At 45.4% G+C, this 72,089-nt stretch overlaps 1 protein-coding gene and 1 long non-coding RNA gene across 2 annotated transcripts in view; one reads left to right on the forward strand and one right to left on the reverse strand.

Moving 5' to 3' along the window:
* Positions 1–15,692: 15,692 nt before the first annotated feature.
* On the forward strand, positions 15,693–23,473 carry LOC147728727 (uncharacterized). The gene is made up of 2 exons (XR_015309385.1): positions 15,693–21,403; positions 22,876–23,473. It is a non-coding gene; the product is annotated as an uncharacterized LOC147728727 (long non-coding RNA).
* A 44,141-nt stretch (positions 23,474–67,614) lies between these two features.
* Positions 67,615–72,089, reverse strand: part of CASP3 (caspase 3) — a 255,987-nt gene continuing 251,512 nt past the window's right edge. Inside the window, exon 7 of the mRNA XM_086962484.1 lies at positions 67,615–68,474. Within this exon, the coding sequence (XP_086818610.1) occupies positions 68,230–68,474 (245 nt within the window). The 3' untranslated portion in view covers positions 67,615–68,229. The remainder of the gene's footprint in view (positions 68,475–72,089) is intronic.

Consider the following 72,089-nt stretch of genomic DNA (forward strand, 5'->3'; position numbering starts at 1 on the left):
ACATGAATCGGCGTATTCAGATTCCTAGCTTCTTCCAGAACCCCACGAAAAGCGCTGAGTGTGCTCCACACTCTAGACGCAAGAAGGGCAGTGATGCACTACATTGACAGGACGAAGGAACACAGGAAGACAAAACAGTTCTTTGTATCCTTCGCAAACAGTTACATGGGTAGACCAGTGACTAAGAACACTATAGCTCGATGGATCGCACAAACGATACAATTCTGCCACAAGCAAGCGGGCAGGAGCTAATAGGAGGGGCAGAGGCCCACTCGACCAGGAAGAAAGGAGCAACAATTGCCTTTCTGGCCAACACACCAATTCAGGACTTATGCCTGGCGGCAACATGGTCTTCAGTACACACATTCACTAAGCACTATTGCGTGGATGTACAGATGAACAAGGAAGCACAAGTAGGACAAAGAGTGCTTCAACATATATTCAACAACCAACGCTCATCTTCCACCCAGCTGCCACAAAAGTAACAAAACCGCTACAAAATCTATGCACAGCATAGTGAATCCAGAAAGATTCACGCTGCAAAACGAATAGTTTCTTACCTGTCGGTGTAGTTTTGCAGCTTGAAGATCTTTCTGGATTTACTAGCGAACCCACCCGCCTCCGCCAGAAAGATGAGGCTGGAGAAGGTGGAAACACATGGAAAGGAAAGCAAGTTGAAGCTTACAAGATACGTGAAAAGAATTACGTTGAAAAAAGGATTAACAAACATAGCCATTGATTCACTACAAGCACAGAAAACAAAAAAGAATCCGAAGATGGCGCCCAAGGGTGGGAGCTACCGCCGGAAGCACGCCGACGTCACCGAAGGTACACCAAATGATGGGATGTCGACGCCCACCTGGGCTACGGGGAAAAAAAGACTACGATTCCGGACCCAACCACCAGATTGCAGAATATGCACAGCATAGTGAATCAAGAGGAATCATCCTAGACCACAAATTATCCATGGCGAACCACATTAAAAACTGCCAAGAGCTCCTTCTTCAATCTGAAACTACTCAACTAAGTCCAACCCTACATTCCACCTGCGGATCTCAAACAAGCCACCCAATCTCTTGAGTTATCCAGACTGGACTACGGGAACGCACCCCTCTCTGGTACCCCCCTCTCCCACCTAGCTCCTCTAAAAACCACCTTCAATGCATCGGCCAGATTGGTTTTGGGAGTGAAAAAATCTGACCACATTTCTCCTGCACTCAGATATCTAAAATTGCTCCCAGTGGAAATGCGTGCCAGCTTTAGAACAGCCTGCCTGACTTACAAAGCCTTGCACACAGGGAAACCAGAATACCTTGCCTCGAAACTCAAGAAAGCCGGTCAAGCAAGAACACTCAGAAGCTTAAACTTCCTCCTGCTCATCCACCTAAGAATTCGGAAACAGAAAACTGCAAACCGCTCCTTTGCTGGGAATGCTCCGAAAATCTGAAGCGCCATCCTGGTCGACATCAGAACTGTTTCCTCCTTTCTAAAGTTTAAATCCCAACTAAGACCTCTACCTCAAACGTGCCTTCCCGAATCCAATTACATAACCCTCTAATCCGAACTTTTGTTGCCTCCAGATCGCACGTTCCTGCAACTGACCTCTCCCTCCCCTTTTCCTGGGTTCGGCCTCGCTACGGATATGACTTTATCCTCACTGCCAGTTGAATCTCTTACTGGTATGCGTATTCTATTTGTGGTCCTGCTGTACGCTCACTCTGTGCGCTTTCGATTCATTGTATGACTTATACGTGTTGGACTTGTTGTTCGCTTAACCTTCTGTGTATTGTATTCGCTATATTGACCTACACATCTTGCTGTGGGGCGTCCCAATGCCATCGGGTTTGTCCAGCGTAATAGAAAACTCAAAAAAATTAAAATAAACCTGTGCAACTCCCTTGCCACCTTCCATCGCAAGATCGCAGACATCCACGACCGCTTCACGGTCTAACCGCCACGACAACCACCGAGACCTCTGCCCGCACGTCCATCATCCGCACCGACCCCCTGCGCTCCTGGACCAACATAAACTACAATGACACCATCAAAATCATGAACACCATCCCCTCCGGATCTCCGTCGGACCCATGCCCACACCACATCTTCCACAAAGCCAGCACCACCATCGCAAACCCATCTCCGGAAGGCCATCAACATCTCCTTCGATACAGCAACCTTCCTGGAGAGGTGGAAGCACGCCGAGATCAATGACTTACTCAAAAATCAAAGGCTGACCCCAAGAACTTCCGCCCCATCGCCCTGCTCCCAGCAAAGGCCATCAATTAAGACGGTCAACAGACAACTGACCCGCTACCTCGAGGAGAACAGCACCCTGGACCCGTCCCAGTCCGGGTTCCGCAGCAACCACTGCACCGAAACTGCCCTCATCGCAGCCACCAATGACATCAGAGCCCTGCTGGATTACGGAGAAACCGCGGCCCTCATCCTCCTGGACCTGTCAGCCGCCTTCGACAGTCTGCCACCGCACCCTACGCACGCCTCCGTGACGCTGGAATCCAAGACAAGGCTCTGGACTGGACTACCTCTTTCCTTTCCGGCAGAACCGAGAGCCACCGAGATCTGTGGCGTACCCCAGGGCTCATCCCTCAGCCCAACATTGTTCAACATCTACATGGAGCCGCTTGCCCACATCACCAGACTGCACTACCTCAACATCATCTCCAATACAGACGACACCGTGCTGATCCTCTCCCTCACCAAGGACCCCCTCACTGCAAAAATCAACCTCTACGAAGGAATGAAAGCCGTTGCCAAGTGAATGAAGAACAGCAGACTGAAGCTAAACTCGGACAAGACAGAAATCCTCCTCTCCACCCCCTAGGCCTGGGACGACTCCTGGTGGCCGACCGCACTGGGAACAGCTCCAACACCCACCGACCATGCACTCAACCTATGATTCATACTCTAGTTTCTCCATGACAAAACAGGTCCACGCCGTCTCATCCTCTTGCTTCAACACCCTCTGCATGCTCCACAAGATCTACAGGTGGATCCCCACAGAAACTAGAACGGTCACACAGGCCCTCGTCAGCAGCAGGTTGGACTACGGAAACGCCCTCTACGCAGGAGCCTCGGCCAAACTCCTGAAAGGACTCCCAACGCATTCAAAACTCCTCCGCACACCTGATCCTAGACATCCCTCGCCGCAGCCACATCATACCCCACCTGAGAGACCCAGGACCTCCTAACCTTTTGAAAACTCCTCAAGACCTGGCTTTTTGAGTAGTAGCCGCATCCTCTCAGGCTATCATCCCTTCCTGCACCTCAAAAATCAACGCCTCCCTCCTACAGGGCTCCATTCCTGATTCTCTCAAGGCTGGCCAAGTTGTCCCCATGCTAAAAAAAAACCTACGTTGGATCCTGCTTCCGCTGACCACTGTAGACCCAAATACAGCATCCCACTCCTAGCCAAAGTTCTCGGAAAATGTGTGCAACAGCAGCTGAGCCTGCACATCCACCACTCCCCCCTTCTAGATTACTTCTAAATCCGGGTTCAGACCTGGACACAGCATGGAAACCATCCTTCCCACATTGTGGATGACTCCCCCCTCCCCCGCGCCCCCCAAGCCAAAACCGGTTTGCTAATCCTCCTAGACCTATCTTCTGCCTTTGATACGGTTAACCACGAATTTCTCCTTGAACGCCTCAAACTCAGGATGGGTTTGGATGGCACAGTCTTGAATGGTTTAGATCCTTCCTCCAAAATCGCTCCGAGTCCTCATCAACGGTAATCTATTCGCTCCCTCTCCAGTTAGAGTCCCCCAAGGATCAACCCTCTATCCTATCCTCGTCAACCTTTACCTTGAACCACTCACTGAGGTGCTGCCAATATCTCCTACCTTATGTACCCCGACGATACACAGATCTACATCAAAATCTCTTCCCCTGGGGACATCTTCTCCCAGAATGAGGCCCTGAAGCAGACAGTCCATTGGCTCACCGCCAACCAGCTTAAACGCAAATAAAACTGAATTTATTCTAATCTCCCCACCCACAACCAATTCGGATATCCAGTAATGAATCCAGACCAACACAGCACTAAACTGCCCTTCTACCATTGTTGACTCTGTGAAATCACTTGGAATAACCCTGGACGGCACCCTGAACATGTGTGGCCATATGAACTCTTTAGCCAAAACTGCCAGATTACCTCAGAAACCTAAAACCCTTCCTCGATGTTTCTACTTTAAAACTGCAATCCAGGCACTAGTCCTTTCCAGACTTGAATATGGATGCTCTACTCTCACAGGGCTACCCAAGAACTCTGTCCCCTTTGAAAGACTGCCTCAACGCCGCCGCTAGACTCCTAACTGGCTCAAAGAAATTCAACCACATCTCTCTCCACCTCAAAGTTCTGAACTGGCTTCTCCTAGAGGCCAGAATCCAACTTAAACTGGCCTGCATTACTCACAAATCTCTTTACTCCAATTCCCCTGCATTTCTCACCCGAAAACTTGTGATATCCGTAGAAGCCAGAAACTCCCGATCTGCCAAAGACCTGTTGCAACCAGCACGCCTCCGGAAGAAAAAACCTACAATCCGGGCTTCTCTGAGCCCGCTCAAAGAATTTGGAACTCTCTCCCACCCGCTATCGGAAGACTTCCGTCCTTGGCGCACTTTAAAAGGAGACCAAATCCTTCTTAATGGGCAAATACATCATCTAACGATAACATTTCTATTACCTCAGTAACCTGTTCCACCCTTCAGCTCTGCATTATCCACTGCTCCTACGGATGATACCAATTCCTGCACTCCTGGGCATCCCACCCAAGAGTTGAGACTGCGTTCCTTCTTTTATAATGTATCTACTTGTTTTAATTTTTATCCCAGAAGTACCCGTGGCCTTAGAATGCGTGTTTTTTCTCTTTTGTTTTCCTTTTTCTTTTATAATGTATCCACCTATTTTACCCAAGCGGTCCCTCCCTACTGTACGCTTTGTCTACCACCCGTAATCCTGTAAAGCTCTGGAATACCCTCACGGGTCTGGTTTGCACTCTATGAACTATAAAATATCCATTTTCATGTGAGGCAGCGTGCGGTCTCGGGATCTTTGTCTGTTGCACAGCTCTGCCACAGAGGAGTGCCCAGATACCCAGGGCTCAGTTTCCTCTAGGTCTGACCAGTGTTCTCCCAGAGGAGAGGAGACCGAAACTTGTGGCTGCTCTGAAGTTTGTTTCCCAGACTTCTTACCTTTTCTCTTGCAGTGTTGGGGTATTATTCCAGGCCCCAATACCCCTTTTCTTTTCTGCCTTTGGCTTTGCTTTGTGTTCCTTGTTTTTACACCAGCCCAATCTGGTATTCCCAACAAGGGGTGGTGAGGGACAGAGTCTCTGAGTTAAGCAGAAAGCTCTCACCCAGTCAAAAGATCAGGGCTAGATCCAACACCGTTTTTTAGCTCACTGCACCATCCCAGTTTCAGAACCTGGCTGTATGCAAATTAGTCTGTTACTGTCCCAGTGCATGATGGGAACAGGGCAAACCAAACTACAAAAGCCAATTCTTACACTGGGAAGGAAACAAGCTCCCGGGGACCGGTTTCTGGCATTACAGCCGTCTTCGGCCCGGTTTGCTTGAATCCTGATGGTGCAATGAGCAAGGGTCTCACATCTGAGAATACCCTTCCACGCTTAGGGTGGACAAAAATATTTATCGTTTTTGGCCACTATAGGTGTGGCAGGGTATACTCAGACATGAGTCCCTTTCTCACTGCTCCATCAGGATTCAAGCAAGCCGGGCCGAAGAAGGCTGAAATGCCAGAAACCGGTCCCCGGTAGCTTGTCTCCTTTCTGGTGAAGAATTGGCTTGGTAGTTTAGTCTGCCCTGTTCCCATGATGCACTGGGCCAGGGACAGACTGATTTGCATATAGCCAGGTTCTGAGCTGGGATGGGGCAGTGAGATAAATAACGGTGATGGATCAAGCCCTGATCTTTGGACTGGGTAAGAGTGGTCTGTTTAACTCAGACACTCTGTTCATCACCACCCCCTTTTCTAAATCAATCTGGTATTCCCAGCATGGTTGTGTGGAATTGTTATCTCTACCTCGGCCCGTGCTGAGGGCTCCAGATCATTCCCTAGATGACACTGTAATGGGATGGCAAAATACCCAACCACCTTTTAATTTTGTCCAGTAACCCCTCCCCACGTTAAGGGCACGGTAGCCATGAGATGAACTTTAGTATAGTTCTCACCATTGGTGACTAGTTAAGTTTGTCCAGCGCAATACTGCTCTAGAGATACCAGTTTTTTTTAGTCGCCATGGTTACACTTGCACCTATATCTCTGTGCTTCTACTCTAACCCCATTGATGTGTGGCTGTCCAGGTCACGGAGCCAGACAGCCAGAGCAGTTGCTTCAACCCCACACTTTTTAGATTACGGTAGAATCCCATCTGTAAACTCACCACTTCAGTTGTAACTGGGGGTGTACTAGTAGAAGCCTTTTTGGGACCAGGAAAGCCCCCAATTAGGTGTCCATTTGCCTTACAATTGAAACATAGTCTTTTTGAAATCCCGTTTCTTACCCTAGTACCCACCCTTGGGTTGCGGACTGCCTCTTGGCCCACCCTCCAGGACAGGTTTTTGTGGTACCTCAGATGTCTGTTTTTTTTTTTTTTGTTAGAATGTTCCACATGCTCCCAGTAGAGGGAATAGCAAAAACTTTCCTTTGCTCACCCCCACCATAAGACTTTGGGGACCCCCTAATCTTGTTTTGATGGTTTTCCTTCTTCCACTAACTCCTCAGGAGAGGCTAAACCTATGTCTACCAAGTATTGATCACATATTTTAGACTTGTAGTCACCTACACTTACACCCCCTCACTTGCATTCATCAATATGGCTAAAATCAAAAGATCCAAGCTAAAGATCCCCCACTGAGGGACCTGTCCAGCATTGCAACATCGGCCCGACGTGGAGCAGACCAATGATGAAGCATGACATCCTTCTGGGTGTGTGATAGCATTCAGATCCTTCTGGGTGTGTGATAGCATTCAGATCCGATCACTCTCCAACCCCCTCATCTTCCCCAGGATCCCTTGGGTCTACCAGCCAGTTACTTCTGACATCCTTATCATCCCTCCCACCCCATGATGAACTGCAACGTCCTTTTGTGCTAGGCTGTCATTTCTGAGGTCTGATGCTGGACCTAATATATATCTTCCTTGTCCCTCCTTTCATTTATAGTGATTCAAAAGCTAGCCAGAGGAGTGGAACGGGTGATCCCTGTTTTAGGCACCGGGTGTAGCGATTGTAGGAAGGTAGATACCCAACTATGGTTACCCCGACTTTTTGCCTGGTGTTTTGCTGGTTTTCCGACTTGGTTGACCTGGGGCCCTGCCAATCAGGACCCCAGGCCTACTGCTCTCTCTAAAATGGATTCCATGTACCTTAGGTACATTCCCAATTGGTACTGGGCCACCTTGTCAGACCCTGTAACTCAGGGCATCGGTGTACCCAGGGCCTACCAGGGGCTGAAGCATGTATTATGCCACCCCTGGATGGCCATCTGACACAACTGGCTGTGCGACAGCTGGGGCAGCGTGGCGTACTCGCTCGTTGCTGTAGGTATAATATCCCTATATCTAACCCTAAAATGGACACCCGAGTTCCTATCAGTTACTCCTATGGCAGGCCTTGACAATCCTGAAGGCAGAGTGCGGCCTTGACAATCATGAAGGCAGAGTGCGTGGAGTCGTGTGAATTGGGCTCTGGCACGAGCCGAGCCCGGTTGCAGCTTGCGGAACCAAGAGCCAATGGCTGTTCCATGATAACGCGTACTATATCAGTAACTTCGGTATAGCGTTATCAAGACATGTCGAGTAAGGTGTCATACGAATCGGGATGCTGCCCCCTCACCAATACTGGCGACGAGGTTAGCATTCCGCCCTTCTAGAGGGACACGACATGTACGTAACTGTGAACCCCGGTTAAAGTTAACTGAAGCCTCAGCTCCACAAAATGGACGCTGCCACCACAGACACGAGTCTGACCTCCTGCTGCTGGGAGTCCTTCCAGCGAGGAGAGCTTGGACAAAGGGTTTCCTGTCCGGGCGGTGTTCGCACCATCCCAGACAGGGTTTTGTGTATCCTGGATAGGCAGGGCTTTACAAGAAGGTGACAGCGGAGTGGCACCCCAGTGCTCACTACGCATCTGCCGGCTAGAACCAGTTCCAGGGGCGCGCAGCCTCTGACCTGGGGAAAGTCCGGCAGGGGAGAGGGGTGTAACTACCCCCCTTCCTGGTCCCACCCATAGGGCAGGGCCTAGTCATGTACCCACCCCTTTCTTTAGGATAAAGGCCGGAGCGGGGACCCTTCCAAATTAGATCATCTTTGAATCAAGAACTACTTTCTACGAAAGGACATTCAAGACTCTTCTCAAGATTTCTCCCTTGTGGCTAAGGAGTAGTCACCCTGCATCCGCAGGCACCATCTAAGAACTCTGCGGTTTGCTGCACGTCCTTCCTGAGGAATCCGACGACCCAGCTCGACGAGAACCGGCTTCCCTGGCACCTCTGACCTCTACCCACATCGTCAGCTCAGCTGAGATCTGTGGGTGCGACGAGACCTCGAGGGACCGGCCATCATCAAAACCTGCACGCTTTCTTAACCATCCCGACCACCGAAGGAATCTTCTGGTGAGTGCTCTGGGGTCCGAGAAGCCCCGACCCTGAGCAGCTCCAGCACCGAAGCGCAGTCTCCCAGCATCTCCACGATCTGCGTGGGGCCCTTCTGCTTTGCTGTTCAGCACGTTGTCCGATCACTAGCCGCTGGCTTGTGACTCTTTGACGATGAACGACAACCAACGTTGCTGGTCTGGTTGCTCCAGACTAGCCTTTGCTCCCTTCTACGAGAGGAGCACCCCGGACCCTCCTGGTCCACTCAAGACGCCATTTTAGGCCCACCACGTGGCCCTGAAATCTGCAAAGGCTTGTTGCCCCAATCCTGGGCCCAGCGACGCCGACAGCATCAACCTTCGTGGGACAGCTCGCACCTCCATCCTGGTCGCCGACAACGCCTCCTGGTCCGTGAGACTGCAGAGCCTAGCGTCGCCCACTCACCTAGTCGAGGTGACGATCATCCGGTGCCCTCCTCTGACTACTGGCTAGTAGTACGAACTTGGTCCCCTCTGCTTTCAGGTGTCATCTATCTCTGATCCAGGCTTGGATCTCTACGAACTATTCTCCACTGGTCGCCGGCCAGCAACTCCTTCCTTCCGGCTCCTGCTCGTCAGCGAAGACCCCCGACGCCTGTAAGACTTGTGCAGCCGCAGCCCTTGTGGCTAGGTAACTTCGGCATTTCGGTGCCCGCATAGCCTCCTTACTTAAGGGTCCCGAGTCCCTCGCTTCCGACTTGCCTTATCGGGTCCGCCCGAGACCACTAAACTTTCCGTGCCCTCGGGCACTTGTATTGATTGTGCACTTGAAGTATTTTCTTAAGAGTTTCGTTGTGTGCTTAGTACCCTGTCCTCATAAAGAGTCCAGGGCTTTTGTGATTCTAATAAATACACTGTTTATTTTCATAACACTTGTGTGGTGTCCTTTCACTTGGTGTTCAAGGGGTATGTGATGGTATAACCGCTGGCTTAACACGCCCTCTAGAGTTTAGCCCGAAGACTGCTCGTATCCACGCTACTAGGATAGCTGGTCTAAGGTTGACTTACAACCAATCATCATAAGGGTCGTTTGGACCGATGCATAGTGGTCGCTAGAATAGTGAACACTGCATATCGGGCCAACTTCTCACAGCGATGTTATGAGAGATGTGAGGTAGTGTCTTCCCAAGAGGATTGGGATATCTGAAGAGGGAAAGTAGGAGGTGAAGAGCAGTGGTTAGGTTACATCTGAAGATGCAAGAATAGCTGGAAAGGGTGCTGCAAGGTCTGCATGTACAATGGCCAGTGGAGGTGACTTGGGGCGGGTAGGCCAGAGATGGTGCATAATGTGCAATATCTGCTGGTGGTACCACCACCACTACTCTCTCAGTGGGCAGGGGCAGATGAATTGGTGGGTTGTATGGACTTTGACTATGAGGATAGCTGGGAGGAGGACTAGGTTTTGGGCAGTGCGGTGATAAGGCGTAGCAGGGGAGGTGGCAAAAAAGGGGCAGGAGGGTCCATGGGTGGTGGTGGGTGGGTTTGTTAATCAGTGTCCACTTAGTGTTTTACAGGCTTAAGGCACAAATCCACTGACCCAGGTTGACGGGCAGGTGATTTCTACTGTTAAAGCAGCAGACTACGGAGCGGGCACTGACTTTAATGCCAGGTAAGGATGTAAGGGTGACTTTGTCTGCCCCGGTTATGTTGTCAATTGGGGTGGAGGCTGGGAATGGAAAGGAGTAAACTACAGGTCTGCGGATGTACTGATAAGTTAAGGACACTGTTGGGCACGGAGGAAAACTGGTCCGCTACAAAAGGGTACACAAAGTGTCTGCCCAAAGGGACGGAGCATCTTGTACACAAACCGGTAAGTAAGCATGAGAACAACAAGGGGACATGGCTTAGAACATGAGAACTGATGCTGTGGAACAGATTGTGATGAGAGGTAGAAATGTACGGTCAAAATAGGGGATTTCAAAGAAAGACAGGAGTTGAAAAAAGCTGTCATACATGTGACAAAGCCATTGGGTGCACACCACAGAACAAAAATGGCAGGAATTATATGTCGGAATGTTTTCACTGTTGCATAGTGAGCTGGAAGCTAAAGAGAGGTCTAAGGAGGAAGAATACGACCTGTTCAAACGACCTAGGGTTTCCATAACAATATAAAACTGAACAGCAGCATTTTCGCTTTTCGATAGTGTATATTTCAAAAGGATCCAGAGCAGAGTGTGGCCCTGTTTAAATAGTTGGATGTTGTAGGAAGCTGGCTCTGTATATGGTATACCACTTGGAGTTTATACCATGCACAGAGTCCAGAGATTCCCCCCAGAAATGTTCAGGGCCCAATGCAAACCCAAAGTGCTCTATTTACTCCACTATTGGAGCTTTCATAGTTTCACATGCCTGAATCATTTTCCGTCGTCGAGACGGTAGTCTCCGTTACATAAAAAAACAATGCCCAGTAGTATAGCAAACTGAAAAGAGGCCTAGGCCCATTTCCCTTTTGCAACCCATAACCTTCGTTATGTAAAATAGACCGAACTTGTCCCTGAACCAATAAGAAACTCCTCACCCTCTAGAACACATTTTTGAGAGAACCTTTTGCCCCTCAGATTTTCTAACGCACGTTTTGCTAGGGCGTCTCCCTTGAGCTCTGTTCAAACTCTTCAATTTCTACTCAATCTAGATTGGATTTGAGTTTTCTTCTTCAGATTTAATTACTACCTATTATTTCTCCAACTGTTACAATGAGAAAAAAAGGTTTATTTAGAGCCTGTGCCACCTGTTCAAAGAAAAGGCACTATGCAGACGACCCTTAAAGGATTGCATCTAATGCCTGTATCCAGATCATCAAGCAAAGGATTGTAAGGTATGTCGTACCTTTTTAAATAAAAGTTTGAGGGCTCGTGAAGGAAGGCTATTATTTTGTCTTCAAAAGCTTAAAGCCAGGAAGGAAGTCCTGTCTAGGATCTTCTGGCTGCAGTCCCTCTAAACCTCCCCCAAGCAAAGAAAAGGAGAGCATGGGTCATGCTTCAGGGTTAAAACATACCAAGAACTGAGGACTTCAGGGCTAGGCTCTGGCCTTGACTTTCCATGCCCTACTGTGAGCAAGGGCCTGGCCAAAAACCTAGGGGTTTGGTTCGATGAAGACTTGAACTTTTCTTCTCAGATAAAAAAAGAAAAATCCTCGGTTCATCCGCCACAGGCTTTGTGGCAACTCATTTGTTCGCAAAGCTGTCCTGGCTTGGAACCTACTACCGATGGCTCTAAGGAGTATCCATGACCCATTGCTTTTTTAAAAAAAAACTAAACGCTGCGGTTTTAGATTGACATCGGAGTATGGATAATTTTGTATTCTTTCTGGAGTTAGCGCCGGGACACTTTCAGTAGCTGAGCGCTGTATAAATTTAATATAACTTAACATAACGAGGAAAAGCTCACAGTCCACAATCACCCACTGAAGTCAAACATTCAGTCAAGAAGCCGGCCTCCACACCTTCTGAGGGGACATTGGAGAAATCTACACTGTCGACGGGAGCGTCGACGAAGATGGCGGCGTCTATGTAATCGGAGGTAAAACGTACATCTAAGACTTTATCACCGTCGGCGGCAGTGTCGATGCCGAGATCTGTGGTGACGACTGCATCGACTACAATCACTACAGGTAACAATTGCAATGACGACAGTAACGGCATAGTCGATGGTAGCGTTGACAACGATAATAACGTCGGTGGTTGCGATGCAGAATTTGTCGATGAGAGGAAAAAAAAACAGAAAATGGGTTCTTGCCAGGAAGAACCCATCACCAAGTAAGGTGACCCCTTTGGTAACATCTCACCTGTTGGAGGAGTCGGAAGAAGTGGAGGAGGATGGCGGTCCTTTTGGCTATGCTAGTAGCCCGTCTCAGTTGCAAATAAAGTACCAAGAGGGTGACTCAGAGTACGAATATGAGGGGTTTCAATGTCGTCCCCAGCAATAATACCGCCATGAGGAGATGGTGAGTGTTCCATCTTCATTGCTAAAGGATTTGCAGTTCATGCTGGAGGATTATAAGAGACATCCTGTTCCTCATACCTCTAAAGAATTGCAGGTGACTACGCCTCAACCATGCTCTATACCAGGTACGCCAGTGCGTAGGCGATGCATTTTACCAGAGCCCTTGCCTAGATCTCCACCAGCAAGATCTCATCTAGAGCCAGTGACCACGGATGATGAGGAGAGTACATCAGTGGTTTTCATAATTTAATGGAGAGAGCCACAAACAGATTCACACTCCCCATGTCCACAGACAAAGCAGAATGTTTCTTTTACGACTTCAAGGAACATTATCGTAGTACATTTCGGTCCCTACTGATTGTTGATCATCTATGGAAAGAGGGCCTAAAACTCCTGGAGACACCCGCAATGGTGACTCAAGTACTTGCCAGACTGGACAAAAAAATATAAGGCACCTTCAGATGCTCCAGCTTGTCTTTTAGGCCACCCCAAGCTGGACTCCGTCATAACCCAGGCGGCTCAGCAGAAGACCAGGAATCCGTCCGCTCCTATTACGATACCTCCGGACAGAGAGCGTAGGAGATTGGACAATGCGGAGAATAGGTTTTCCTCTGTCTGCCCTGTTAGTTAAAGCTTTGAATGCCCTGGCCATTCTAGGCAGGTACAATAGGCAGATGTGGTGTGACCTCTCGCCTCCTGCATTCCAGAGGCTGACAGATCAAGATTCTGCAAGAGGGACAAAGGACTTCGGCTGAAGTCCTAGATTGTGCTATGGACATAGACATCGCAACCACAGCCTTCAGATCGTTGGGAGGAGCGGCGGTCCTGTGCAGACAAGGATGGCTGAGAGCAACAGCGTTCAGGCTGGAAGTCCAAAATAAGATCTCGGACCTTCCTTTCAATGGAGAGGATTTATTCGGAAATCACATAGACTAGGTACTGCAAGGTATCAAAAAAGATACTGATACAGCGAAATCATTAGGAACACTACAATATAGGAAAGTTCCTTTCAATCCTCTAAAGGTTCGAGGCCTATCCTCTTTCAGAGGAGGATACCAGCAGGGAAGATATTCATCTTACTCTACATCATCACAGCCTTACTGTAAGTAGTATACGCACCGTCAGTCAGGAGGCTACACAAAATCTACACCTAGAGGGTAGGGGAGGTAGTCAGGGGAAAGACAACAACCAACGACAATGACCGCCTTCAGGATCCGGCTACACCTATCCCTCTTACGTCACATGTTCCCTTGGGTTGAAAGATTGCTTATTATCTCCAAAATTGGCAGCAAATAACTACGGACCAGTGGGTCCTCAACATAATTCAATTCGGAAACACTCTAGAACTTCCACAAACGCCCCCTTGTACACCACCGATACATCAAGAGGTCAGGCACTTACTTCAGATGCGTTGGGAGATTCGGACAATGCTCCGAAAGGGAGCAATAGAACCGGTGCCGAACTTCCAGAGGGGAAGGGGTTTACTCATGATTTTTCCTAGTCGAGAAAAACACTCTCCAATGGCGTCCTATTCGAGACCTCCGATCCCTAAACACCTATCTCAAAAAGCAATCTTTCACAATGGTTTCTCTTCAGGACATCTTTCTGCTTTTAGACCCAGGAGATCATATAACCACAGACCTACAGGATGCGTACTTTCACATCCCCCATCCATCCTTCCCACAGGCAGTACCTTTGGTTCATGGTTGCCGGAGAACATTACCAATTCAAGGTACTGCAGTTCGGCCTGAAATCAGCCCCAAGAATATTCATGAAATGCCTGGCTCCAATGGCGGTTGTTCTAAGGAAACAAACACTAAGGGGCAGCTTTATGAGGCCGTTGCGCCGCAATTGCGTCACTTTTTTGACGCAACTGTGGCGCAAACAATGCGCCTTATTTACAACGTGACGCATCTAGGAGATGCGTCACGTTGTAAAGCACTGCGCCATAAGGAGGCGTTCCTGCGCAGGGAGGGGCGTTCCTGCTCAGGGAGGGGCGTTCCTGCGCAGGGAGGGGCGTTCCTGCGTAGGAACGCCTCCTGAAAGTGGCTGAGTGAAATCTATGAGATTTCACTCAGTCACTTTCAGGGCAATGCTGTGTCAAAACCCTGCGCCTGCTTGAAGCAGGCGTAGGTCTTAACGCAGCATTATGTAGACGGGGCACCCCTGAGCCTTGCTGGAGCTGTGTCGCGCTTGCGATGCAACTCCAGCAATGCGCCACATTTCTGGCACAGATGCGTCACGTATCTGTGCCGTTTTTGCACCATGGTGCGCCGCATTATAAATGCGGCGCACCATGGGTGGCGGAGCTGGCGCACGTTAACTGGCGCATCCCTGGGGATGCGCCAGTTAACATAAATCTGCCCCAACGTATTTCCTTACCTCGCTGACTTGTTGGTTAAGGCACCATCAGCAGCATCCACCCGATCACCAACAGCGGCTTGCGTGGATTTGTTTGCCAGGTTAGGTCTGACTTTAAACTAGGAAAAATCATCCCTTCAACTGACAAACATCACCTTCTTGGGAGTGATACTGGACACAAGGCATTTCCCCTCCAAAGAAAGGCAACTGAGAATTGCATCTCTTTTCAAAGACTTCACAAATAGAAAGTGCCTTTCAGTGTACAAGTCATTGCTGGGAACGATGTCATCTTGCATTCCCCTCGTACCTTGCTGCAGGTTAAGGATGCGTCCGTTGCGAGAGCAGCTATATATACAATGGCTTCAAGCATAGGGATCCTTCGAAGACCTAGTCAAGGTAACGCCGAACATTGTTCAAGCGGTGAAATGGTGGCCCCAAGAGCGGAACATCTCGCGGGGCCTTTCATTCCTCACAGAGCCAGCCCCACTGATAATTACTACACATGCGTCCCTAGAAGGATGGGGAGCCTTCCTTCAGGACCTTAAAGTCAGCAGCCGCTGGAAGTTGCACGAGCAGAAGATGCATATCAACTTATTGGAACTCAGAGCCGCCCGCTTGGAATTGCTGGCGTTCCTACCAAAAATAAGATCAACTGTGTTAGTAAGAACGGACGACACAACAGCTATGCATTACTTTAACAAACAAGGAGGAACAAGATCACTCTCCCTGTCGCAAAAGGCCCATAGAGTATGAGAATGGGCACTGCAACACTAGATATCCAGAACAGCGGAACATCTCCCAGGAGCCCAGAACGTCCAAGCAGATACACTCGGCAGGCTCAAATCTACCTGCCACGAATGTGAGATCACCAAGGGGTTCTAGACAACATCTTCCAAAGATGGGGGGGGGGGGAACCAACAGTAGACCTCTTCGCAACAGCAGAGAACGGGAAATGCTGGTTCTTCGCAAGCTGGCTTCCCCAACGGGGATCCTGCGGGAATGCGTTTCTGATGGCATGGTAAGGCGTCTTTGCTTACGCCTTTCTTACAATTCCCCTCCTGCCACGAGTTCTTATGAAGATCAAGAAGGAGCCGTGCCGGGTGATCCTGATAGCCCCATGGTGGCCCAGGCAGCACTGGTTCACAGAGCTTCCTCTACTGTCGGAGGTCCATCCGATTCGCCTTTGACCAATACAGGGGCTTCTGACTTTGTCCCAGGGACAAGTGCTACATCCAGATCCGAAATTATTGCACTTAGCGGCCTGGCTCCTGAGCACTGTAAGTTTCCCCATCTAAAGATCTCAGAGGAATGCAAAGACATCCTATCAAAAGCCAGAGCGGAGAGTACGAACAAGACCCACAGAATGAAATGGGAAAGATTCTGTCTGTGGTGCCAAAGATGTAACATTCATTCTCTGAATTCGGCAGCGCATGAGATTATTACATACATTTTACTTTTGGCTCATGCATCGATAAAGGTACATTTAGCTACAATATCACTCTACAGGAGGACTTCCTCAGGACCAACTATATGGTCTGGAAGAGTCATCCAACAATTCATGAAAGGATTATTCCGGGTTTTTCCTCCAGTAAAGCCTCCACCACCTCTATGGCAGTTGAACATTATTCTTTCTCAAGTAATGAAACAGCCCTTCAAGCCAATACACAGGGCAGATCTTAAATTTCTATCATGGAAAGTTCTGCTTCTCATAGGGCTCACTATAGCCAGGAGAGTGGGGGAATTACAGGCTCTCACGATTCAAGACCCTTTCTTACAATTTCAAGAGAATAGAATGATACTCGGGACTAATCCAAAATGTATTCCAAAAGTTCCAATTGACTTTCATTTAAATGAGCCGCTAATGCTCAAACTGTTCTTTCCTCAACCAACAACCGCAGCGGAAAGAGCTCTCCACTTGCTGGATGTCCAACGCTGTCTCAAATTCTATTTACAAAAGACAAAACCCTTCCGCAAATCTTCACAACTGTTTGTTGCCTTCAGCACACCCAGGAAGGGCTTCCCTTATCAAAAAGAGGAATCGTCAGATGGATTTCCAGTGCGATAGAGTATTGTCAACCGACCATTCGACAAGAGCAGTGTCCACCTCCACTGCTTTGTTTGCGGGAGTTACCTGGATTGTCTACACCCTCCATTATGCCACCTACTGTGGGAGGAGGCATAGTCGTAGCCTGGAGGAACCCCCACCCCGCCCTCTTCCATATGGCAGAGACTGAAAGATATGCTTCACCTCGCTTCCTTCACCTTAGGGGTGGAGTTGGCAGAGGTGGGGCACAACCTATTGTTCCTATTTTTTGCTGCAGGTTTTCCCGCCAAAAGTAGAGGTGTAAACAGGTTGCCATCAGAGGTTAGGGGTGTCATTGCAATGGGGGAAGACCTTTGAAGCTTCCGTCTCTCGCACTGTGCCCATCCTGGGGGAGTAGGTGTGAAACCTCTGCACAGGACGTGCTTTGTTTCTGGTCCCTGAGAGGGGGGCTCTCAATCCAGGGGTCCAGAAAGATTTCTGGTGGTGGCAGTATGACTAAAGCTAATCTGCGACCACACCAGCTTTAGTGGAATTTCAGTGGGCACCTCTGAGGTGCCCTCTGAGTAGATGTTTTAATAAATGACACATTGGCCTCAGTGTGTGTTTATTAAGGAGTAATTTGGTACCAAACACTCCTGCGTTCAGAGAAGCCATTATGTCCTGGGGAACTGCAGTTGCATAGTTTCCAGCCCATGTACTCTCTTTGGCGTCCCTGGCACTTACACTATCTAAGAATAGACTTGTATATTATAGGGGATTATATGCTCATGCAAATATGTCCAAACCAATGAAATAATGCACCCTGCTTCAAGGCTTGCGAGAGCGGTGACTTACCTATATCTTGGACAGTGCTGGTTGGCGTGGCACACAGGCAGTGTGCCATGTCGACTGTCATTTTTGTCTACTCTAGGCCATGAATGCTACAGTGGCAATCTGCATGGCCCAGATGAGAGGTCACTAGGGGACTTTCTTCAGTCCTAATGCCCTTTGTCCCCTTGTACCAGTTACTAGGGACTTGAAGGGCGCTAGAATGGCCAATTGTGGAAAAGTTTTATGGAAGAAGCACTGGCATAGGGGACCTGGTAGACCGGGACCCTGTGCATTATATTTGAAAACACACCATTTTCCATGCAAAACGTGGGAGGCAAACTTTGTCAAAAGATCCACTTTCTCACAGATGTCTTATGAAAGCACACCTCATATATGGGGATTACGCCTGGACACAGTATGACTAAGAATTCAGGGTGTTTATGGTCTTGGAACCCAAAATGGAGGGGCACTCAGATCTTTGGACACACACGATGGAGCTGATAAACTATTTGAAAATCATATTCTCAGCAAGTGGTTTGCACATAGTCCTTTGTCCCGAATCTATCATTACACACAATGATCCAGTGGATGACCTACCTACCTCTGCAGGCCTGAAAGCAATCTCCTGAAGGAATCCAAGCATAAATTTTTACAAAAAAGTGTGCATATTTTGAATCTGAGAACAAGGGCAATTATAGAAGCTTCCGTAGTTGAAGAAATCATGGTCGGCTGTGCAAAGGTATCGGGATCTTGCTAAACAGGCACAAAAGGCAGAGGGATAACAACATTATGCTCTTGCCATAGTGATTATTGTAATGATATTTAGAAGCTATTATCATAAAGAGAAATATTTGATGTTCACAGTTCTGTTTTCATTATCATTTTTTTTATTCATATTTGCTTAACAATTGCAGCACACTTGGGGACTTATTACGATGAGGCCTGGAAAGCCTCTGTCTGCAAGTCGGAGATTTTCTGACCCTGATAGCGATTTCAATTCCAGCCTCTAAATTACAATCAAGCCTGTCTGAATTGAAACTGGCCGGTCATTCCAGCTTGATTCAGGCAGGCTTAAGGAGGCCGGCCATTTGTCGACCTGCCCGTAATCCCCATGGACGGCGTCTCTCCCATAGGGATAACTATGCTCGGTTTCGGACCGAATTTCCACTCAGGGCTTTCTGTCATGGAAGCCTGTCAGAAAGTGAGTTTAGGGGCCCCTAGAAGAGCCCCCTTGCCTTCGCAGCCTACGGCTATGGGTAGAAGGGGCACCAATGGTGCCCCCATTAATCCCTGCAATGCGTTACCGGCATCTCTGGGTGCTTTCCACGTGGTGGAGGGATTAACGGGGGTGCACCATAGGTGCAGGTTGTGGTGTTGGTAGGGGTATAAGGTTGGAAGTATTTTTATTATAAGTATTTACAGAGTTTTAATTATTTTGAGTTATTTAAATGATTTATTCATGCACATTTTGTCAGTTAATTTTTTTTATTATTTTTGATGTTTTTTGTGGGGCTAAAGCTTGCTAAGGAATTTAATTGTGATGTTAATTGTTATGAATTATTTAATTGATTATTTGTGATTGTGAAATTAGCAAATTTGTAAAGTCATCTATGTGATGCAGGTTGTGTTTTTAGGGGTAATGAGTGGGAAGTTCATTTAGTATAATTTATTTATTATGAGGTAATTGTTGTTCATTGTTTAATTTACATTTTATCGCTTAACTATTTTTGAATTGAATATTTAAAGTTTATAGATATATTTTAGGTGTTTACAGAGCTATTGGCTAGGTACTTATTTAAGTAATGTAAAAATAGCTCTTGTTAAAAAAATTATTTTTGTTATGTTTTTATTAATTTGAAATTAACGTGTTTGTGAAAATTTTGAAAATATAGCGTGGGATTCGAATTTTTGTTTTCGTAAATAATAAACATTTTAATGTCATTTTTTTTAATGTCCCCATATATTTAAAATTTTTATTGGTTTAATGTAGTTCAAATATTTGTACTGGTACTCAACAACTCTAATGTTGCAGACTGGAGTGGGAATAGTAAATTCGACACCTCCCCTATGCAGCGGATGGGGTTGTATTCCCTACCGTGGTGGTGGTGCTTACCAGGCACCGCCATAGGGATTACAATGTGCCTCACTGTCCGCATTTTCATGGTGGGTAACCCGCCATGAAAAGGCAGGCAGAAAGCGACTTTAAGGGGCTGTAGGTCTGCCGTTGTGGAAGTCTCATCAAAATGCCTGTTGGCACCACTGACAGCCTTTTGGGAGGTCCTGTTGAAGGATAATGCCTGCCCACCATCCTAATCCGTCGCTATAATTTGTATTTTTGTTTTTTGGTCCCAGTGAATCAAAACATCATGGGTTGGTTAGAACTTATTTTTCAAAAAAATATAATTGCAGGGAACTTACTCGAGAACCATGCAGCGAGTGAGCTGGTGTCTTGTAATCTCTTCCGTTGAAAGTGGATGAATCCGGAGGTGTGATAATAATTTGAGGGGTGTAAGTTGATGAAAAGCCAGGGTGTGTTCACGGAGTGCACCAAGGCCTCAATCCGATGTCTGGTGGGACCATCTCGGAATCGGGACCAGGTCGGATTTCCATTGACTCCTATGGGAGCCTGTGTTCCGCCTGACAACACAGGCTCCTTTGGGGAAAATGGAGGTGTGTGAAAATCTCTGCACTCTGTCGCTGGCACCCCATTGTGCCTGTGACACAGTGCAACATTTTACAGGGTGGTCCCTTAGATACCCTCTCTGCCCCCAACTGGAGGCCTCAGGATGAAGGGGGCCCTGCTAGTCGCACCATTCCCGCTTTGTGGTTTTGACAACTAGATGCTCTACTGCGAGATTAGATATGGTAAAAGGGGAGGAGGCAAGTAGCCCTGCTATACTACAACGCCCATCGCGGAAGGAGGACTTGTAGTGCCTAACTTCGAGCTATACTTTTTAGCTTTTGAACTCCAGTGGCTGGTGCAGTGGTTGACAGATAGTGGCCCAATAGGCACTGACCCAGGGATCCGTACGGATCTGATGCTGACAAATATGCTAGAACCTTGCCATCTTCTCTACAGGAGCGACCGAGGGGGCGAGCGAAGGGGGAACAAAAACAAGCGGCGAAGATTACAAAAGATATGACGGCTAAATAAAAACACTGAGTTGACCTTCATAAAAACGCTACTGCAAACAGACCATGATATACCACACGACAATGGCCAGGTAGGGAATGCTCAAACTGCCCAGGTCACACATAAAACTTGGGGAAATTGCGACATCTACGACCAGATGTGTGTATAATGACCCACTGGTGGTCTAGCGCCCACCCGGCCCAACGTATCTCATGCACACGCCCCACACCGCCTGCTTAACGTATTAGCAAATTCAAAACCCTTAGCTCCACTGCTGTTAGATAATTACATAGTATGATTCACCAGTTGTATTGCTTTCTTTTATTAAATGCCGGATAGTTACAGACTGACAAATAATATTTGACTGTATACATTTACCAAAATAACCTTTTCCTAAAACTTATAGGTGAAGTAAGACTTGAACGTATGAGACTGATTTTATGTGTAAGTACTTTTATGGATAACCTACTCTATGGCTTCTTCGAATTGTAACTAAAGTTAGTACAGGACAATTTTATATATGCCAAAGAAGTGCTGTATTGTGATATATCACTAATTGCTGAACTATATTATTATGGATGTATACTAAAATAAATGGCAATACAAATGTTGAAAAAAAGGTATCCATGCAATACATATCTGGGCTTTGCGGGGACAGGGGCGGAGAAGGGAGGAAAAGCGTACTTGATGAGAAACTCAGTCGGGCATAAGTTCCCGCTAGAGTGTCTCTTTAGTTCGAGTGGGACGTGCTGGTTAAGTAACCTGGAAGTGGTTTGTATTGACAGTCTAGTCTAGAAACCCTGGAAAGCAGCCGGTGACTAGAATGCTAACTACTATCCCGTACACAAGCGCATTTAGGCATGTAATTCAGTACGCAGTACCAGCAGCCGCTATAGAGAGCCGTTCTGTACAGTGGACTGGAATGCTGACTGCTGTGCACATGGTTGAGTTTAGCAAGTAATTTATTGCGTACATTCAGAGACCTAGTAACCTTATAGCAGGACAATACATGCTGCATCTCGAAGGGGCCCTCCTCAGGACCCATGCCCTACATACCAAAAGGTACCCCTTACTAGGGACTTACAGCAGTGCAAAGGGCCTTGCCAATTGTGGAATAATTAGGCATATACATGATTTTTGTGAAATAATACTGGCACTGGCAACCTGGTTAGCAGGAACCCAGTGCTCTTCAAAGTTGCATCAGCTATCAGGCAAATCATGGGGCTAACTATGTACAATAGGGGCACTTTCATACAGGCATTTTATAAAAACCTCCTAAACATGACTAAGGGCCTGATTACGACTTTAGCGCTGCAACAGCACAATGCAGCCTTGGCTGTGCAAGCACCGCCAACTGCATTACAAGTTGGAAATGTGCAGCTTGTAATATCGTTGGCAGTTCTTTGGCCATTCCCATGGTGGTGCACTGCAGTGGGAACTGGCAAAAAGTTCCAGCATGGCATGGACTGTGACTTCCATGCTGTGCTTTAACTGGGGGAAATATATTCATGGGGGGGGGGGGGACATGTTGTGCCACCCTGAATGTATTCCCAGGGCATGGGGGCCCTGTAGTTCTTGCTGCGCCAGCTTATTCATGGTGGGGCTCTGCCATGAAATTGCTGGTGGTGGAAGAACTCCAAGTATGCTGCTCGGGACTTTGCCAGTCCCTGCTCAGTATATTGTGTTGTGGCGCTCCTACACCACTGACAGGGTACCACTGTTCCCTTGCGCAGCTGGTGTTCCACTGGCACAGATACAACTTTGTTCGTTGTAATCTGCAGTACATTGGAACTCCCTCACCCCTCCCGTCCCACCCCATACTCGTAATTATGCCCTAAAGTTAAAAGTTTTGGTCTGAATAATATGCAAACTGACTAACTTATTAATTTTTTGTTTGATGTTTCCTTTTCCAATAGGTACTATGTGTTTAATTCTTCAGATGGATACATTTACAATGCTGTCAAACAGAAGAGGCAACCTTACTAAAGCTGTAAGGGTTCCAATGTAATTTATAATAATCTATTGAGTATTAAATGCCGAGGTATAACCCCATTATGCTCTCAGAGTACCGAATACGAAAATTGTGATATGTAGGAGGTAGAATCTTAATGTGTTTACAATAATATAAATATCTGCATTGCTCATTGTTCTGGTTTCATAAGTAAAAGTTTTATTTCATATTTATCTACCAATTGTAGCCCCCTTTGTTTCCATAAGTGGAAAGTTTACAGTAAACATTTGAAAAGTGATTTGTGGTTTTCCGTTATACTGTCTTGGGTGTATCAATCTGTATATGCAACAACAAGGTCAGTTTCCCAGTCGTCAATGAGCGAGAGTCTGACTTTGCGTACCAACGGAAAAAAGGACCATTATCACCATTTAAACGCATGGGAAACTACTACCATTTAAAAAATATAAATATATATTATGTATTGTAATAAAGGCTTGTACAAATATCTATTTTCGCAAACTGCCAATTTATAAAGTAATTGCAAATAAAAAAATTAAAGTGTTTTTTTTTTGTTTCCTGTTACTGACTCTAAAATAAAGTGTATCGCTGTAATTATTATTTATTCATAATTATTGTGGTTTTAAAAATAAAATGTCTCTTAATCTCACTGTTTTCATTTTTCCCTCTAAAATACATTTCAGTTAGTAGGTAAAAATTAAGTATTAACTGGGTATTAATATAATACCCCGCCCATTACCCCTATATCCTGTCACTAAAGGTGAATCTAGAAGTGCTATTAAACATTATTGAAATTTAATGCTAAAATAAAATGTATTTAAAGACCAAGGGGTCTATGACAATCTCTATTGTAAACCCTCCGACCTTAGGTCAGAGGCTTTACAACCGATGTAGCCCATTTCATTTCTGATCAGCTGATTACCATATAGCCGGTCAGAATTGAACTGGCCTGTCATTGCAGCTGGATTGCTACTGGCTCCAGGAGCCCATAAGCCATTCAGAGACCGGCCTGTAGTCCCATAGGAAAGTGTTTCCACCTTTAGGATTAGGATGCTTGGTTTCCCACAGTCTTTCTGACATGGTAAGCCTGATGGAAAGCGAGTTTTTTTTAAACCTGTTTTTTTAAACATTTGAGAGAAAAAACACATTGTTCAATTTAAGTTGGTTGCAATGTCTAAATTAGAATATCAAAAATGTATTTATATCTATGTTCCATAAATAAAAGAAGTTTTAAAAAATGGACACTAAGGCGTCCATTACGATGTCGGGTGGGATGCCAACGCCATGGTGGCGGTGGCGATCCGCCTGACATAAATGCCCGCCTGCCACCCTTTTCCCCCCGACACGTTACGGGGGGACCGCAGCGGAGGCAAACACCGCCCGCCACTTTTCTTCCCCAGTCTCCTTGCATCTGGGGCGGAAAAGGGTTCATATGGTGCCATATTTGGATTTGTGTGAATAGGTGCCTTTCCGCTGCGATGCTGCCCACGAAAGGCAGGTGGTCTTTGCTTTGGGGGAGCCCCTGCGGGCCCCCCTGGTGAAGGCCAAAGTGGGGGTGCACAGGGGGGTATCTAAGGTACTCCCCTTTTTTTGCATGTACAAAGCAGCAGGCACCGCGCGGTGCCTGCTGCTTTGTATATGCAAATGCGAGAAAGCATTTTTAGCATTGTGGCAGGCGGTGCAGAGTGCACCGCCTGCCACAATGCGAACAATGAAGGATGTGCCCGCCACTGTGGCGGGTATATCCTAATTCCCCCAACGGAACCCCTGCCCTTATGGCGGGCGGTCCAGCATACCGATAGGGCCTCATTAGGATGGCGGGCAGACTTTGTCCGCCTGCCACCCTAAGTATTTTGACATCTTTAAATCAAAATGTATTTAAATTTTTTTTCTCGAAAGACCTATTAGCCAAAACAACAATGAGATCATTAAAATATCAGTCAGCAATATTGCGGCCCAACACATTTTTTTTTTTGGGGGGGGATTTTACAAACTAGAGTTCGACAGTTGAATCTGCCTGAATACTATGCTTCCAAAAAATGTTCAGGAGGAATGCCATTCAGTATGATGGGAGCCTGTGTTTGCAACAACAACACAAATGCCTATAGTGGGTAAATCTCACTTTTGACAAAATGACAACATGTAGAGTGGACTTAACAGAGCCCATGAAGTGTCAAAAAACATTTTTAGGTGGTGGACATACCAAGTAAGTAAGGATGTCAGAATACAAAATCTGAATGGATGAGTTGTAAAATGTATCTGCAGATCTGTATGGATCGCATACGAAAAACTTGAGGCCCCATTACGATGTCGGGCGTATTGCCTCTGCCAAGCTGGCGGTAGCGGCCGCCGGTCTGGTGGAGGTAATCCTTTCAACAGCCATTCCCAAATCCACCCCGCCATATTAGTATGGGGGGGGGGGGACTGCGGTGAACAGAAAAACCGTCTGCCGCTTTTCTGCCCCGGTCGCCTTGCCATATTACAATGTGCAAAAATTGATGCCTTTTCGTGGCGGCGTTGCTGGCACGGAGAGGCATGTCGTGTTCACTCGGGGGGGGGGGGGGGCCTGCAGGCCCCCTGAGTGAGTGAGGGAGGGGGTGTGCACACGGGGTACCTGTGGTACCACCCAGCATTTGCCTAAACAAATCAACAGGCACCGCGCGGTGCATGCCACTTTGTTTATGCAAATGCATGCACTCATTTTTAACATTGTGGCGGGCGGTGAAGTGAGCACCGCCCACCACAATGTTAAAAATGGGGGATGCTCCCGCCACTGTGGTGTCTAATCCTAATGCAGACTTCGGGACACCCACCCTTAAGGCGGGCTGTCCCGTCTTCCGTAAGGGTGTTGGGCGGGCAAAGCATCCTAATGGGGACCAAAGAGTACACTTTGACCTTATGGATCCATGGCACACATTTCCACATTGACTACTTATGGGTGTCAGTGAGACAGCTTTGTAAGGTAGAGTTTACATAAGAAATGTTAAACCGCAAAATATCGTCATCTTGCAATATTAAAGAATATGTTAAACTTAATAATGATATACTAGTGATATACATTAAGGAATGTTTGAAGTCAAATTTTATGTTTTTACCAAAAGTATTCAAAAATTTTGTAAAATGAAAATTCTCAACAGTAAAATTGAAATAAGTCAAGTGATAACACAATTGTAGTAACAGCCAATTGCAAAATGTTTTTTTTTAAGATATCAAAAAATTATCATTTGTTCCAAAAATAAAACACACACAAATCCTTCTAAATATCTAGTAGCTTCGTGTGGCAAGTATCACCAGCACTTAAACTGCCACCGCCTCCCCCCCCCCGGAGTGGCTCTGCATCCAGCGCCTGCTAAACTGCTGAGGAGGGCTCATCCTGCACGCCGCACGGGACTCCAGGAGCCCGTGCGTGATCCCACCTGTGTGGAGGCACGCCCACTGTCATATACATCAGTATCTGTTTTCCGCGGCACGAAGCCCGGACAAAGGGCGGGCTATCCGGGGACGACAGAGGACGGGCCGCACCTCGAATGCCCTCTACCTCAAGGTAACTGGGCAAGTCATAGGTACGCAAAAGGTATAGAGCGTACTGTAACCTATATCCGTCCAGGGGTGTGGAATTTATACTCCACTGTGACTGAGGATGGCTAAAAAGAAATCCATGGAAGGAGGGGAGGGGGGGGCTATTGAGGCAGCCAAACGTCAGAAACGGAGCTAAAAAAAAGAAAGTAAAGGGAACACCTAAGCATGCTGGGATGAACTGCATTATGGACAATATTAACCCCTTCACTGCGGCGGCTATTCTGCCGCAGTGCTAAGGGGGCGGGGCGGCCGCATGGCGATGGCATGCTGTTGACGGAACTGCTCCGTCACCAGCGTCGGTGGTGCTGTGCTGATGACTGAGCGGTTCCGTCATGGCCCGCCCCGCTCAATGGAACTCAGCGCAGGCGCGGAATTTGCGCCGCGCCGAGCTGGCCATGACGGAACCGCTCTGTCATCAGCGCCACCGCAGCTGATGACGGAGCGGTTCCGTCATCAGCAGGCAACGGGTTAACAATACTATTGATGATTGCCAGGAAATCCTATCTTCTGATTTAGGATTCCTAGAGGTCGTAGAGCCGGCTAAGGATTCAGGGTGTCCAAAGCCTAATCCATCAGAGGTTGAAGGCCCTACTAGTACTATCCCTGAAATGTTCAGAGCCAGTGCTAAATCGAGTATGACTGCTCTGAAACAACAAGGGTTAAAAGGTTACACAAAGGGGGAAAGGGTAAAGGTTCTCCCTACTGGTGAAAGTGAGGGAAATTTCCAGGTTTTACCTGTGATCGATATTATTCCAACTCAATGCTCAAACAGGTTCACGGTACTGGCAGAGATTCAACAGGAGATAGAAAAAGGTACCTCTAGTAGTGGAAAGAACACCTCCCCTATAGTAGTCATAAATGATGCTTGTGGCCACATAACCCCAAGAGACAGCCTAGGAACTATTAGTGATTTAGTTAATCTAGTCTCACTACTTAGGGACGAGATTGAGGGCATGAAAAAATTAATAATTTAGCTGTAACTACAAAAAACAATCTAGGTGACCCTAGGTTTCAACCAGGGGTTTCTCATAAGACAGCTACTGCCTATCCAAGTAAACTTTCTCAAGGTTCCCTCCCATTAGTAGGGAAAAGCGTTCCCACAAGTAGCAAAATGCATAGGGCTGATTATGCAGAGGGGGAAGTGACAAGTATATGTAATACCCCTATTCCTACCAACAATAGGGCAGACCACTCCACGATCCAAGGCAGTAAATAAGCCTAGCGTCCAGAGGACACAGAGGGGCTCCAATGGGGGGGGGCAAGGATCGACAGGGCCTATACTATCAAAGGAGCCAAGAATGATGGCAGGGGCACAGCATCATGGTTTCCCAATAAATTGAAACAAAGGGCCGCCAAATTACAGCTCAGAGCCCACTAGGGTCCAAACACATGTAAAGGGTAATTATGCCACAAATACAATATTCATGACAAATGTGCCCAAGTGCAAAGAGAGACCTGATTGCCCAAGGGAAGGGGTAGACTCCCTGACTAACAAGGCCATTCACTGGCTGCGGAATGTCAGAGGGTGTCGATCGGTTATTAGGGACGACATAGTCAAAGCTAGGAGATTCAGCCATCCTGGGGCCACTCATGATGTTGTTGAACTAACTTTGTCTTCCGATAACCTAGCTGAGAATCTGTTCATGCTAGAATTCAGATCAAGCCCCCCCCCCCCCTATACATTCGAGTATACAGCTGAGAAAGATGCTCCCTTTTCCATTCTCGCCTCCCTTAGTCAAGGATAATAGGCATGGGTCTAATAGATCTAGGCTCAATTCCATTGATTGACTACCCAAAAGGGGGACGGACGAAATGACCAAAGATCCCAGGTTTTGGCAGCCCTAGACCATCTGATTGGCGCTCAACCAAGTGAGAGCAACATACTAATTGCAGGGGACTTGAATATGACCTTTGAACCCCTCTCAGTAGGTGACAGGTACTCTGGGGAAGATGTGGATTCCGAGTGGGGGATCCCCAAACTGGACTTAAAACCAGTAGGCAGATGGACATAAAGCATAATCCAGATGAACGCTATATGTAGCGAAAGGGGGTTCAGAGCACTGAATGGAAGAACCGCGAGTGACGGCCAGGGTAAGAACACCTTCGACAACGGCCGCTCGCAAAGCAGGATTGATTATGTTATCTGCAACCTGGCAATTTGACACCTGATGAGCGACATGAAGGTGGTTAGTAGACAGGAGAGTGATCATAACCCCTTGTGTATTACCTCATATGGGGGTGGTACCTGGAGGGACAAGTAATCGTCAAAGAGGTTCTAGCAGAGATCGTTCCAACGAATGACATGAGGCGGGTTAAGTGGCCCCAAATTATGACGAAGAGCGAGGTGCTAGAGAGCATTAGTGAAGACCTGGATAAAACTACTTCTGCTATGGAAACCATATTGAGGATAGGAACTGAGAGTGGAAATGAACTGGAAAAAAATATTGATCTGCACTGTGACTTTTTTAATCTAGAAAGAGAGATTTTTATAAGGTAGTCCCCCATTCTTAAGGCAAGAATAATCGCCCAAAAATAACGGGGTGGTATAACGAGGCTTGTAGGATGGCAAGATCTTCTCTGGGAACAGCAATTAAAAATAGAGACCCAATGGTCATTAGGGTAGCAAGACAGAAGTACAAGGCCAGCATACATATGGCCAAGAAGCAATAGGACGACCAGCGCTGGCAAGACCTCAAAGCTGCCAGCATTGCCAAGGACTCTAGATTATTTTGGAGTATCGTTAAATGGGGGAAAGGAGGTCTCCCCGAACCACCGACTAATCATGTTTCGCAGAGCAGTTGGTTAGAATACTTTGGAACCCAATATACATGCCGCCCTGAGGATAAGACTAGGGAAATTGTAGACACTGCTATATTTTTAGTCCCTCCTTTCAATAACACAGATGTAGCAGTAGCTCTGGATTCAGTTCCAAGGGGGATGGCTCCCGGACCTGATAGGGTTCCTGCTGATGTTTTTCTGTATGATAAAACGCGATGGGGCACGTACATATTGGAGCTGGCTAATGCGGTGGTGCTTGGGGCACCAGTACCAAAGTCTTGGCAAGGGGCTGTAATAATCCCTGTGTATAAGAAAGGAGACAAAACACTCCCTGTGAATTACAGGCCCATTAGCCTAATAGATACGGTACAAAAGGTGATGGGTATAATGACCCTAGCAAAAATTATGGTTTGGGCAGAAGAAAACAATGTTTTGTCATCCTACCAAGCAGGCTTTCGTAAGCTTACTAGCACCATATAACAAATATTCAGGTTCACGCTACTTCACTGGAAGACAGTGTAGCTAGGGAAGGGTAGCCTCTATGCTGCTTTTATCGACCTTCGAGCAGCCTTCGACATAGTTCCTCGGTCACAGCTGTGGAAAGTGTTAGCCGAGATGGGTATGCCGCAGGAAATTCTGTCATTAGCGATAAGACTGCATGAGTAAAACGATGCAAAAATTTAGTGGGGGAGGCATGGGCAAGTCACCGCTGAGTTTCCGTTACAGCGGGTGGTACGCCAAGGCTGTGCCATGGCCCCCACGCTCTTCTCATTATATATTAACGGTGTAGTGGAGCGTATGTTGTCTGGAGCCGTAGATGCTCCCACTTTGGATAGAGCGAAAACGCCATTTCGATTATTTGCAGATGACACGCTCATTATGTCCAAAACCCCTAATGGACTACAGCGTGCCCTGAGGATTTTTGAGGGCTTTTGTGTTGATCGTGGGCTAGAAGTCAACGTAACCAAAACAAAGCTTATGGTATTTAACCCACATGCCAGCTTCAAAGGGAATTTTTATATGGATGGCCAAAAGGTGGAAATGGTCTCAGAATTAGTCTACCTGGGTATCCACATAGCAAAGGGCGTAAAGTGGGGGAAGCACACAGAAATGGCGGCCCTTAAACTCCGTCAAAATGCAGGTGCTATAAGTGCTGAGCATAAAAAATCTTTGACTAAACCGATCCTGCCAGCACTTCAAGTGTACGAGGCTAAAGCACTCAGCTCGGCACTTTACGGTGCCGAGCTTTGGGGTTATGACAATTTAGCCCCGTTAACACTTGCTGAAAACAAATTCCTGCGTAATCTTACTGGCCTCCCTAAAAGCACACCCATGAAGCCATTGCGCTATGAACTAGGTAGGAAAGCCATATCAGACCTGGCTAGACTACGACCCATTTTATATTGGCGTCGTATTTGGGTCACTCCTAAACTTGCTCATTATGCGCAGGGTTTTTTAGATGTAGTTAAAACTGATAAAATCCATATGATAGGCTGGCTAAAGGAATTGTGCAGAACACTGGAGAAAATGGACATGAAGGGACTGTGGGAGAACGCAGAGCTAGCCCAGTTCCCGTCAAAAGACATTCTAAAAGCAAAGTACTGGGAAATGGTAGCCCACCGGAATTGGAATGATGCAGACCCCTCCTCCGTGGAAGGCCGTTTCTTGGAAGTAAAAGTTTCCCCGTCCCTGGAGCCCTATTGGGACATAATAACTAAGCCTGAGGACAGGAAACTTTATTTCCAGCTTAGAGTGGGGTCACTCCCAATTAGATCGCTGACGGAAAGATGGGCAGAAGGTAATTCCAATGTTTGCTCAGCTTGTAATAGTAAAATCGAGTCTATGGCCCATCTTCTTTTTGTTTGTGGGGCCTATTCAATCCCTCGATGCGTTTGTCTAAGGGCGATGTGCAAACAGCTTGGTACGAGAGAGAGCAAGGTGGCTTTAAGAATAATCTGCACCAGCACTTTGCCTGTTATTTCTGTGGCGTTTGCCAAATTGTTGGGGTGGTCATGGTCCATCAGAAAGAAATTCTTATTGTAAATGTAGGTCTGCTGAGATGAAGGTGGGCATCTTACCCCCTAGCCAAGTGGAATGCTTTGACCACCTACTCTGGGTATTTACTGGTTTTATAATTATAACTCTATGTTTTTATTACTGATTTTAATATTTGTGAAGCCATGACGCTTTATTCTTTTAAAACTTTTTTGTGTAAATTACTTTTTCTTTTTTCTGTAAATCCATTTTATTATGGACCAAAATGGTTTTTAAATGTATTATGCTTTTATGAGTTTTTACCTCGAATAAAGCAAATTTGGCTTCATATAAATGTACCTATATATGTATATGAATATATATATATATAGAGATATACATGTATGTCTATATATATATATTTATATACATATATTTTGTTATTTAGTTAGAGAAAGCAAAGCAGAAATATAGTTATTAAGGTAAATACAATGGGGAAAATGTTATCCATTGACATGCTCCGACTGTCCCACATACATCTCCAATATTCTAAAAATTATAAAAATGAAAGATGTGTTTTTTGTTATTACATTTTTTTATTAAATCCTACAAAACATGCTAAGAATTTTTTTATAAAAAAAACATATTTAAAAACTTCTATATTTGCAAGTTGTCTGTAATAAGAAACATAATCATATACCTAAAAGGATTTCGATTATATAGTATAAACATTTTTAATTTTACATGGTATAATCAGGATAAATACAAAATTATTGAGAGCAAAATTTGAAAACTGAAACATGTAAATTGTAGGATAAACCATACAGACAATAGTACGTTAGTGGGAAAGTAGGATTGTGGATGGGTGAAATTGTTTTCCAATTCCAAGCAGCGTAAACATTATAAAAAGTGTTATTTGATGTAGAGGTAAAATGTAGTTTTGCAACAGTAATAAGTGCAAGAACAGTGAAATAATTGTTTTGCATAAGTTTAACGTTTATTGCTTAATATTACATTAAGTGGAAGATTACAAACATTGGATTATAATTTAAAGAAAATAAAACACATAAAAAATTCTAAATATCACTAAAAATGTGTTTATAAATACATACATTGAGACTAAATATTTAAAGTATAATGTGAAGAAGAAATATTTAAAGTGATAATATCAGAAATAATAAAATTTAAAAACCAGCATTGACCTCATTTTTTTAACTTTGAATACAATGCGGCCAATAGAAATATCTATAGTACCGTGGGTGTATTTAGTACAGAGATGTGTCGAAGCAGTCAGACTGATCCACATCAGGCTGCATTTGGTGAGATGGGATAGGAAAAAGCATCAAACGATGGATTACGATGCAACGTTCAGCTATGCTTTTCATACAGCTTTTTCTACATTTATAAAGCTGGTAGTATTTTTGTTTGTTCTGGTCACGATCAGAGTTTCTAACAAACATATACATACTCAATGGTGGAATCCTCAATTGGTGTACCACATGCACATACTTGCATGCTGTGACTAGCATGGGCTGTAGGGATGTTTTAAAACAAACCTGTTCAGATTATAGCTTGTGATGCGGACCTTTTCCAGCCTGTAACACAAGTGTTTATAAAATAGAGAGGTTTTCACGTGACTCAAAGGCAGTCGGTTCACAAAATAGGTACTGACTAATTGTGAGTCGATCACATTCTTGCAGCAATGGCGTTAAAACAGTCTTCCAAATGCAATCATTATCCTAAATAATGTTATCCGTGCTAATGTTAGTTACATTCAAAAAACAAAACAAAAGGAAAAAAGTCTTTACCATAACATAAGAAAATTTGAAAAGTTAAAAAGACTGTTAATAAATGTATTATTACATCAAAAAATGAATACGCTTTAGTAACAGATATTCGAGTACAAATACCTTTACTAAAGTATTAAAATAAGATAATTAGTACGTTTTATAAATGAATATAAATAAAAAGTGAATACCAAAATAATAATTTAACATTCTATTTGTAATTATTGAAATACATATAAAAAAGAAATAGAATAAGAAATGATACCAAACATTAATATACATATGATTAAAATAATAATCTGTGATATTTTAAAATATGTAATTTAAAAATATGTAAAATTATTAATGTATATAACTTACAATGTGGAAAATTATCTTACTTTCATGTGTACATATTTATATATAACAAAAGTCACGCTAATGATATCAAACAAACATTATCTGAAGTACATATAAAGCTTTAATGTTTAATATTTAATTATGTGTTATAGATTAACATTCTATTTAATTTTGACAAAGACAGCAATTCACAGGTTTTTAAAATAGAAATCGCTAACTCAGCAGAAATAACTAAGTATTGCACACTATACGTATTTCTCCAATTAATATTAATAAACGACAAATAATAATTATTTAATAAGAAATATTTTAATCCACATCACATACAGCTGCACAACAGTAACCAGTCAGCTATAACATGGGGGTGTAGTAGGATGTCGGAAGGATGTCCGCAGCCGGCTGTTGGTGGGATACACTGGACATGCGACTGACATCAGTCTGCAAATGAGCAACGGAAACCTGCCAGTCACATTGTCATTGCTGTTTAACAGCAGCAGTGGTAAATCACAAACACATTTTTTCGACCAGTAAAAGTCCTCAGACTTAACGAGTGGCAGTGCTGGACAACAAAAAAAGAAAAGAGACAGTAATGGAGCAGGGTATGACAACAAAAATTATGTCGCCAGAGTACGCGAGCATTTCATCTTCATTGGAACCCCCATTGAAAGGCTTGCAGAGACTGGTACAGAGGGAACAATGTGGCCCACAAATATGTTAGAGGGGAGCATAGTGTAAATATCAATTTTTATATATCCACCTACAAAAATGATTGAGTTGGAAATATAAAAAGAAATTGAATATTGAGGACATCCATATCATTGGACAAAATATTGACCCTAAGGTAAGTAATATTGAATTTTTTAATATCCAAGTCAGTAATATCAAAGTTAATAATATAGATATTTGTATTATTGTAATGTATAATATTATGTTTCCGTTTAAAGTTTTGGTTAATTTTTTTTAATTTCTTTATTTATAATTACAATCTTTCTCTATTCTTTAATAATTTGATTTAAAATTAATGGTATGTTTTAGTACCGGAGCGGGGTTGTAGGTTTATAGGGTAATAGGGTGAGAAGTAATTTAATAGTAATTAATTGTTTATTTGAATGTATTTATTAGTATGGATAATGATGTAATGTATAATTAAATATGAATTGACAATTCATTTTTTAATTTGATAATTCATTATTTTTAAACGGTAAATAAGGTTTTTAAATGTTAATGAAAAATGTAATAGGTAATTAATGTTTTCATTTGTTAATTTACAATTTTTAATTTGGTAATGTAATTTTAACTTGGTAGACAATATAGATGATAGGGAATTAATATTTTAATTGGTAATTTGTGTTTATGATTTGGAAATTATTTTTTATTATTTGTTCATTAAAGTGTCATAAAAAGTATTTTTGGGTTTGATAATAAATGTTATTGTTTACATTTTCTTTATTGTGATTTAATTTTAACCAACGGTCGTCACGAGCGCTACCTCCCCAGTGCTGCGCACGTCCATTGGACGTCCATTCAGCACTAGTTCCAATGGACAGCGCAGCACTGGGGAGGGATATTTACACGCAGCTAAGGTGTTAAATATAAATTTTTGTATTGAAAAATATTTTATTGTTTAAGATTAAAAAAAATGTGAAAAATATTTGTCAATTAATATTCATTTTTAGGTATTGTTAATTTATTGTCAATTACATTTTTAAATTGTAATGCCTTTTCATAATTATTAATTTTTTGTAAATGATGTTGAAGTACTTAAAAATGTAATAATTCATTAATAGAAATCTAACATTTATTTATAAGTATGTGATATTTAAATCCTACGATATCCAACGTTACCTTACTGTTTCAGTACCTGGAGTTGGAATAGTAATTTTAAACCTTAAGATTTTCAAAGTTTTACCTACATTTGGACCCTCTAGAGTTGGAATAGTAATTTGTACCTCTATGCTGTCCAACGCTTGCCCAACAGTAGAAATCTTTGGAGTTAGAATAGTAATTTTAACTCATACGTTAATGAACTATTTCCCTACTGTTGAACCCTCTGGATTAGGAATAACATTTTTTTACCCCTACGCTATACTAATCTTTCTCTACTGTTCCACCCTCTGTAGTTGGAACAGTAATTTTAACCCCTACGCTATAAAATGCTTCCAATACCGCTGACCCATCTGGAGTAGGAAAGTAATTTCGACCCCTACGCTATACGAAGCGTTCCTTTCTGCTATAAAATATGGAGTTGGAATAATAGTTTGTAAAGCCTACGCTATCCAACGCTTTCCCTACTGTTCAAACATTTGGAGTTAGAATAGTAATTTTACCCCTACGTTAACCAACGCTTTCCCTACCTTTCCACCCTCTGGATTTGGAATATTAAAGTTTTAACGACAACAAATCCCAACACTTTATCTAATGTTGCCACCTCTGAAGTTGGAGTAGTAATTATTACCCCTACGCTATCAAACGATTTACCTACTGTAGCACCAAATGTTAAAATTACAGTATTTTGGGGGGGGGGGGGTGGAGATTGAATAGTTTTTGAAATTATTTAGCTATTTCAAATTTGTATTAATATTTTTGATAATTTAGTGTAATACTAAAGTTGAAATTATTGAAAGTAAATGTAATTATTTACAAGTATTAAATCAAATTAAATATTTTTTATTTATGTTATCGTTTTATGTTTAGATGTATATGTAATTTCTAAAATTTTTTACTAATGTAAGGGTTAATAAAATAAGTTTTAAACGTTATTATCAAATAAGTAAATATCAAATATGTTATGTATATGTTTAATTAATGATACATAATGGTATATATATAAAAATTTGTTAATTTAAAATATCAAATATTTATAAGTATGTTATTATTGTTTACAAATATTATTTGATGTATTCAACACTTTTTTTAATTTAAAAGAAAAAATTATTTTTAACATGCTTAATTTTTTTTTCAATATTTTTGTACTTAACATGTTGTAATTAGGATGTCAATCTTGTTAACTTAGATATGCCTGCGGCGATTGTTTTTTGTAGGTCGACATTTAGCACGAAAAACTCTGGAAGTGATTTGTTGGAGGGGTGTGGGTAACAGGTGGCAAAGCCTGTACAGTGCCTGAAACACAGTGCAGGGAAATGCAGGACATGGTCCTTTTGACATTGCAAAGTTGTTGCTTGCAGAAACATCCGCCGCAATGTTAATGGCTAGGCACGTCCCGCCGCGTTTGTATTTGGAATGCAGAATAAAAATATTTAAAACAAAAGTTATGCCGTTGCTCTTCAGGGTGGTCTTGTCCTGCTACCATGCCAATCGGGGTTATTATGAGAAGGCAAACCTAATGAGGCCATTAGTGCCAAAATTGTTTTATATAATTTACTGAATTATTTCTAAAATAAAGAAGTAATAAAAAGCAAAATTTTTAAATTATTTATAAATCTCATCAATGTCTATACACCAACAAACTATATGCTGCTCCAGAAGCTTAAACCCCAAAAGACAGTGAATTATAGAAGCAACAATTATTAGTTATATTTTTGATATATTATTTTTTATTTGCTTGATTCAGACATTGCATTTATTTAGATAAAACCCTAAATACTTCGGCAAAGGAAGATTAATGGGGTATTGAATTTTTTTATTCATTTTAATTATGTCAATAATTACCATTATTAAAAAAAGGAATAACAGAGATCTAAAATTTAAAAAAATTATATCGTATAAAATAAGATAAATAATTTGATAAGAAGGAAAAAATTATAGTTCAATATTCTTCAGTTGGATATATAAGTAAAATATAGTAATAGATTCAAAAATACTAACAACTGTATTATTTACCTTCAAACAAATATTCTTGATTAGGATAATGTTGCACGCCTTAAATTTTAGTGCAAATATTGCATACAAAATATTTATGAATAGCAACATTTTATGTATCAAATTAATTCTGAAAAACAATATGTCATGAGTGCCTGAATTTTACTGTAACATATATCTAAGAAAGTCTGCGTGTTGCTGTACCTTTACTTGTATCTCATGCAACCCCAACAGGAGACCTAACTTATAAGGACAACACAGTACAAGGCCACTGACAACAAGCATCAGTTGTGCTACTAACTGAGATGCAATTTGGTATGACAATGCAGTATCAGTTTTCTGTGTCAGGTACTATAAACACACGGAAAGTAAACCATGAGAGGAAATTTGATGAGGAAGTCACATGCCTTAAAAATCAGTTAGGTCTGACAATGCAAGTGGTTAACGTGAACGATCATTTGCATGACTACAGAACATAACACTTGAGCAAAACAACCGGAACATATATAACTTCTTCTGAACATGATAAATGTAATGGCTTTAAGTATGAGAAATAATTGAAAAAGTTAATTTATTAAAAGCAAAAACATTTAAAGAAAGGATAGAGCAGGTATGCTGATTTGATGCACAGTTGAGTCAGGCACAGTCACAGGCCATGTTAAAGACAATCACATGCACAAGTGATGGGCGAGTCACTGGCCATGAGGACATATTGCAGATAATGGAATTGTTAACAAGGCACTTGCCTCGTTCAAAAAACAAAAGTAAAGATAAAAATATTTCTAAAAAAAAAAAAAAAATCATGATCAATTAAAAAAAAAACATGAATTCATTAAGAAATCGAATAATTCAAAAAAAAAATACACAATAAGCGCTATGGATTTCGAAAATGCAAAATGTAAATTAAATTTAATTGATCACTCCTAAAAATCATACACAGATGTTAGAAAATGTGAACAAATTTATTATATAAATCACAGAAATGACATACATGAAATATATACAGTCCATTGTAGCACAATGCAGGTGTGCCCAATATTTACCCTGGGATTTCATTTTGAAATTTGTACAAAAAAATAATAAATACAAATGAGAAAAAATGAAAGAAAAATATAAATTCATCCATAGCATATAAAGTTTAAAAAACACATATAAAAAAAGTTTGCGAAAAAAATGCTTCATTAAAACATAAAAGAAAAGAAAAATTTAAATAAGGTATTAATTTATAAAAATAAAGATAAAAGTAGGAAAAAATAATAACAACATCAACCATTGAAGTGAAGATGTGGATTTAAAACACTTACATATGAAAAACTTCATCCAAAAAAATATTGAAATACCATTAGAAGACTTATAATACTGTACGGCACCATAGCGGAAACATAACCGAGCAACCTCCAAAAGCTGTCCAAACCAACTTTTTACGATAGAAGCAAACATGTTGCGCTGCAGTCGCATTATCAAATTCAACTATAAGAGCATGTGCTAAGGAATTAAAGTGGCCGTAGCTCAAGCTCACACATGGAAATAAAAGATGGAGTTTATCCATGCACCGTGTACTAGGGAATACCAGGTGCTTGCCACACGGTGCAGGGATCCTAAAGTGGGCATCCTAGTTATCACATTAAACACCAACCGTAGGATGCAAGGTGAAGTAGATTTCAAACATGCTTTCAATGTGTGAAAGCAGGATATTAAAGAAAGAAAAAAGTTAATCGTAAGCCAGACAGTTTAAATCGCAATCAATATAAATTACATACCAGTTGATATTGAAGAACAGGTTCCTGGAGAACGTCGGAAGACAGCGTGAATAACCAGCCGGTTTCAATTCAGAAAGGCAGTCTTATAATCAGCCAGTCGTAAGGGAAACAGACGCTTTCAGTCAGAAAGGCTACAACCTAAGGTGATATCATTTTTAAAAAAAGCTCATAATGAAGGCCTATATTTTAGACATAAAACAAATAAAAAAGTCCGAAAAATTATTAATGTGTTGATTACTAGGAAAGGTGGATTTTAACCACCCGCCACTATAGAGGTGGATTGGTACCGCCCACCAGACATGCAGCGGTCCAACAACAGACAGAAGGATGCGCCTGATAAAAAGGGCGAGCGAATCCTGGACCTTTGATATTGCAGGAAGTGTTGGGGGAAGCAACAACAACTGCAATGTTAAAGGTGCTTGCACCGCTTTTTACTGTACAAAGTGGCAGGCTCCACAAAATGACTCAAAGTTGGTGCCTGGAAATGAAGGGGTGGTACCATGGGTACACATCAATGCAGGTACCACCACCCGCCCCACAAAAGGAGCCGGCAAATAAGCACAAATGGCTCTTCACAAGAGCCTTTAAACAGCAGCACCAAAGGCATGGAAAGGGCTATTATAGGACACAACCTAATATGGGAGATGGTGCCTGATAGTCAACATATTAGTGGGCCTTTTCCATGCACGTGACAATAGGTGTTATTGCCACCAACTGAAAAGCGGAGGACAGAATTTGTATCCGCCACAATACCCTACTCCATGGTAATATAGCGGTGGGTAAATCTGCATGTGATGTCGATCATAAAAAGAAACTAATATAATACATATTGGTAAACCATAAAGGTTATCATGGTAGTAAACATCGAACTGTAACTATGCATTACACAACAAATATGATTCATAAAAAAAATAGTGGTAAACTTAAATACCTCCCCTCTACTATTAAAGTAATTGAAATGAAAAATATTTAGAAAAGTAAAGTTCCCTTATCCGATAACAATAGCTAGAAAATGCAAGCTTGTCTCCCCAAACGCGTGCAAACAATAACAAGGCTAGATGAAAAAATATACTAGAAAAAACAAATAAAAAATGGAAAAAAATAATGTGTACATTTGAAGTGAGTATAATCAAAGATTATAAGAGTAGAGGTGTGAAAAAAATATATTCAATTCGGAAAACATGTCATAAAATAGTATAACGAAATTATAAAATAAATAGAAATTAATATACTAATATACCAAAATGTTGAACTATATAGTGAAACTAGTTTAGTCCAGTTTTTGTTACTTATTTGTAACAAAATATATACACAACTGTTCAAAAAGTTATATAAACTAAAAAAATGTTATGAAAAAATATAATGTATATAAATGTATTTCAAGTTGAAGTTATAATTTAAATAATATTTTTTAATATAGATTTGTTAATTGGAATAAAAAAAATCAGATGTAAAAATCTCCCACCCTTGATCAAAGAATTTACAGCTGCATGGTAATATGCCAGTAAAATTAAAGTACAAGTGCCTCATTTTCATAAGAGCAGTCGTAAAGGTTTGAAACGGTCATTCCAGATAGCTTGAAAGCTAGAAAAAAAACACTTGAGCCAAATCTGTTTTTGACAATAAAGAAAGTGAAGGATAATTTTGTTTGTGAGACTGAGGAAGACAATTTAAGGAAGGATATTTAAGCCGGCATGGTGATCACAAAAAAAAAATTAGGTGGAAAATTTGATTTTTTAAAGTAAATATTAAGGGGCCCATTAGGATACCCTTGCAGAAGACGAGACCGCGCGCCTTAAGTGCCTTAAGTGCGGGGGTCCCGAAGTCTGCATTAGAATGCGCCCACCACAGTGGCGGGTACATCCACCATTTTTAACATTGTGGCGGGCGGTGCTCACTGCACCGCCCGCCACAATGTTAAAAATGAGTGCACACATTTGCTTAAAGCGCGCGGTGCCTGTCACTTTGTTTATGCACATGCTGGGGGGTACCACAGGTACCCCCGTGTGCACACCCCACCCCTCCTTAACTCTGGGGGCCAGCAGGGGGCCCCCAGAGTGAAAATCGCATGCCTTTCCTTGGCAGCATCGACTACACGGAAAGGCATCCAATTTGGCACATTGTAATATGACTGGGGTGTCTATGAGACACCACCAAGAAATTATTCATTTTCCACGACCGGGAGGGAAAAGCGGCGGAAGGTCTTTCCGTCCGCCCCGATCCCCCCCGTCATACTAATATGGTGGGGGGATTCGGGAATGGATGTCGGGCGTATTGCCTACGCCAGGCGGAGGCAATACGCCCGACATCGTAATGGGCCACAAAGTTTGCAAGTAATTCTAGGTAGTAAACTTTTTGGGAGTTAGACACACACCATACCTCCGTGTACTAGCAGAGATGTATGTTTTAAAGAAACGTGTAGGTTTGGTAAGGTTTCAATAGATGGCCACTGAGCAGGGTCAACCGGCCAAAAAATGGCATTTTATTAAAAACAGGTGATTATGGGATAGTTATGTTTAATGTCTCAACTAAAAATTTTGTATTTTTGAATGACAAGGGTAATTGGAACAACCACATGAGTGAGGTTGCAATTGTAATCGGAAACTTTGGAGAATGCAGGGTGGGTGGAAGTTGATGTAACCACACGAATAGCGGAACTTTCCATCAACGGAATGTGAATGAAATTGATTGTTTTTGAAAAAAATGTTGATGTTAAAAATGGGATTCTGGGTAACAGAACATGGTAAAAGGCATACAAGTTAGAAACATTATGGATTTGCCTGGATAACTAAATGTCAAAAATGTATAGCTTTCAGATGTTTCACTAGGTACCAGCAGAGGTAGGATTCAATATAGAAGGATAGGCACTTTAAAAAAGAAAGGGTACGTTTCCAATGCAAAAATGTGGTGGGTGCACGTTATATTTTGCACCGTTTCCTACTGCAAGCACTAAGCCTACACACACAAGCGAGCTACCGTTTTTTTAATGAAACTTGCGGAACAACTGGTGGGTAGAATTTTGTAAATACAGTAAGATTTCCATCTCAGAAATGGGAGGGAAAAAAAATGTTTTTAATTTTTGGAGCTTGCAGGGAATTCTGGGACACAGAACCTGAAAAGAGCCACACAAGTGACCACATACTGGATTTAACTTGGAGGCTCGTTAAGATGTCCTGATGTTCACCAGCTCTGAGCCGGCGGTGGCGACATCAACCACATCATAAGGATTGAAAACCACGTTCATATTACAATGGCGGGGGGTATCAAAGTGACGCAAAGTGCGTACGCCTCTTTTCATCTGGCAGACAATGATTCAGATTGTCAGCCGGGCAGAACTAGCATGGTGGTGGTGCATAACAAGCACCGCCATCCATAATAGGATGGTGTGATAGAAAAACATGATTTCCCCTATTAGGTAAAAGAGAGCACATAGGGTCCCTAAATTGTGCCATCTTAATGTGAGGTTAAGACAATACATAACTGTAGACAGCACAACAAACATACAGTTTCAGAGTGACTTTATGTCGTGACAAGTGGTCTATTACACTAGATATATGTAAACACATGTATATATTTGGTTTATAGAATTATTATAAGAAAAGTTTGTATATATTGTAAATATTGTTTGTGTTACAATAATGTTTAAGTAAGTCTGTAATAATTGACACTGATATGTATTTTCTTTTGGTTGTCTGTGTTTATTGTGTAGGTGGCACTAAGCGCACAACACCATGGCTCCCTGATGAAGGCTTGTAGCCGAAACGCGCGTATCATTAAAAGACTTTTGTTTTTTTGTTTTTTTCATCTTTAACCATTGTCTTCTAGCCATGTTAGATATAAGAATATGTCTGTAATAGATTTACTTGTTATTTGAAATTATTTAATTAGTGTATTAATTGAAAAAGAAAACAAAGTACAAAAGTAATATATATGTTAAAACAAGGTTTACCACATCAAATACAAAGAATATTTAATAATTTAAATAAATATTAAAAAAATGATTATTTTCAATAAAAAGTCTGTTTGTGCAATTTAGTGTATGTTCAAGGTAACACAGTTCATATTCCATTTTATTGTGTCTACTTATGTCCACAGTTTAAGTTATTTTTAGTTCACTAAACCTGATTATTGCAAACAATTGATGTGAAGCACTTTCCATGGTGGCTTCGCAGATGTGGAAAAGATGGGAATAATTGCTTTGGGGGACCGTTGTGGACCCCAAAGTGGGTTGAAAGGGTGGGGGCTGCACTGGTCAGGTACATGTGGTAGCAAACCTCAATGCCACACATAAGGTGGCGTGCCACTTGGTCCATGGCAAAGAACAACATGACTGTTGGGGTTTGCGGCGGGGGCAGGTTACAGTGGCACACTTGGAAAAGTCAAAGATGCAGGATGAGACTGCCACGTTAGCGGTTGTATACTAATTGGCAGTGTGGGACCTCCGAAAGCTGGCAGACAGTAAAAACACCGCTAAAGTAGTCCAGCAAGCATACTCATGGGGCCCATAGTGTATAATTTTTTTTAATTATAGGTTAGCAGGGTTTTGCGAGGTGGCGGAAGTGCAAGGAGTAAAAATCCATATTTAAGGCAAAATGGGGGGCAGTTTTATTTGTAAAAATGTTGTGGGACCACATTGAGTTTTGGTCTAATTCCTGTTGCTGGCACTAGTCCTTCACACATAAGTAAAGTAGCATTTTTATAGGGAGAAGTATGGATAAACAGATTAATAGACGAACTGCTACTCCAAATTAAATTCCTTTGGAAAAAATAAATCATAAAGAAGAAAATTGGGAAATAGGAAAACATGAAAAAAAAATCCCAACTGAATAACATGCTTGCATTGGTAGCCACAATATTTAAAATATGCAAAAAACGCTGCTTATAAACTCTTCATTTTGTTTCAAAAATATATTGTTTTCATTTGTACCTGTTTCACTCTGTTTATATTAAGCAAATAAATTGTAAGAAACACAGTAAGCAAAGATAAACAAGTGCAAGACGCAGTTCAGTTTTTCAATCTGGATTGGTTGGGTTTTTTGAGAACCTATAAGTCCTATATATCCCAAAAAGAGAAGGATAATGACGATTCAAGGTTACATTATTTGGTAAAATTACAAAAATTACAGGTGAAACATTAACACAAATGGATATATTTTTTAATAATTTAGTGAAATATTTACTATTGTGAAATATACATTAGCGGATTTAGAAAATTATACATATTGATGACTTACAATGTTTGTCTATTTTTCAGAAATGTATAGTTTACTGGGATCGAATTTAGTTTTTAAAGCAATTACTACCAAAACATGGAAAGAGGTTGAAAAAAAAAACGGAAACATAATAATATGTCACAGTGAAAAATAAAAATTTGAAAAAAATATTTGTTTTACTGTCAAAAGTCAAGTTGCACAGAAACTGTAAGATTTTTTATTTATTTTTTTAAATACTTTATTTAAGCGAATGAGGCAAGCCACAGCGGTAAAAACAAAGGACAGAGCAAGTACAAAAAGATGTCAGATGCTATATATAACATCACACGGAAAAACTGGTGTTATTATTATTATTGCATTTATTGAGCGCACAGCTACCCGCAGGTTTCCCGGCGCTTGCCTTGGGGACCCGTCCTGGCTTTTCCCTGTGAGATAGCCCCTATAGGGCATCCCCAAGGTGAAAGCCAGGCATCCCGCCGCAGGGGGGCCGTTGTGGAGATTAAGCAAGCTTAATGCCCAGAGTTGCAGAGTGAGAACCCATGATTAGAGCAGGCACCGAAGCGAGAATTATCGAGTCCGTGGACATTTTGAGCTCAAGACCCTGCCGCGTCTGGAATTGAACCCTGGTCCCGGGTCTGACCTCAGCTTCCGGGTCTGCCTGCTCTACACCGTGAGCCACACTTCTCCACCAGTACACAGTAGTATTGCGTATTTATGGCATTGAGAATGATACAAGATACATATTTTTTAATAAAGTAACAGAAAACCACAAAAAAAATTAACATCACAGAAGTTGAAAGCAAAGTGAAAAAAAATAAAATCATATCCATGAGATTGCAAAACCAATACAGCCAGCCGGCTCGCGACGTGTCAACTACCACCATAAGCAACCTCATCAGCTCAGACCCAGCAAACGCCACCAAGCACCCCACAGTCCCCGAATGGGCGGTCATATATAACCAGCACAGATATGCATTAACAAAAGAGGGCAGTGGACTGAACAAGCAAGAAATAAACCCCCATGAATATCAGTCAAGACACAGTAGTTGTTACGAAGGGCAAAGTACCACCAGACGACATGCACCCAGCTCCGTGAAGCGAGGGGCAAATGCAAGCCGCACGAGCAGCCTTACGTAGTCGAGCGCGGCGTACGAGCCGCTCTTGCTCTAGCCCACCCCTGTAGGAGTGATAGGATGAAGTGACTGGGATGGCGTGTCCTGAGCTAGCTTCGCGATGTATTGCCGATATGGACCCCAAATGTCAGTTGGGCGGGAAGAGGTTGGAAGTTGTTCCGAATCTTCCACACTATTCACATTGCAGTATGCCACACTCCCCAGCCATGAAGTGATCGTCGGGGCGCGTCGCGCGCACCAGAGCAGTGCCACCTTCCTTTTGGCCAAGAGGAAGCAAATGGACGCCAGTTTACGAAGCTGGCGGGGAAGGTTTGCAACATAGCCCAGCAGCGCAATTTCAGGTGTGACAGTTAACGACAGTCCCAACATGTCCCCCAAAACCCGGTGGACCTCTATCCAGTAAGTGTGTAACCTCGGGCAAGTCCATGACAGATGTGCGAAGTCCGCCTGCGGGGTGTTACATTTGGGGCAGACGTGGGGCCTATTGGCATCGATTCTATGAGCAAGCGCCGGTGTGTGATACATCCTTTGCCGGAATTTAAAGTGTATGAGCTTGTGTCTACTAATCATGGAAACATCCCTGGTCATAGCACAACATGCCTCCCATTGGTCATCAGAAATCTGTGTACCCAGATCACGCTCCCATGCAGCGCGCACCACCTCGTCTGACGTTGGAAGAGAGGACAAGCACAATTCATAGAGTTTGGACACCACATGCGCCCCCGATTTGTTTTGTATAATGAATGTAAGTGCTGGATTGTCTTCAGGTGGAAGGGGGAATGTGGGAAATTCAGCCCGTAACATCGAGCGGAGTCTCGTGAGATTGAAGGCATCCATGAATGTTCGGTCGGTGAAGCAGGGGTCTTCTGTCAGAGAGAAATCATGACCATCTGGGAACAAGTCTCCTATCGTGAATACCTGGAATTTAGACAGCGAACGACGGACGAACGAGTCGCCAGTGATGGGGAAACAGTGCGGGTTGGGTAAAGGAAGAGCACAGGAGTACAGTTTGTCTATGTGTAGTAAGGTTCTAATCTTGCCCCAAGCCCAGGCCGTTGTGGACAGCGGGTGTATGTCATTTGGGTCCCGTGGGAGGCCCTTGGGGAGGACTGCGTTAAGTGAGACTGGGAGCGCCGCATCAGCCTCTGGTCTCAAATGTGGGATTCTGGCATCCGGATGGAACCAAGAATGAGCATACGAACACTGTGCAACCAAGTAGTAGAGATAAAAATTCGGAACCCCAAATCCACCTCTCTCATACGGCAGCGTAAGTGTGCGCCAGGCTACGCGGGGGTTTTTACCGCCCCACACCAGCCGTAACAGGGCAGTGCGTAGTTGTGTGAAAAAAAACTTGTTGAGAGGGATCGGGATATTATTGAAAAGGTACAAAAACCGGGGGAGGACTACCATCTTGACGATGGCGATCCGGCCGCCATAGACAGAGGGAGACGGAGCCACCGGTCCGTATTATCCTCAAAAAAATACAGGGCTTGTCCGTAATTCAGACGAATAATGGACACTATGTCAGGGTGTATGTGGATCCCTAGGTATTTAACAGAGTTCTCGCACCATTCCAGTGGGAGGGAGCAAGGCCAACTGGCCGCCTTCCTTGAGACGAACGGATCCCTCGACCTCTCTCAGTCTGGTTTCCGGGCCAGCCACAGCACCGAGACCGCCCTGATCGCAGCCACCGATGACATCCGAGCCCTGCTCGACAACAGAGAAACAGCGGCCCTCATCCTCCTAGACCTCTCCGTGGCCTTCGACACTGTCTGCCACCGCACCCTAGTGCAGCGCCTCAGCAACGTTGGAATCCAGGAGAAGACACTGGAATGGATCATCTCGTTCCTCGCCGGAAGGACACAGAGAGTCCGCCTCCCACCGTTCAGATCATAAGCCACCGAAGTCATCTGCGGCGTTACTCAAGGCTCCTCGCTCAGCCCAACCCTCTTCAACGTCTACATGAGCCCCCTCGCAGCCATCGCTCGCCAACACAACCTCAACATCATCTCCTATGCCGACGACACCCAGCTGATCCTCTCCCTCACCAACGACCCCGCAACCGCCAGAGCCAACCTACACGAAGGGATGACAGAAGTAGCCAAGTGGATGATGAACAGCCGCCTGAAACTGAACTCGGACAAGACGGAAGTCCTCATCCTTGGATCCTCACCCTCCGCCTGGGACGACTCCTGGTGGCCCCCCGCCCTGGGCAGCACACCCAAACCAACAGACCACGCACACAACCTGGGCTTCATCCTGGACTCCTCCCTCTCCATGACCAGACAAGTCAACGCCGTCTCCTCATCGTGCTTCAACATCCTGCGCATGCTACGTAAGATCTTCCGGTGGATCCCCACCGAGACAAGGAAGACGGTCACCCAGGCCCTCATCACCAGCCGACTGGACTACGGCAACTCCCTCTACGCCGGAACCACCACCAAACTCCAGAAGAGACTCCAGCGGATCCAGAACGCCTCAGCACGACTCATCCTGGACATCCCCCGTCGCAGCCACATCTCCGGACACCTGAGAGATCTGCACTGGCTCCCGGTCAACAAGAGAATCACCTTCCGTCTCCTCACCCACGCACACAAAGCCCTGCACAACCAAGGACCAGCATACCTCAAAAGCCGCCTCCACTTCTACGCTCCCACACGCCAGCTTCGATCGACCAGCCACGCCCTCGCTGCCGTCCCCCGGATCCGAAGAGCCACCACAGGAGGAAGGTCCTTCTCCTACCTGGCCGCCAAGACTTGGAACTCCCTCCCGACCCACCTCCGCCTGACCCAGGACCACCTTGCCTTCAGGAAACAGTTCAAGACCTGGCTGTTCGAGCAGAAGCGGACCCCCCCTCCCCTAGCGCCTTGAGACCCTCCGGGTGAGTAGTGCGCTATATAAATGCCTTGATTGATTGACTGACCGTGTGGTGGCGGGGGTGAGCGGAAACAGTTGCGATTTGTGCCAGTTGACTTTGAGGCCCGAGTAGTCGCCAAATCGAGCGATCTCCGACAACAAGGGTTGCAGGTTGGCCTCCGAGGTACGGACATACAGGACCATATAGTCCGCATAAAGCGAGACTAAGAGAGGGCCGGTGCGGAATTGGAGCCCCCTATGGAGATGTTTTGTCCTGAAAGTGTCGCACTAGGGGGTCCATAGCAAGGATGAAAAGGAGTGGGGATAGGGGGCACCCCTGCCAGGTGCCTCTGGAGAGTGTGAACTTCTCAGTAATGGTACCATTTAAGCGAATGCGAGCCATGGGTGCCGTATACAGCAGCTCCACCATGGCTACAAACATTGCGGGCATGCCCATCCTCCGCATCACTTGTAGAAAAATAGGCCACTCCAGAGTGTCGAATGCCTTTTCGGCGTCTAAAAACACAGCGGATGCCGGAGTGGAGGGATCGATCCTGTGTAGGACCGAGAAAAGTGTACGGAGATTCAGGGAGGTAGACCTGTGAGGGACAAAGCCGGACTGGGCCGGTGAAACAGTAGTATCCACCAGCAGCGCTAGCCGCATTGCCAGGACTTTGGCCAAAATCTTATAGTCGAGATTAAGCAGCGACAGCGGACGATAGGAGATACACACCGAGGGGTCGCGACCCGGTTTGGGCAGCAAAACAATGACCGCCTCTCTGAGCGTGGGGGGGAGAACACCTGACTCCAGAGCTTCCGCATACACCTCGACAAGCCTGGGTACCAATTCCTCCTTGTATTCTTTAACCCCTTCGATGCTCATGACGAGCTCAGCTCGTCATGAGGCACGGTTGAGCTGTGCTGATGACGAGCTGAGCTCGTCATGAACAACGGGATTTACCAATCAATCAGCACAGGAGGAGAAAACCATTAGCATCAATGGTGTTATAAAAGTCGGCCGTGAAGCCAGGAGGACCAGGCGCCGAAGAACACCTCAAGAAGTCAATAGCTTCAATTATAGAGTACGGTGTGATGGGATGGGCCAGAAAGTCCTGCATGTACTTATCCAAGTATACCATGGCAATTTCATTAATATACGACCCCCAGTAATGCAGATGTGTAGAGGTGCCGGTAGTAAGCCCCAAAAATATCACAAATATCGGGGGTGGAAAAATGGTGCGTGCCTTGTGCGTCAATTATGTCAGTGATGTATGCAGCTTGTCGCGGTGGGCAAAGCAGCTGAGCCAATAATCTGCCCGGCCGATCCCCCTCACCGTATCGGCGTGCCGTGTGGTACTTGCTCAGAAACCGCAACTCTGTGTCCGCGGTTTCCCTGAACTCAAAAAGCAGCTCGAGACGCTTAGCTTCACGTCTCGGTGAGGAGTCAGCGAGAATCTCGCTTTCCACCGTCAATAGCTCCGCCTCCACTCGCCCAAGAGTAGCGCGAATCTCACGTAATGCCCCCACATGCTTGGTGATACAGACTCCCCTAAGGGTGGCCTTGAACCCCTCCCACAAAGTGGCCCAAGTGGTCACAGAGCCAGTGTTGATGTCAAAATAGTCCTCAATGGCAGTACGGATTTCCTCAGTAAAGACCGGGTCCGCAAGGGCTCTTCCCGGGAAACGCCACTGCCGCTCATACCCGCCCATCCTCGGAACCGCCAGAGTCAACACCACAGGTGAGTGGTCAGAAAGAGTGCGCGGAAGTGTGCAAAGATCAACCACCCATCCCGCCAAGCCCGGAGAGAGTAGCCAATAGTCAAGTCTGGAGCTGGTGTTGTGGAAGCTGGAGTGGTGAGTAAAAGCTGGGGCATGAGCGTGTAGTCTGGCCCCTATATATAGCAGCGAGAAGTGTGAGCAAATAGCTGCTATCGCCGCGCGGGCAAGTGGTTTACGATCTGGGGAGGAAGACGTGCTGTCCCTGCCAGGGTCCATCAATAGGTTGAAGTCGCCCCCCAACGCCAGCAGCTATATGTTTGAGTGGAGCAGTGTTAGGTGCAGGTCGTGGAAACAGGCCAGGGAGTCAGTATTAGGGCCATAGACCCCCACCAAGGCAATCTTGTATCCATACAACACACCAGAAAGTACCGCATATCTGCCTTCTCCATCCACCTTACTGTCTGTAAACACAAAGGGTATTCGTTTGCGGACAAGAATTGAAACCCCCCGTGCATACCTACTGTAAGTCGAAAACACTCTATAGGTACACCAAACACCTAGCCAATGAAGCGGTGTGCGCCCCTACCAGGTGGGTCTCCTGCAGGAAGAGGATATCCACCTTATGGCGGTCAGCATATTGCAGAACCTGTTTACGTTTACGAGTGGTGTTCAAGCCACGAACATTCCATGACATCAACTTTAGCCTGGAAGGACCAGACTGCAGACCTAACCCGGCCATATTGTGAAATCCATGACAGCAATCGATGAGCGGTCATCAAACAAGCCGATCCCATAAGCTTCGCAATCTAACAGAAATAAAATTGGACACAAAAAAAACACACACCCCGTCCCCCACCCACCACCCAGCCTCCCAACACCCCTGGAGAGGAAGAACTCAAACAATCTCTGAACAGCTGTGCAGAACACAAATAGCAAAGTGAACATGGTATTCAAACGTATCTGCAAACTGAAAGTTAACAAACCCCAATAAAATCGAAAAAACTGGCATTCGCCATAGGGGGAAGCAAAGCCACCCCATGCGGGCGACCCAGCAGAACGTCAAATGAGATATTGGCATGTATTTGAACCGAACAGAGCCGAACTGTCAACTACCATATAGAAGGATACCCGCATACAGTAGCAGTGGATGATCAGCCTGGGCCAGTCTCAGCGAACAAGTCAGCACTGGCCTGCGTGTCAGATTGAGGTGGAGAGTGAGGCCTAGAGCCGGGAGCCGAGCCCGGTTGTTTTTTGTAGCCATAACAGAAATCTTGGGCCTCTGCCGGAGAGTCAAAGATGCGGAATCGGCCGTTCACCTCCACTTTCAGTCGTGCTGGATAGAGCATGCTGTATTTCAAGCCAAGATTGCGGAGGGCGGCTTTGACGCTAGTGTATTTCCTTTGTGCCTCTTGTACCATGAGCGTGTAGTCCAGAAAGAAAGACAGCCTGCTACCCTGCCACTGCACTTCTCCCATCTCTCGTGCAGCTCGGAGCGCAGCATCGCGGTCTCGAAAGTTCATAATCCTGGCAATGATGGGACGGGGTGCTTGCGCCGTGCGCGGCCTAGGCCCCAGTGACCTATGCGCCCTTTCTACTACAAAGCCAGCGGCGAAGGTGTCTTTTCTGAACAGTTCAATGAGGAGGCGTTCTACAAAGGTATCAAACCGGCCCGTGGCAGTTGTCTCCGCCACACCAAGGATACGAATATTATTTCTCCGGCTACGCGCTTCCAAGTCCTCATTCTTAATGGCCACATCTTTAAGAATTTTCTCGACACGTTTCAGCCGTTTCAGTGTTTTAGCGGACCCGTCCTCAGCATCCGATATTCTGGACTCCGCCAAGTCGAGGCGGCGGTCATGGGCTTGCACCGTGGAACCAATGTCCGACAGTTTTTTCTCCAGGCTGTCAAAGCGAGTATCCAGGGCCTTGAAGCCAGCGCGCATTTCCCCCATCATGGCGGCCATCATGAACGCTGCGTCGCCACCGTCCGGTAGGCCGTGAGCACCAGATGCCGCGCCAGGCGGGGGGTCAGCGGTGAGGAGGGGTGTTTTGTCGAAGCTAAGCTTCCTTTGGGCAGGGTCCCTATTTGCTATCCCCAAGGCCGCGTGGAGAAGCCGCAGCCGCAGTAACAATGGCGAAAGTGCCGGGCAGCAAGTCAGAGGGCAGGAACCAAAGAATCAGATGGCAGCTTTACAACCGGCACCACCAGGGTGTGGGCAGGCCCGGCGTTGACAGGGTAATGAAAGCAGGACCCAGTCCGCGTGAGCGAATTACTGAAAACAGCGGTCGGGAACAGCCAGCACAGCCACCTTAATGTGGGTCCCTCTGTTTCACGGGCTACGCGCCACACTCAGTGTCGTTAGGCAGGGAGCAACCCTCTCACGGCGACCACGCCGGAGGAAAGTGGAGAGACACGGTCTCCAAGCAGGCTACCGTATGGCGGGGCCGCGGGATCCCTAGCCGTCCCACGCCCAACACCCACCGCCCCTGGCCAAGCCCCACAGCCACCACCCGTACGCCCGCACGGGCCCGAAATGGAGGCCCCGGCGCTTCCTTGGGCCAAAGGCCGCTGTCACGCGCCGGGAGCCAAGCGCCCTGAAAAAACGGGAGCCGCGAAGGAAGTGAGATGCCCGTGTGAGCCCAGCGGGGGAAGCAGAGGGGAAAGGAGTGACGGCGGCCGAGGGCCAGGCAGCACTCACCCATCGCACCAGCGCAGAAGGGAAGATGGAGCCGCGGTCCGGAGGCCTCGAATCCCCTCCGCCATATACGCAGCCCTAGGTTGCTCCCGTGATGTGGAAAATTCGCCCGGCTGCTCTAGAGGACATCAGCAGTCGGCTCCGTGTGTTTGGGGGAGGCAGGTGTAGCGGATCGCATCCCGCTCGCTGCCGCTGGGAGCCCGCATGGAGGAGCTTCACGGCAGAGCGGCCATGTCGTTCGGCGCCGACTGGGTCTCAAAGAAACTGTAAGATGATGGTAATTTAATCAACACCAATACTGATGCAGTTTCCAAGAAAAAAACAAGACTTCAATGAAGCAATGTAAAACAAATATTTTTAGAAAAAGGAATTTTTATAAAAGTATTTTTAAACATTTATGGGTATTTTGAAGGGGAAAACAATACCACTGGGTACCTTTAAAATCATCCGTGTGTTGGGAATAAGGGCAGAAAGTTTAGATTAAAACATAGGTGGAGGGGGCATGGCCAAGATGGCGGCTTAGGAGGACGTGTTTCACAGAGGCTCCTCGTGCCAAATCCCCTAATCGTGCCTAAAAGCACACCATCTCGCCTTCCAAGCCCCATACCAACCACAAGCGGTAGGCAAGATACTGACAAAGAACTAAGCGGCTGCGGTGGGGGTCGGGACGGAGACGAAACCCAGGAAGCGGCAGAGGCGGCTGTTGCCGGCCGGGGACGTGACTGCAGCGGCATGGCTAACGAAGTGGCAGTAGCGGAAGGGCCCCTGGTGGCAGCTGAGAGGACGTACTGGCACGGCGCAGAGGAGGAGGACATGTGATGCAGGGTGAAGATCCGGCCGCGGGCCACTGGGGTACGACCCACGGAGAGAGGCCCTGGACCGGGCGGCTGGGGGAGCTACTATAGGCTCAGGCTTGGGCCTACTCAGCGGTGAAGTGGCGGCCGCGGGATCAGACGGACGCGGAAGCTGCCACACACGGAGGTGAGGAGTGAGGCAGGGCGGACCTGAGGGCAGAAACTCGGGGGGCAAATACTCGAGCCCCCGGCGCTAAAACAGACCGCGGTTGGCGCCGGTGCCGCTGGGGCCCTGGGACGCGCGGCCGCACCCCTGGGGGCAGCTCCAAGAGGCTTAGCACAGATGTGGTCTAGTTCGGAGTGAAGAGTCCTCGCCTGGGAAGGTGCGCATCGGAGGTGGGCTCCGGGTCCAAGGGAGAGAGATCGGGGGGCACCACACGAGCCCCCGGAGAGGGACCCCGGGTGAACCGGTACCTGAAGCCGGAGCACTGCAACCCCTGCTGCACAAGACCGTGCCACCGCAGGCAGCCCCACGTCGCACACCCTGGCCCAGCGACAGCACCAGCGCCATGAGATTTTGTCCTAGGGGCAGGCAGAAAAGAAGGCCCTGGAGACCCAATAACGGGGCATTGAAGTGAGGGCCCACAGAGCAACGGACGACAGACCCTGACGCCCGGGGCAATAGCTCGGGGGGCATTGCACGGGTCTACGGGGATCGGCGGCGGCCCTGGGACACGCGGCCGCACCCCTGGGGGGCAGCTCCAAGAGGCTTAACACAGATGGGGCCTAGTTCGGAGTGAAGAGTCCTCGCCTGGGAAGGTGTGCATCGGAGGAGGGCTCCGGGTCCAAGGGAGAGAGATCGGGGGGCACCACACGATCCCCCGGAGAGGGACCCCGGGTGAACAGGTACCTGAAGCCGGAGCACTGCAACCCCTGCTGCACAAGACCGTGCCGCCGCAGGCGGCCCCACGTCGCAAACCCTGGCCCAGCGAAGGCACCAGCGCCACGAGATTTCGCCCTAGGGGCAGGCAGAAAAGAAGGCCCTGGAGACCCAATAACGGGGCATTGGAGTGAGGGCCCACAGAGCAACGGACGACAGACCCTGACGCCCGGGGTAAAAGCTCGGGGGGCATTGCACGGGTCCACGGGGATCGGCGGCGGCAGGGGGTGAGGAGAGGTGACCACCCTGCGGTCTAGACGAGATCACTGAGGTACGAGGGAAGAAGCTTGGCCCGTGAAACCACAGAATAGCACGGTCCGGGAGCCGGGGCCGGTGGGGACAAGGCAATATCCGCAACGCAGCGCCACTCAATCGCAAAACTCCTCATCCCCCTCACACGGGCCCGCCATTGATTGTGGTCTCGCTGGGGAAGGCGGCACGCCTGGGAAGACGGCCAGACCCATAAGGGAATAGACTATGTCTGCCACCAGCCGCAAGGGAGGCCGCACCATTCCTGAAATGCTGGCCAAAGGGACTTCCAAGACCGACAAAAGCCATGATAAACCGGCACAGCCGATTCCTCCCAAGGGAAAATACTGAGATGAAGGGGAAGCACCAGCAACTAAGGAATTCATGGAGGCCCTCTTCACCTCTCTCTAGGACGACTTTCAAACCCTCAGACAAGAAATTGCAGGGGACTACAAAAAATTACGCCACGGCGTCGACGACCTCAGTGAACGGGTGGCCGCGACCGATCTCGCTGGGAAGGCTAGGAGCGAAGAGGTAGAAATTTTGCAGCAGGAAATCATTAGACTTAATGAGCAACAAATGGACCTCCAAACACACACGGAAGACCTTGAAAACTGCTCAAGGCACAACAACATTCGGGTCCGCAATGTGCCATCTAAAGTGGAGGAAGACGACGTGGCGGGGTACCTGCAGAGCTTATTCCGAGCGGTGCTAGAGAAAGGCGAGGACTGTGAGATTAGTATTGACAGAGCCCACCGGGTGGCCCTGGCTCGCCAAAATCTGGCTCACCCTGCAGACATCCTGGCCTTTCTGCCAGACTACCCCCTCAAGGAACGCATGCTGAAAGCGGCACGCCTAAAGCAACCTCTTCGATTTCAGGGTCACACAGTGGAACTATTCCAAAACTTGTCAGCAATCACCTTGCAGAAGCGAAGAGCGCTCAAAGTGGCCACCACCTTCTTACGCGATAAAGGGGTCCCGTAATCCTGGGGGCACCCCTTTCGGCTAATCTTCAAATGGAATGGGGACCTGCACCAGCTAAGGTCCCTGCGAGACACTTGCGCCCTGCTGGGCATTCGACAGGAGGGGGACCAGCAGGATGACGACAACGAGAGGCGGTCTTCTCGGGTCCCGTCCGGATCCCCGCGAACGACCGGGGACGGCTGGCAGAAAGTACGACGTGGACGCTCCTCCAGGAAGGGCCTCAAATCGAATCAGGAGACAATGGCACAAGAAAAGGCCGCCGCGATCCAAGAGGTATCCAAAGACACTAATGCCAACTCATAGATGGATTTAAATGATGTTGTTATCCAGCTAAGTTACAACGCCATGGTTGGGGGACGGGACGGGGGTCCTCAGGCCGCCACTGCCACGCATCCCACATACTTGACACTCTACCACAGGCCTGGACTGACGTTACATAGGCCTGGGACAATGTTTACAAGTTGGGGTTTCACGTTTAAAGTTGGGCTGGGGGGAGAGGGGGGAAAGGAGTTGGATGGGGGGTATCCGGAGTAGGTGGCGGTGTGTTCCTTCCACTCAGGCAACGGGTACAGGAGGGTGGGGCGGCTTCGACACAGGACAGTGAAAGAGAGAGATAAGGTACATACCTCCTCATGGCTGACGAGTCTATTCAGGTTCGTACTATTAATGTTAAAGGGCTCAATAACCCAATCAAAAGACGGGCAGTACTCTCCTATCTGGAGAAATCTGGGGCAGCAGTATGCCTTCTCCAGGAAACGCACTTGCTGGCAACAGACTGGCATTGCATGAAGTCAAGAAAGCAGGATTGGCCTTGCTCTTTGCTAAACACTTCAAAGGTCGGGTGGGGGACAAAGTAGCAGAAATCAAAGGCAAGCTATTAGCCAACACTGTTCTTATAGGGAACCTATCGATCACGGTAGGATCCATATATGCTCCAAACACCAAACAGGAGGCGTTTCTTAAAGGGGCACTTTCGGAGGTCATGAGTACAAGCTTGAGGTAACCATTGATAGGCAGGGACATAAACCTAGTTATGGAAAATGAGAGGGACAGGTCGGGTTGGAGGTTCGGCGACTCCGGAGCTCTCTCTACTGAGGGAGAGCTCTGGCTCGCCAATAGGGGGTTCTTGGACACGTGGAGGGAGGTCCACCACACAGCCCCGGGGTACACCTTTTATTCACATGTGCACCGTACATATGCCAGAATTGATCACTTTCTTAGCTCAGCGGAACTGGCCCCCATGGTACAAGATTTGGAGGTTGCCCCGGAAGCTCCGTCAGAACACAAGGAAGTAGTATTGCGCTTACAGATCCCGCGAATGCAACCACGTAAGGATAACTGGCGCCTCCGAGAGAGTCTGCTTTCCCGCAAAGGGGTCATTCAGCAGCTCGCACAAAGCATCACGGACTATTTGGGCCAGAACGACACGGGAAGGTGGCTATGACAACAGTCTGGGGGGCACTCAAGGCAGTCGTCAGAGAGGGGAGCTGATAGCGATCTCGGCTGCGGACAATAGGGAACGGAAGGAACGTCGTCAGGAGTTGACGGCACAGGTGCTAGAGTTGGAGCGGGTGCACAGCCAGACAGGGGCCCCTAGGATCTGGCTCAAGTTGAAAGCAGACAGGGCACAGCTTGCGAGCATCGACTTGGATCGGGCGGAATATGCTGCATTGCGCCTCAAGCACACGTACTACGTGGGGGGGGAATAAGACGGGCCACTTGCTTGCCAATAAACTTAAAGCAAAAACAGTCCGATCTAAAATCCAGATCATCCACGAGGAGGGTGCTGGGGAGCTCCGGTAAGACGGCCAAATTACGGAGGCATTCAAGACATTCTATGCTAAACTCTACAAGGCTGATCCGGCTACCGACGCTGAGTCGGGAACAGCATACCTGGACGAAGCTAGGGTAACGGACCTTAATAAGGTGAACGCCCTTGCTCTCAACGCCCCCATACAGCTGGTGGAAGTGATCTCCGCTATTGCACGCCTCAAACCACTTAAAGCGCCAGGCCCAGACGGATTTTCCACAGGCTTTTATAAATCCTTCTGCCCACTCCTAAACCCAGTATTCACGAAACTGTTGAACTACTTTGAAGGGCCAGGATCGATCCCACCAGAGATGCTGGAGGCTGACGTTATTGTCCTGCCGAAACCAAGCAAAGACGCGACGCAATGCGCGGCATACCGGCTGATTTCTCTCCTCAATCTCAACTTAAAGCTCTTCACCAGGATTCTAGCCGCAAGGTTGGGCCCGTGTCTCCTCGGTATACTAGAGCCAGATCAGGCAGGTTTTATACCCTCCAGTCAAAGCACAGATAACACCAAGCGCCTGATGCACGTGATTGATAAAGCACACAATAACGCAACGGACGCGACCCTTCTATTGGTCGACGCCGAAAAAGCGTTCGACCGGGTGGACTGGATCCATCTAGACAGGACGCTGGAGAGATTTGGAGTGGGTGACAGGTTCAGGGCCTGGGTGTCAGGCTGCTATACGTCTCCCCAAGCGACAGTCAAGGTGAACGGGACGAGCTGCAAGCCGTTTGCCATCCAACGAGGCACGAGGCAGGGCTGCCCACTTTCGCCACTGCTGTTCGCCCTATATTTAGAACCCTTCACCCAGCGAGTACGGGACAACAAGGCCATCACTGGCATTACATTTGGGGGTAAAGAACACACTATAAGCCTATATGCAGACGACATCCTGGTCACCGTGGACAACCCTAGAGTCTCAATACCAGCATTTTTAGAGGAAATGGAGCGATTCGGGAGGGCGTCAGGCTTAAAAATGAATGTCGGAAAATCGATAATTCTCCCCTTGGGGTGTAACGCCCGTCAAGCCAATAGAGGCTCACTGCAACTGGGAGGATTGTCCACACAAACGGTGATCCCTTATTTGGGGATCGAACTGACGCACACAACAGCCCAGATAGTTGAATTGAACTACACCAAGCTTCTCACACGCATCCAAGGGGATATTCGGAGATGGCGACAACAGCCACTTTCGTGGTTTGGCCGGGTGGCCGCTATCAAAATGTCCCTGCTGCCAAAAGTGCTTTACCTATTCCAAACCATCCCGGTTACCCCTACTATAGCCATGATTAAAAAACTGCAGGACTCAATACAGTAATACATCTGGGCCGGTAAACGTCCTAAGTTTAGGCGCAACCTGATCACACGGGTCCCCGCAGAGGGAGGGTTGGGTGTACATGACTTACAGCGGTACTTCCAGGCAACACAAATGCAATACCTCCTGGAGTGGTCCAGGCCGACCTCAGAGAAGCGCAGGCTGTTTCAGAACAGAGCCATGACAGGGATGCCACTCTGGCGAATCCCATTTCTGGTGCGTCCAGATAGGCCAGCTTACATTTAAAAATCGCCCATCAACAGGACACTCCTCCAGGTCTGGGATGCAGTGGCGGTAGCCAGAGACCTCACGTCCTTTCCCTTGCCAATAACGCCTCTGTACGACAACCCGGCGTTTCCGCCGGGAATGGTCTCTGGTTCCTTCCCGCAGTGGAGACAGGCAGAGTGCAACTGGGCCGGACATTTGTTTGATAAGCAGGGCTTCTTAACACAGAAAGCTATAACTGATGGGTACTCCATTGACAAGCCGCAAAATTTCCATTTTTTTCAGCTACGAAACTGGCTTACCCCTAAAGATACCATCCCACATGTAGGCTGCCATCTCAAGCCATATGAGAAGTGGCTCCTGGCCAAATCCACGGATAAACGGGCGATCACAGAACTGTATAAGTTGTTGACCCCCCCCCCCCAGCAGTGGCTAAATCTGCAGGACAGACACGGTGGGAACGGGAGCTAGGACGCGCACTCTCGGACAAGGAATGGGAGGACATGTTCTACGGGCGCATCACACAGCTCGCAACATGGCCAGTTGGAAATCTGCGGTCAAGGTGGCATACTATTGGCACTTGACCCCGGAGAGACTGCACCAGAGCAATCCAAGTCGGGATCCCATGTGCTGGAGGGTATGTGGACACATAGGGACCATGCTCCACCTGTTGTGGGGATGCCCGGAAGTGCAGGAATACTGGGAGGAGGTCCTCATGGGACGTAGATGAGTATTTTGAGACAGAGATTCCCCACTTCCCAACGTACGCGATCTTGGGCCTGCCCAACAAACTTAGTTTCCCACTTAAGTCCATTCGGGGGAGGCAAATGGGGCTTGCGATAGGGGCAGCGAAACAACATATGATTGCACTCTGGGGCATGTAAAGGAAACCCACACACTATGGTACATAATGGGGATGGAGCAAATACAAGCCTGTCTTACACAAAGTTCAGACACCTTTAAAGAAACATGGTCAACTCTGGTCTCCCTGCTGTCCCACAAATTCCATGCGCTTACGTGCCCAAAATATCTCAGAGTCCTCAGACTGGTAGATGAGTTCCACAAACCACCAAGAGACGAGAAGCGAAAGGTATGAAAAGGGTCATTCAAAAGCCCTACAATTGCACAACGAAACACTCCGGAAGGGGGGGGGGAAATGGGGAGGGGGACAGTTCAAGGGAGAAGACAGTTGGAGTTAGGGAGGGTTTAGGAAGGGGGTTTGATACGAGAGCTATTAGATACAGTTTTTTGCGGGGCAGGACCCACACCACCATGCAAGAACTCATGGCATCTCGCCCCAGGGATCAACCTCCTGATACTAGAACAGGGACAAGGGGCTATAAAAGCATTTTGTACTGTGATTGTCAAATTGTTGCAATGTTTTCTCTAAATGAAAATAAAAATAAATTTGATTAAAAAAAAATATATATAGGTGGACAAAAACTTACAATGGACCTAAATACAAACTACCACAAATAAACAAAATAAGGATGAGAAAAGGGGGTAGAAATAGTGGGGGGATAGCCCTAGCAGAAAAAGGGGTTAAAATACAACTGCTACAATATTTACATAGTGCTTCCCAATAGACTTATACAGTGCTTTTAAAAAAATTAATTAATCAAATAAATGGCACTCTAGTTTATTACATTAGCACAGTTAATTAAAACTAATGCAATAACATGCAATCATATCACCGTTACACTGTTGAAAAGCATATACAGAGAAAAAAATATATATTTTAATTCATAAACATATGAGTAACAAGGCAGTATTGTAGTTACTTTTCTAATCTTGTGACTGGTAAATAAACCCAAAATAAAATAATTTAGTACAGAGACACTATTAAAAAGTGCAAATAAAGTCGGTGATGAGTTCATTCGGGTGGTGGGCTGATAGGGTGCGGACAAGAGAGGTTAAAAGCAGACTGTCAAGGAATCTCACATATTTAACAGAACAAGCAAGCACTTGACTACATGGGGAAGTAAAAAAGTAAAAAATTAAAACAGAGACCATATACCTCACAAGATGGACTGAAGCACCTTTTTAAATATAATGGCTTCTGGCGAAAATGTAAGGGAGCTTTAAAGTAGAAAAAACAGAAGATGCTACCATAATTAATAAATCCAATTGCACATTTTGAAAGCGCCTCCTTAGTTGTTGGAGCGCATAGGTTTAAGGCAGTCACCACAAACCTAGAAGTACTCGATTAAAGAACAAAAACCATATTGATTGTAATTTGCTGGATTGATCTTTCTCATTGTTATAAGTATTGTAATATGGATCAATACTTAGAGATATCTTTGTAGGTATAAATATATTAATTGTTTATATAAAACATTGTGGCATTATTAAAACAAAAAATACCTCTTTTGTAAAAATCTAAAAATGATTTAGGAACAAAAAACTTGGTGACATTTTTTTCACTTTACTGTATCCATATGCTACATACGAAAATAGATTAACAATTAATTATGAAAACTGTAAATATTTGCAAATTTTACAGGTGATAAGAATTTTATGCTCAAATACACGTACAAATAGCAACAGCGCTTTACGTAAGGCATAGACAAAAGCCTGGCAAAAAAAAAATAGGTTTCAGCTGAATTTATAAGCGCCGTAGGGGGAGCGCAAATACAGCAAAGCACGTTAATGAAAGGGAAGATCAAACCGACAAGCGAAAATACAGCAAAGCACGTTAATGAAAGGGAAGATCAAACCGACGGGGAAGCTCAGCTAGTTAGCCTCGTGCTGTATGTTTGATCTCCCCTCTGACGTAGGGGAAGATCAAACCGATGGGGAAGATCAGCTAGTTAGAACACCGGCCCTGCTTAACACAGCCGTGGCTCAGCAATCAGTTAGCCGCAGGCAGCGTTGTCCCATCACGGGGGGAGGTGGGTATAGCCGCCAGTCGAGGCTAGGATCATTGTCCCCGTAGTACTCCAAGTTTATAAAGTGGGCCAATGGTGTAAGATTTAGCAATACTCTACAGGATAATGGCAGATTACAGGGGGTCTATAACTGAGCTCCCTCAAGGCGCATCCGCCATCTTAGCTGTTCAGGCCACGCCCTCCCCCAGGCAATGTATTCTTAAATCTGGTGTAATGAGAGTGGAAATACGTTCCAGTTGGAGGTAGCCAAATAAGAGAAGTGGCCTCGTATCCTGGCATAGAAAATACTGGAAACGTACACTAGAAAAAAACAGATGTGCAGAGTGCAAGTCAGTGCATGAAATGACAGCTTTCTTTTGAGATCGGGCAAGCCTTTCTTGTACAGAGCCTTTTGTGAGTAAAGCAAATGGTTTTGCTTAAGGCTCGTTTATGGATTGTAAGCCAATGGAGATTGGCAAAGAGAGCCAAAATACAAAACCGGACTGGAAGAGCAAGAATCAGCCAAGCAGCAGCGTTTGCTATCACTTCAAGACCAAAGTTTAGATAAGAATGCCCAAATAGAGGGCATTCCTGTAGTAGAGTTGTGAAGTGTTCAAGGGTAGGACTTAGAGTATGACAGGAACAAAAGGAAGCCAATACCATACTTTCCAAAGCATTTTCAAGATTGCGTATCAAACATTGTGAAGTGTCAATGCAGCAGAACCACTCTAGTACAGAATCCTCCAAAGATCATCAGTAGCTGCCAGAAGGGCAGTTTTATGCAGGTGAGATTGACAGAAACCGGATTGTGATGAATCAACGTGCGGAGGTCTAAATAATCTGCAAGCCGCAAATTGACAAGCTTTTACACAAGTTTCAAAGGCCACGGTAACAGTGAGATGGGCCATTAATTTGATAGCAGGAGAGGGTCAGCTTCAGGTTTTATTTTTCAAAGGAGAACTATGGGAGATTCGAGGAACAGATTACAAAGAGAAGTAAGACATGGTCAAAGATAGAAACCCCTAAACCGTAAATGAAGTGCAGACATGAATTGCAAGAAGAGCCTGATTTAATAACGGAAGTAATCTTTCAATTAGGCACTAAATCAACTGATCAAAACTGTAGCAGTGACGCACCACTGCAGCAACAGGATGATTCCAATCCAATAGAATCGATCGAACATCAATGACAAACTGTTATTAGAAGTTGGCTTAAATGTTGTAAATTGTGTCTGAAAAATGCGTTAAAATAGAGGGTCAAACCTTTGGAGTTGGAGTAATGTCCTTACTACAGCTTTTAGGGTGTGTCGGGCTTTTCAAGATCGAACAGCTAGCAAGGGAACTTGAAGTAATATGGTGAGCAAAATATGCACCCCACATGAATCTAAGTTGGGGATGATAGGTCCAGATGGCCTATTTCTATTTAGGTTTATCATCCTTGTGACAGGAGTGTCTCCAGACATGTTCACAAGTCTTACAGTGGTGTTCCGGGGCCCTTAGTTCCTCCATTTATCAAGTTACAGATGAATGTTTATAACTGGATGAAAGCAATTTAGGAGGAGCAATGGAATTCATTTTTTGCTCATTGTGAAACCTCTGACACAAACCAGCCATAAGCTAATCAGCCGTGTCTGCTCGAATAGGAAAAGTCTAGCCGAACTGGATGACCAGGTTCGATCTAAACAGAAACATAAGCTACCCAGACTAGTTTCATCCTATTTGGGTATTGTCAATAGGGTGCTGCTTGAATCCTATAGTTGAGTGAGCACAAGACCCACACCGATACATACTCGTTGCACTTAGAGCATCATACAGGGGAAAACAAAAAAGTGATGGATGGAATGCCAGAACTAATCTCTGGTGTTAAAGGGCTTAGCCAGCCACAAACGGTCTTGGGTTGCTGGTGTTCCCATCTGGAAGGGAACTGGCAGTTCGGGATGGACTGGTCTCCATTTTGTATTGGCATGGTGGGCGAAAAACAATGGACTGGAATGGGGCCTGAGCAGAGCCTAAGTGATCACCAATAGCTGAGATTAATTCGGTTCATATTGGTTCGGGTGAAAGCTTGCTCTGTGGTGTATTTGCTCCAATCAGCAAGTTTCTTGTATATAGCCATCTCCAGGTCGCCATTTCTTTCTACTAGTATATCTATGAAAAGAATACTCGTAAGGACTATTCAATTGTGAATCAATGAAATGGTGAAAGTCACTGAATCAATTAAGAGATTCTTTGTCCTGACAAAATCATAAAAATTCCACCCCATAGGTATGGTACTATTTTCGATTTTTCCAAAAGAACCCTTCCGCACCTGCCATAAAATGGTTTGTCCACTTCGCAAAGCCATCCATGTGCACCGGGCCTTAACGATATATTTTTTTAGGAATAGTCTTCTCTTCGAATCGAGATTGCAATATGGGATAAATAATCTCAAGAGATGTCATGCCCATCCTGACAGCTATCCCATCGCCATATGGGATCTTCCAACGAAGAGAGGTTAGCTTGAGGGTGGGCAAGAGAGCATTAGTTTGTAACCTCCTGATATCCCAGAAGTTAACGAGGAAACGTGTTTTACCAAGTACGAAGCCGATTGTTCCTCACAAGAGTTTCTGTGATGAAATGTCCGAGATCAGTGGCTGACCTGAGTGGTTAGATTTACCTCTCTTATAGAAGCCTATATCGTGTCTAAGGCATGGGTCTCCAACTTTGTTTAGCAATAAGAGGTACTTATTTTCATTGAAAATCATCCCGAGCTACTAATATCATTACTGCTTTAATGGTGACAGCATCAGACAAGATTATAGAAGTGGCCATCATATTTAAGGTTAGTAAAACAGTGATCACCTCAGTGCATCAGGAATGTAAAAACTGCTTTGTCAATGTGGAATGCCTCTATGTGGTTATACACAGCAGCCATATATGCAGTGCCTCTAGCACCAGAGCAATAACAGTACTAATAAGTCTCCCAAATTATTTATGATTTATTACTCAAATATTATTTTCATATATATTTTTGAAATTCAATCATTTTTCTTCAAACATTAACTTGTGAGTTCTGAAAATGCTCACATTTTCATCTTAATTATAGTATACATGTATTATTAATACAACTAACTACAAGCTTCTAATTTAGTAGGCCTGGCTGCAAGAGGAGAGCTACTTCGAAGAAGCTGAGGAGTCAACAGTAGCTCACGAGCTACAAGTTGGAGAAGACTGGTTGAGCTGTAGTTGTTTGTGGCGTTCTTAGATATTCCTTGTCATTCATTTCATGATCTGTTTCAGTTGTTCTGTGCACCTTGGCCGGGTTGTTACTGAGTTCATGATAATGATTTGTAGTAAGAGAGTTGTTTGCATATTGAAGCCAGCTGTTTATAACACAGACAATGTATTGACCTTGGACCATGTTCTACTCAACTCCTGGTAATGAATTACCGAAGTGTTTTAACTGCACTCTATACACGTTTGTTGGTGTTGATGTCCCAGAATCCTTTTCCAAATTCAATTCTTGGAAAATACCTAAATGGCCAGAGGCAAGTTCACAACATGTAAACCAACTAGAACACCATTCGTCGATCATAAAACGGTTTTCCAAAGCCAGGGAATAACTGAAAATCTGGGCAAGTGTGTGTTCGGTTTGCTATAGTGCACACCATTCACACAAAAGCCTATACTTAAACAAAAATGCACATGCAGAGAGTATTGTCGCACATCAGTCGTTATTTTCTTTTCCTGGGTCCACAAAAGTATGTTTGTCCTCATTCTTAAGTGGTAACTTACTTTCGAATCATTGTCAAGTAATATAATTTCAGAAGCCACACACATGGGCTGGTGCGTCAGCCTCAAAGGACTGTATCTTGGGATCTGTAAAATACATCGAGCCAGGATGTCTGTCTGTAGAAACAACCACATAACACAAGAGATTTCAGTAACCCATTGACCACTTTTTTTTATTTTGCTTTTAATGTCAAACCATGACAGACAGCACATTTGTCTGATTGCGAAAGACTTTCTGGGCCCATGTCAAGAGCTGACCTGGAAGGCAACTCCACCCGTTGCTATTCATTGGCTTTTTGTTTTGTGACTTTATTTTCTTGCTTTCTATTAAATAGTTGTATTTGTTTTAGCCTGTCTATCCAGTCTTTGTACCTCCCATGTAGCACAGCCTGTTTGCTATCTCTCCACGAGAGTGCGTGCATTTCCTCAATTCCCTGTTTCCCATTTCTCTTAGCATATTTCTTTTCATAACATTATAAAAATGTACATTTCCACAACTCAGTCCTTTAAGCCGCTCTTAAGTATGATTTCACTTTTGTTCTGCTTCGCCCTGCAAGCAGCTTTCCTGTGTGCTTTAACTCCACAATGTGCACTCTTGTTCATGCACTTCCACTACCCCCATGATGCTATGTCCACATTTGCTTCCCTTCCAGCACCCTCTTTGTTACTTCTCCCAACTGTGCACTCTGTGTGGCTCCCTCTGCACACCCAGTGTTGCTTCACCCACCCTCCATGCTATTTATCGTCCCTGGCGACCTTCTCCCTCCACCCACGGTCCTTCTACCCCCCATTAGTGTTATTTTTTGCTTACTGATCTAACTCAGATCGGTGTATATAAAAATCTGTTTCAGTTTGCGTCACTTTGTTCGGGTGCGCCAACAAAATTCCGGAACTGGTCTTTTAGGGTATTCCCCCTTGGTTAATTAGTCATGCTGATGGGATCAAACACACAGTCCAGCATGGCTTTAATCACGTGTAAAGTCAATAGGTCCGAAAGGCGAGACCTATTGGCTTTGCCAATTCCTGTTATGCAGCTTCAACGATCTGTTGGCAATGTATTATTTGAGAACAATTAACACTGATTTAATCAAGAGCCATATACAAAAAGGTCCACCATATTGCTTATGTTCAAGATTATCTGTTTTCAGTTACAGAATTAGTTCTAACGAGATGGATTCCAAATGATTGCCTCATTCTGAATCCACCTATATTTGACTGAAAAGGGCCCACAGTCAATACAACAAACTGTCTAAAGAATGATTTAATGCAACACAAACAACTTTAATATAGCTACAAGTCCAAAAACATTAGGATTAATGATTTCTGTGGCTCTATCTTATTCTAAACACCATTATACCTACAAGGCTGGGGACAGGAATTATGTTTTAGGCAAGGTGGCTTCTATGCGGCTTGTACAGAAGTGGGTGCACATCCGTTGGTCCCACTATAATCTTTTGCTTCATGCAAGAAAACATGCGCTTGAATTAGGCAGCTTCCATCCTTGGAAAGCAACTTTAAATTGCTTGAGTCATCAAGCTAAATAAGTTAAGGCCCGCATTGAACCTGCTTTTGATATGTGGAGTTGGGCTGAGGCGTCCCCTTTTCACCTTTGTATTAATAGGAGTGCCTGGCGGACCCTATTTGAGGTTTTTGTTCTCCTCTCTTGTACTATCCTTGTTTAAGCTCGGCCAACTGTGACATGTGGGTAGTGATGTTAAAAACATTTTATGGGAAATTGTGCTCATGTTCTTTTTTAACTTGTCCATATGATGAAATTGGAGAATTTAACTTACACTATTGTGAACATATTTGCGCTTATACTACTTATATATTATTGCTTTGTATTAGATTTTATATGCTTTCATGGTCTATTTTTAATCAGACGGAAAAAATTTATTGAATTTAATTGAATTTTTAATGTCATTTAGAGATGAGGTTTGCAAGACTTTCAAATGTAATGTGCAGTACTATCTTGGCGTTTTACGTTTAGCTTGTCCAAACAAAAACAAAAAATCTAACCCAGCACCAAAACAAGAACCTGGTGCGTTTGAATGACAAGAGGCGTAAGAAGGAGATTGTCTAACACCAAAATAAATATTTATTTCAATAAGTGGTTGCAAGGGCATTATTTCCGACTTATGAAATTAAAGGGATAGTACAAACAAAGATACTACAATCTCACACCATTATACAATACAATTTATAATAAACACACATTTTCAAATGGATATGGGTCAACAGAAGTACATGCAACATCATATAAAGCAAATGGGTTCTATATATCCTTAAAATCACTTCATATTAAAGATGATACTACAAAGCATCAGCGTATCCCCAAACCCTTGTATTTTTACAATATTGAAAGTTTTTTACTACCACCCGAGTCTACAGAGTTTGGAGGCAGTATTTCTTGACTGCAAACACACTCCACAGTGGCCGATTTCATAATTTGATTTATGACCCCATTGAACTCCTTTCCAGAGTATCAGCGTGAAGTGAGACTGTAATTAAATTGCTTTACATTGCAGTCATCATATACACTACAGACATAATATAAATACGTTTTCAGTTCGTATATAAAGTAAAAAGTGTGTAAAAAGTACTTCACATTTTAGGAATGTGCAGCAAGTTCAACGCTAAATCAAAATGATTTATATTTTAACTCATTTTTCTGTTCCAAAGGGTTCAATTTATAAACTATGATGCTTCGGACTGAAATAGAGTTCCTTTGTAAGCATTGAGACAATGCAAGGGATTTGCTTCTTTCCATCAAAGTTTGGTATATTGGAAGAGGATTCGAACTCATAGGCCACTTTACGGTTTACGCGAGTCAGCAGATTCATGATCTCAAGGGTGTCGCCATACTTCTTCAGCATTTCACAGAGGGACTGGATGAACCAGGAACCATTCATTGTATTCCTCCATGAGTAGTACCCTGAGATGAGTTAAAGAAAAAGCATTGCTAAGCACTCAATTTACAAAACATACTTAATATACATTTAATAGTATTTTTGTAATACATTCTAGTTCCATATTTGACCTTGATGGCTATTTTTCAAAAACAGATGCAAAGTTACTTTCCTTCGGCAGTGAACTTAATGGTGGATACTCCACCTGCAGATTCTTCTTCTTTAAAATAATCCCAGGGTCCTAACTGGATATAGGTTTTCAAAATCAATTGTTCCAGTGCCACCAGCAGGTGGTGCCGTCAGACTTTGTGGCAGTCATGAGTTGCCCCAGAAGTCATGACACAGCCATCTGAAGGCGCCTCCCCTGGACACTGTCAGTTTTGTACTCCTCTGCGCCCTTTGACGCAGCTCAATCATGACAAACTGGAAGTGACAGTATACTGAAACTAACATGGGAATCTTTTAACCGGTAAAAGGGTTCACTTAACCTAACAGGGAGCTGAGAGAGCAGAGGTGAATCTGTTGTGAGACAGAGTATCCACTAGATAGAAGTATCCATCAGAAGAACTTGCCTTAAGGATTGCTCTAACAGCAGATTCCTCACCTTCAGAATAGATACTTAAGCAGTACCTTCCAAAACCAGAGCTTTTGAGGAGTGGACTCACACAAAAAAGTCTTGCAGGACTGAGCAGGCAAAAGGACCCCCTATGAGGCCATGACTGGTCCAGGAAGTAGTGCTTGGTGAAAATAAGCATGGGCATCCCTTCCCAATGCTGCTCAGGCAGCTTTAGCTCAAACGGAAATAGGGTTCCTTCTTGAACAAGATATAGCAGGTCTTCAAACACAGGACAATTCACCTGGACGGGTTCCATTCATGACCGGTCTTCTGCTTCTTAGCACAAGAAAAACCCACGAAATGCTGCTCATCTACAAGTTATTCCATTGTGCACTCTAGGCAAAACACTGTGGGCTCTCCTTGGATCAAGCTGTCGGCCCATTTCATAGGTAGAAAGTATGCTTGGAGTCTCAGCACCAATTTATTAGAAAATGAAATGGTGTACGGTGGTTATACTGACAGCGCTTGCACCACTCTTAGAAGGCACACAGAAGTGATTCCAATAAGAAAAACCATCATGATGGTGAGGAGTCCAAGAGCAACTGTGCATTGATGGTATGTACATCAGAAAACAAAATTACCAACTTTAAGTCCCATCGATGCATAATTAAAGGCCTTGCTGAATCGTGTGCCAAACCTTGCAAGAAACTCATCACACCGGGTGACTTGAATAAAGAAGGTTGGTCAAGCAAACATGAAAAGGCTGGGAGTATCACCCGCCGCAAGCTTTACTGGGCTATAGACAAGATGAAAAGAACTCCCACCACCACACTTGTTGTTGGGACCACGTCGGGGACAGGCTAAAGCCCCGTAAGGTGACCGCTTTCACTGCCTCGCACCGCATCGGCGCCGGAGGACTCCAATTCCCGGCAGGCAGTGGGGCGCGCACAACGCACGTCATTCTCAAGCGCCCGGAGGCGCTCAAAAGACCGAGGTGCCTCCCGCAGCGTGCGGGCGCTGCTCGGGCCAAGGGCGGGCCCGTCCCGCGCCCGTCCGTGACAGTAAGAGGCAGGGCTGGGCCACCTCTTTTACATCTGGTTTCCAATCGCACCTATAACAAGAGCATATGGACTAAAAGGTACTGTGGGGATCACGAGGGGGACTATTGCTAATGGTGTATTGACAATTCTACCCAAAGGGTGCCTAATAATTAATAACAAAGCTACCAAGAGGGGTCTGATTGGTAACAATGGGTAAAAGGAAATCTATGGAGGGGGGTCCAGCTCTGGCAATTACAAACAAGCATTTACAATGCAATGGTTTTGCCTTTGTTAAAGTTAGAGCTATTGGCATTGCTCTTGACATTATTTTTATTTATGTTTTTTTAACATAAATAAATGGCATTGTCATTTACAATGCCACTAGCTTTATCTATCGCAAATGACACACACAAACACACACAGAGCCGCCCCACACACACCCCCACACAGAGCCCCGCACACACACAGCCACACAGAGCCCCCCACACACACAGCCACACAGAGCCCTCCACACACACAGCCACACAAAGCTTCCTACACACACAGCCACACAGAGCCCTCCACACACACCAACACAGCACAAGCAGGCAACAGGGGCAGACGGAGGCACAAGCAGGCAACAGGGGCAGACGGAGGCACAAGCAGGCAACAGGGGCACACAGAGGCACAAGCAGGCAACAGGGGCCCACAGAGGCACAAGCAGGCAACAGGGGCCCACAGAGGCACAAGCAGGCAACAGGGGCCCACAGAGGCACAAGCAGGCAACAGGGGCACACAGAGGCACAAGCAGACAACAGGGGCACACAGAGGCACAAGCGGGCAACAGGGGCACAAGGAGGCACAAGCGGGCAACAGGGGCACAAGCAGGCAACAGGGGCACGAAAACGGAGGCACAAGCAGGCAACAGGGGCAGGTGGAGAAAACACAATTTTCAACAGCCCACTTGGCTCTGCAACAGTTGCCTTTGAAAAGCAATACGGCGTAATGGGCATGATCAAATCCCGTCCCCTGCATAAAAAAAAACAACCGCCTGAGGCGACTGCTAACACAGATGTAGTACAAGGCATTACACGGCAAGGGTGCTGCTGCCGGCAATTATCCTGGTATTTAAACAAATCTCTCTCTCTCTCTCACACACAGAGCGGCCCCACACACACCCCCACACAGAGCCCCGCACACACAGCCACACAGAGCCCCCCACACACACAGCCACACAGAGCCCTCCACACTCACAGCCACACAAAGCTTCCTACACACACAGCCACACAGAGCCCTCCACACACACCAACACAGCACAAGCAGGCAACAGGGGCAGACGGAGGCACAAGCAGGCAACAGGGGCAGACGGAGGCACAAGCAGGCAACAGGGGCACACAGAGGCACAAGCAGGCAACAGGGGCACACAGAGGCACAAGCAGGCAACAGGGGCACACAGAGGCACAAGCAGGCAACAGGGGCACACAGAGGCACAAGCAGGCAACAGGGCCACACAGAGGCACAAGCAGGCAACAGGGGCACACAGAGGCACAAGCAGAGCACAAGCAGGCAATGTCTACACGAGGCTGGAAAAAATAATTACAAATAATTTACATACAGGCAAATTTAAAATAAAGACATTTTTGATGGGAAGTTGCTGCCTTCGTGAATAACTGCGATTCCTGCTTTCAAGTGCATGAAACACTTATACTTCCAAAATGGCTTTCTCGTCTGGGTAGGTGCAGAATAATGTGCGCCTATGCATGCCTTTATCGTCCCTTTTCTATATCTATGCTTACTGTACTGAACTGTACAGTACAGCTGCAGCTCCATCCGGGTAATTTTCTTCCCCTGGGCAGCAAACGAAACGGCGGCAGCAGAGGCTACATCCGGGTACTCGCTGGCTACAGGTTAGTGCACCGAGTGGGTCCATGCTGGTGCTTCAGCCCGCGAGACGCTCTTCCGTAGTCACTACCAGAGCTATATACATATAAGGTCCCAAATGCGAGACCAATTGCATTGCAAATGCTTGTTTTCCCATTCCATTAAGTACTCCACCCCTGGCGCAC

The sequence above is a fragment of the Lissotriton vulgaris genome, chromosome 3_1 (genome assembly GCF_964263255.1).
Source record: "Lissotriton vulgaris chromosome 3_1, aLisVul1.2, whole genome shotgun sequence".
NCBI lineage: Eukaryota > Metazoa > Chordata > Amphibia > Caudata > Salamandridae > Lissotriton > Lissotriton vulgaris.